The 68,650-nt window shown below is 47.1% G+C and overlaps 5 protein-coding genes, 1 non-coding gene and 1 pseudogene across 10 annotated transcripts in view; 3 read left to right on the top strand and 4 right to left on the bottom strand.

The window, feature by feature from the left end:
• Positions 1-7,828: 7,828 nt before the first annotated feature.
• On the bottom strand, positions 7,829-14,878 carry Pnp (purine nucleoside phosphorylase). Its single transcript, XM_051143004.1, has 6 exons — positions 14,665-14,878; positions 12,855-13,024; positions 9,492-9,595; positions 9,129-9,304; positions 8,827-9,017; positions 7,829-8,436 (listed from the first exon to the last, which is right to left on the bottom strand). The coding sequence occupies exons 1-6, from the start codon at positions 14,826-14,828 to the stop codon at positions 8,219-8,221; spliced, it is 1,023 nt and encodes a 340-aa protein (XP_050998961.1). The 5' UTR covers positions 14,829-14,878; the 3' UTR covers positions 7,829-8,218.
• Positions 14,879-32,508: 17,630 nt separating this feature from the next.
• Positions 32,509-35,672, top strand: Pip4p1 (phosphatidylinositol-4,5-bisphosphate 4-phosphatase 1). 4 transcript variants are annotated; one of them, XM_051143000.1, is made up of 7 exons: positions 32,513-32,717; positions 33,007-33,197; positions 33,664-33,770; positions 34,035-34,140; positions 34,301-34,353; positions 34,447-34,537; positions 35,280-35,672. In XM_051143000.1, exons 1-7 carry the CDS (start codon positions 32,555-32,557, stop codon positions 35,421-35,423), a joined length of 855 nt encoding a protein of 284 aa, XP_050998957.1. In that variant the 5' UTR covers positions 32,513-32,554; the 3' UTR covers positions 35,424-35,672. The 4 variants fall into 4 exon arrangements, with proteins under 4 accessions (XP_050998959.1, XP_050998960.1, XP_050998957.1 ...); XM_051143001.1 differs by having other exon boundaries at positions 32,514-32,696; XM_051143002.1 differs by lacking the exon at positions 34,035-34,140 and having other exon boundaries at positions 32,509-32,717.
• Positions 35,673-36,100: 428 nt separating this feature from the next.
• Positions 36,101-38,197, bottom strand: Apex1 (apurinic/apyrimidinic endodeoxyribonuclease 1). Its single transcript, XM_051142999.1, has 4 exons — positions 38,066-38,197; positions 37,667-37,851; positions 36,960-37,152; positions 36,101-36,861 (listed from the first exon to the last, which is right to left on the bottom strand). Exons 1-4 carry the CDS (start codon positions 38,118-38,120, stop codon positions 36,344-36,346), a joined length of 951 nt encoding a protein of 316 aa, XP_050998956.1. The 5' UTR covers positions 38,121-38,197; the 3' UTR covers positions 36,101-36,343.
• A 321-nt stretch (positions 38,198-38,518) lies between these two features.
• On the top strand, positions 38,519-45,067 carry Osgep (O-sialoglycoprotein endopeptidase). Its single transcript, XM_051143359.1, has 11 exons — positions 38,519-38,709; positions 40,934-41,053; positions 41,191-41,366; positions 42,789-42,884; positions 43,236-43,285; positions 43,429-43,507; positions 44,057-44,145; positions 44,222-44,313; positions 44,491-44,566; positions 44,658-44,900; positions 45,028-45,067. The coding sequence occupies exons 1-11, from the start codon at positions 38,595-38,597 to the stop codon at positions 45,065-45,067; spliced, it is 1,176 nt and encodes a 391-aa protein (XP_050999316.1). The 5' UTR covers positions 38,519-38,594.
• LOC127187343 (U6 spliceosomal RNA) lies at positions 42,179-42,281 on the bottom strand. The gene has a single exon (XR_007830486.1). It is a non-coding gene; the product is annotated as a U6 spliceosomal RNA (small nuclear RNA).
• Positions 45,068-50,639: 5,572 nt separating the features above from the next.
• On the bottom strand, positions 50,640-51,123 carry LOC127187216 (mitochondrial import receptor subunit TOM20 homolog; annotated as a pseudogene).
• Positions 51,124-65,194: 14,071 nt separating this feature from the next.
• The window catches only part of Klhl33 (kelch like family member 33), a 6,252-nt gene continuing 2,796 nt past the window's right edge, over positions 65,195-68,650 (top strand). The window contains exon 1 of one of the 2 annotated variants that reach the window (XM_051142997.1): positions 65,195-66,005. In XM_051142997.1, coding sequence (XP_050998954.1) covers positions 65,267-66,005 — 739 coding nt within the window. In that variant the 5' untranslated portion in view covers positions 65,195-65,266. The remainder of the gene's footprint in view (positions 66,006-68,650) is intronic. The other variant, XM_051142998.1, reaches the window with a different exon arrangement.

Raw genomic sequence — 68,650 nt, 5'->3', positions numbered from 1 at the left:
AAGTCATAACCGAGGACATTTCTGACCTCTGGCCAATGATGAGAATTAGAACTGCTTGATTTGGGAGTCCCTTCCCTAAAACTACCTGACCGGTTTGTACTTCCTGCTCTCACTTGGGGCTCATTTGCACAGCGCAGGCTTTCCATGCATGCTCTGTTGCACACAGTTGTACTTACAACGTGTGCGTCTCCTGTGAGTGGTACCCAGGGAAAGGGGTACAGCTCCACAGTCACCTACAGCAGCCTGGGAGGTTTTCTTTTAGGGGCCTTGAGTAACACTGGGTCCTTGGCCTCAAATGGGAGTGGGCTGGGGGGCGGGGAGGGAGGTAGAGCCAGGATGAGCCAGTATAAAAGGAGCTGTTATTAAAAATGGGGGGTGGGGGTGGCCACAGAAGGCACCCAGAGAAATAGTAAGGCGTGGTGACAGCACGGGCATGGCTTCTCAAAGGAGTCGCAGTCTACCAAAAGGTGGTTTTTTTGTTTGTTTGTTTTAAGATTTATTTATTATTATGTATACAGTGCTCTGCCTGCATGTACACCTGCATGCCAGAAGGCATCAGATCTCATTATAGATGGTTGTGAGCCACCCTGTGGTTGCTGGGAATTGAACTCAGAACCTCTGGAGGAGCAGTCAGTGTCCTTAACCTCTGAGCCATCTCTCCAGCCCCCAAAAGGTGTTTTTAACACAGATCCACGGATGTTGGAGGAAACTGGAAGTGTGGCCATGGGCTTCTCAAGGGAGAGTTGCCATTAGATGTCTTAGCAAGTGACTGTATGTGCCATTTTGGTGGCTTTCAATTTACAACTGAAAAGGCTGCTAAATTTTTGCTTTGGGTGGGTGTGCACATATGTGTAATTTTGTCTTATGGACATGTGTCATTTTGTTTTATGTGTATGGGTGTGTGGCATGTCTGTGCAACAAGTGCATGTCTGGTGCCTTCAGAAGCCAGAAAAGGGCATTGACTGAGCCCCTAGACCTGGACGGCTGTGAGCCCCTAGACCTGGACGGCTGTGAGCCCCTAGACCTGGACAGCTGTGAGCCCCCTAGACCTGGACGGCTGTGAGCCACCATGTGGGAGCTGGGCCTGAAACCCCAACTCCCTGGAAGAGGAGCCAATACTTTTTTGTTTGCTTGTTTGGTTATTTTGGTTTTTTTGTTTTTGTTTTTGTTTTTTGTGTTTTGAGACAGGGTTTCTCTGTGTAGCCCTGGCTGTCCTGGAACTCACCCTGTAGACCAGGCTGGCCTCGAACTCAGAGATTTGCCTGCGCTCAGAGTGCTGGAATTAAAGGCGTGTGCTGCCACCACCAATACTCATAATCACTGAGCCATTTCTCTTCTAGCCCTTACTTGTTTTGTTTTGTTTTTGTTTTTGTTTTTTAGTGATTGGCTCCAGAGCTATCCCTGGTGGAATAATAATATGATAAAGCAAAACCATAAACCAGTAGGGGGTGCATAAAGAATTGGGAAATGCCTTTTATGATGAATAGTGTTTGGGGTAATATTCCTAGAAAAGGTGGGTTTAAAGCTGGGAAAAGAGCAAGGCCTTAATAAATGCTTTTTGTGTAGGAATTCTTTTGTATTTATTTGTTGTTGGTGTGTGTATGTTGTCTGAAGGCAGGCGTGTGTATGCCCCATGACACACATGTGGAGATCAGAGGAAAACTTTCTCAAGTTGTTTCTCCCCTTCTACCATGGGATACAGGGATTGAACTTGGATCCTCAGGCTTGCTTGGCAAGTGGTTTTACCTCCTGAGACACTGCGCCAGCACTGTGTTTGGAAGTCTGACTTTCAGCTGACCAGAGACTTTAAGGAGACTCTGGAGTGAAGGATCCCTTCCTTTTCATGTACATACTTTTCTCCATCTTTCAATTTTTCCTCAGTCAGCATCTCATACTGAGCAAGTGCATGGGTATTTGTATTATAAAGAACCACAGGTCACTGCCACATACTTTCAAGTGCTTTGCACCCATGCCAGCAGCCAGACTTAGTAGGACTCTGCTATGGGGTTCCAGCCTTCCTTTTATTTGCCAGCCTGCTCTTTACATATGCTGGTACCACAGCCTTTGAACAGGCAGGATAAGAAGACAGAAAATTATGGGGATATGGAAAGGAAAGGTTGAGCCTCTGCCAGCCAATAGTCAGGGAGACCAGCACAATCCCCAACATTTGCCATGAAGATGGTTAATGATGTAGAGACAATATTTTTTTCTTTAAATTGTTTTTTATTTATTCTTTGGCAATTTCATACATATATGTAATATATTTTTACTGTATTCACCACTCATTCCTATTTATTTGTTTGTTTGTTTGTCTTGGTTTTTCAAGACAGGGTTTCTCTGTGTGTAGCTGTCCTGGACTCACTTTGTAGACCAGACTGGCCTCAAACTCACAGGGACACACCTGCCTTTGCCTCCTGATTGCTGGGATTAAAGGCGTGCGCCACCACACCCGGCTAACAGAATACATCTTATTGAGGTACATAGCATATCATTCACCTGTTTCACATGTACAATCCAGTGAGTTTTAGACACTTTACTCAGTGCTGTAGCTATCATCAGTCAGCTTTGGATTGTTTTAATACTAGAGATAAGACCTCCAGGCTCATTTCTAGTATCACTGTTCTTCTCTGAACCACAGGGAATCTACTTTATATTTCTGTATACACCTTTCGCAGACATTTTAAATAAATAGAATCATAAATCCATGGTAACTTGGATTATTTCTCCTAATATATTTTGAGATCTGTGTCAGTGGTTTAGGATGCCATCATACAGATAGATTAAAAAAAAAAAAAAAGTATGTGTGTGGTATGGTAGCACATACCTTTAATCCCAACACTTGGGAGACAGAGGCAGTCGGATCACTGTGAGTTCGAGGCCAGCCTGGTCTACAAAGTGAGTCCAGGACAGCCAGGGCTACACAGAGAAACTCTGTCTTGAAAAACAAAAACAAACAAGAAAAGGTATTACTAAGGCTAGAGAGATGGCTCAGCTGTTAAAGGCTAGGCCCACAACCCAAAATATAAGAAGGTATTACTAATTAAGGGGATAGAACCAGCCAGGTGTGGTGGCCCACATCTTTAATCCCAGCACTTGGGAGGCAGAGGCAGGTGGATCGCTGTGAGTTCGAGGCCAGCCTAGTCTACAAAGTGAGTCCAGGATAGCCAAGGCTACACAGAGAAACCCTGTCTCGAAAATCCAAAACAAACAAACAAAAAATGTACTCATTAGCTGATGGACATGTAGGTCGTTTGAGGGTTTTATCTATTATGACTAACTAGTGCTACAGTGGACATTTTTCTGTATGTGTGTCTTATTTACTCTTCTGTTGCTGTGATGAAACACCATGACCAAAGCAACTTACAAAATGATGCACTTAACTAGAGGCTTGCTTCAAAGGGTCAATCCATGACCACCATGGTGGGATGCACAGTAGCAGGTGGACACACCCAGGCCTGGAGCAGTAGCTGAGTGCTTTCATCTGATCTGCAAGATGGAGGCAGAGAGAAAGTAAGACTGGGGCTGGCAAGGGTTTGTAAAGCCTCAAAGCCCACCCCCAGTGACACACCTCTTCCAGCAAAGCCACACCTGGTAGCAGGCAGGCACACCTTGTAGAGAGCTTTAGAAAAAGATTATGAGGGCTGGAGACATGGCTCACTGGATAAGAGCACTTCCTACTCTTCCAGAGGTCCTGAGTTCAATTCCCAGCAACCACATGGTGGCTCCCAACCATCTGTAATGTGATCTGATGCCTTCTTCTGCAGATAAATTACTCATATGCAATTAAAAAAAAAAAAAAAGATTATGGAGGCCGGGTGTGGTGGTGCACGCCTTTAATCCCAGCACTTAGGAGGCAGAGGCAAGTGGACTGCTGTGAGTTCAAGGCTAGACTGGTCTACACAGCAAGTCCAAGACAGCCAAGGCTACACAGAGAAATTCTGTCTTGAAAAAACAAAGAAAAAGATTATGGAATCCCAGAGCATGTGTTATGGAATTTTTAAAGCATACTTAAGCACTGGCCACCATTCAAAAGGAAAGGCCAGGGTCTGAGATGAATGGTTCAGTGGTCATGAGGACTTGCTGTTGGAAGAGTTCTGTTTGCAGCACCCACATAGCAGGTCACAACCAGGTATAACTCCAGTTCCAGGGCCTCCAACTCCCTCTGTGAGCACCAGGCATGCATGTGGTGTGCATACAGGCAAAACACAGAAAGGATTTTATGGGAAAAGGGTATCTTGACAATCAGGGGTAAGGGCGGGTGTTGGGCCAAGGAATACCACAAAATCACACCACACAACAAACCTCATACAAGAGATTTCTTGGAAGAAGGGACACAAAATGGCTGCTTCTGAGTTGGGTGTAGGCTGCAGCAGGTGAAGGCATGAGGGCAGGCTTTATTGTGGTGGTGCTGGTGCAGGGGTGGGTGGGGGCATATGGAGCAAACACATAGGGAAAATACACCAAAGGTGGAAATGTTTCACCCTGGATGTTAGTGATGGAAACCCTATTGTCACTGAATCATTAAATGTGGGTGATAGATTGGAGAGGGGGGAGCTCCTGGTTCTGGAATGTGGGTGGTTCTCAGTTGACCAATACACATAGAATACAAATACATAAATATTTGCTGTTTCTTGTAACAGGCAATACAGAACTTTTGTAGTTAAGGTTATAGGTAGGGCAAAGACCAATCCTTGAGTGGTTTAATCACAAGCAGAATGAACTTAGTGTTTGTCTTTTCTTTCTTTTTTTTTTTTTTTTTTTTTTTTTTTTGGTTTGGGGTTTGGTGGCTTTTTGTTGTTGTTTTTGTTTTTTTGGGTTTTTTGTTTGTTTGTTTTGTTTCTTTTGTTGTTGTTGTTTTGAGACAGGGTTTCTCTGTGTAGCTTTGGCTGTCCTAGACTTGCTTTGTAGACCAGGCTGGCCTCAAACTGACAGAGATCCACCTGCCTCTGCCTCCATATTTGTCTTTTCTATAAGATGGCTTTTAAGCCTACGGTGGAAGCAGGCTAGCTCATCAGAGTAAAGGTACTTCCTAAGTCTGAAGGTGCATACTAGTGGTTCCATTCTGTTTATTAGGGGAATGGCATCCAAGGAAATCTTTTGTTTTGTTTTGTTTTTCAAGACAAGGTTTCTCTGTGTAGCCTTGGCTGTCCTGGACTCACTTTGTAGACCTGGCTGGCTTCAAATTCACAGTGATCCACCTGCCTCTGCCTCCCGAGTGCTGGGATTAAAGGCGTGTGCCACCACACCTGGCCTACCCAGGGAAATCTAATGGCCACTGTATTGAATGGTTCTGTGTCAACCTAACACAAGCTAGAGTCATCAGAGAGGAGGGAGTCTCAGATGAGGAAATGTCTCTGTATGATCCAGCCATAGGGCATTTTCTCAATTAGCTATCAGCTTGTGGTGGGTGGGCCACCCCCGGGCTGGCAGTCCTGGGTTTTGTAAGACAGCAGGCTGAGCAAGCCGGGAGGAGCATGTCAGCGAGCAGCAGCCCTCCATGGCCTCTGCATCAGCTCCTGCCTCCATGACCCTGCCCTGCTTGGGTTCCTGTCCTGACTTCCTTAGATGATGAACTGTGATGTGGAAGTGTAAGCCAAATAAACTCTTTCCTCCCTAACTTGCTTTTTGGTCATGGTGCTTCATCGTAGCAGTAGAAACTCTAAGACAGGCACATATCTGAAATTTCAGACACACTTTTTACTCAGCTTTTCATCTTAGGGTCTTCATAGGCTCTCTAATATTCCATTATGTTCCAAGTGAGAATATTTAAATCATCTATACTAAGAATAAAAACTAAAGCCCGGCATAATGGCATACACCTGTGACCTACGCAGCCCGGAGGAAGATGCAGAAAAGGATCAGGAATTCTAGGTCATCCTGGCCAGCCTGGGCTATGTGAAACCCTGACTCGTAAATACAAAAGCAAGAGGCAAAATGCCACCCTTCCCCTAACACACACCTAAAGAAAAGAGACAAGGAACCGAGCCTGGAAAGGAAGAAATTCGCAAGTGAAGAGGCAAGAACCCTGCAAAGTGACATTGACGCAGGAGAATGGAGGCTGAGAGGGCCAAGTCGCCTGCTGTCTAGCCTGAGTTTGATACCTGGGAGCCACATGGTGGACCGTGAAAACCAGCCTGCCCTAGCGGTCCTGATAGCCACACCTTTGCACTTGTCTATACAGAGAGAGAGAGAGAGAAAGAGAGAGAGAGAGAGAGAGAGAGAGAGAGAGAGAGAGAGAGAGAATAAATAAACAAATGCAGTTGAAAACAAACAAAATTAACAATATGCCATGCAATGAAATGATTTCCATGCTTTGTTGGAGTTGGGAGAGAGGGCAATGGCAGTCACTAAGTGATGTTTATTCCAGAGGGGAGATGAGGATTCAGTCTGAGCCTTAGGCAGCCCTTGGTGAATAAGGAACATTTGGAGGAAACAGAGCGAGCAACAGAGCGAGCGAGCAGGTCAGGCTCCAGTGCGGTGCAGCACGCCATTCATTCACCCTTTGTTTCCAGCCACAGCAGGAGCTCAGGACAGTGTTCAGAGTGAAACTGGGAAAGAGAAACTGAAGCCCAAAGCCAGTAGCTCATAAGAAAAATGGTGCCTCACCCTCCCCTACCCCCCAGCACACAACTAGAGAAAGGAGCCAGAAAACAGAAGAAATTGGCAAGAGAAATAAAACAGGCAAGAACCCAGCAAACCGACAATGGGCAGGACTGTGAAAGCCAAATGGAGGAGGGGACTTTCTCATCAATGCAGGAAAATGAAGGCAAATGAATCTGGAAACGCATTAAGTCTAATTTAGGCCAAACTTTAAAATTAGGTAGAAAGAGTATAGAAAAGAAACTTCTATTTTTGTTGAAATGCAAATTAATAGTGATAGAAAACCCAAGCAGCCAGCCAGTGTTAGTTCAAAAGATGTTCTTTTCAAACAAATGATTAAAAAAAGCATATGCAATTTACATGGAAAAAGGCCTCACAGAGCTCAGGCCTCTTTACTAGGAAAAAGGTCACACAGATCTCAGACAAATCATTAGATAGAAGGGACAGGACAGGGTCAAGAACTCTCTCTGGCTGTGCCAGCAAGAGGGTGACATTGTCTTAATGCCAGTAAAGAAATGGACCCGTTAGCAGGGCAAGAGCAAAAGCGTCCTTCTATGTCCTTCCTTACATGGGCTTCCAGCAGAAGGCATGGCCCCAACTAGATCTGGATTAAAGGTGTGTCTTCCCAACTCAAGATCTGGATTAAAGATGTGTCTTCCAACCTCAAAAGATCCAAATTAGAAGATCTTTACATTTCAAATTAAGCAAAAATTCCTTCATAGGTGTGCCCTCTGTTTGGGGGTTCTAGTTAATTCCAGATGTAGCCAAGTTGACAACCAGGAATAGCCATCACATAATATGTAAGGAAAAAGTGAATGGACCAACTTCACACAGGCTTGACTGGGGTTGGAAAGAATCTGGCCAGCAGTGCGACAAATGGCAACAGACAAGGGGTATTTGCTATTGCATTGTCAGGATGGTATGGAAAAGAAAGATGGGAGTAGGGGATAAGATGAAGGCAAGGGAAAGGCAAAAGGTGGCAGCTAAGGCAGAGAACAGGTCTGTGAGATGCAATACTCATGAAAGCAGATGGAGCAAAGAAATGAAAGACAGGGGCCAGTCTAAAAGAAGTGGTCCCCACCCCACTCACATCACCATTCTTTGCCCTTTGCTGCTCACCTACTACCTCATCTCCATTCTTAGCTACTTTTGAAAAATCACAGAGTCACACAAGACAATGTGGTCCCACAGCTTTTCAAGCCTTTCATGGCCTAGGCCCTAGCTTCACACCAAATCACACACCAAAGGGAAGTATTTGCTCTCTTTATTCTCAAAATGTTATGGTGCTAAATAACATCCAAGAGGTATTGGGTTGGTCTTTGGTCTCTAGTGCTTTAGGGGACCCAGACTGAGTCCAGAGGAACGTGTGCATCATCTCCCAGACCTAAAGGTACTGTCTGAAGGCGTAGATCGCAAGTGTGGTGGGGAGAGGGCTCCAGCTCTTTAGAGCAATGAAAGTTAGACTGTTTTTGAGAAGGCAGCTGAGCTAGAGGGCCAGGCATCAGGACGGTGGAGGAACGTGGGGAAGGTGGAGGGCGGGAATCCTCCTCTTTCCTTACAGCAAAGAAGACAGCTACTTGGAACCCAGAAGGGAAGCACCAGAGCTCCCCAGGGCCAGTCAGCTGGCCTGCTCAGGGAGCTGAATGCTCTCCATCAGTAGGGAGACGAACTGTTCCAGCTTCTGCGCAGCTGCTTTCCCGGCCTCTAGGACTTCCTTGTGATCGGCCTTCTCCCGGTTCTCGTAATCCATGACAACCTTGTTAGTAATGAGCGAGAAACCAAGGACACGAAGCCCGCAATGTCGTGCTACGATAACTTCTGGGACCGTGCTCATGCCTGGTGGAGACAGAGAAAAAGACGTTCGCGTGACCTCCTGCACCCTCCACTTGCCTAACTTCATGAACTCTCAGAAGGCATCCAAAGCAACTAAATTCGTGTTGAGCGTATGTTGTCGCACATTCCCTTAGGTGGCCTTACTAGTTTCTTACCCACGCCACCAAGACAATCTGTTTCTGCACTTTGTGGTAATTAATGGTGTAAGTCCAGCTTCCAGCCCCGGGTACGGAAGGTGGGTGCTGAGCCTCGGTATAGTGCTCAAGCTCAACCCTGTGCTCTCCACTTCCCTAGCAATCTCATTCATCCTTCCCCAGATCCGCAAACTCGACCTCCCCTTTGCTGTTTTATCTGCCCCCTCCCTCAAACCTGAGGCCAAATCCCTCTTCTCACCAACAGCATCTGCTCCCAGCTTATGCAGCAGGCAGCTCTCTGCCACAGTCTCAAAGTTGGGACCTGCCAGCATCACATAGGTGCCTTCTTGTAGTTCTCGCTGCTCCCCCATCTGCTTCCACGCCATGAAAGCCTTCTGCCTCATAGTCCGGTCATAAGCATCAGACATGGCAGGGAAACGAACGCCAAACCTAGAGCACAGGTGGGCTTGACTCAGAAAACTGATGCTAAGTGAACTCTCTTTCCCAGCCCTGGGACGAGGCCAGACCCTTGTCCGTGCAGAGTGAGGCCACGATGCATACCTTTCGTCGTTGGGGCCTCGGAGAGGGTTTTGACCACTGAAACCAGGCAGGTTGATATGGTCACGGATGAGCATGATATCTCCAACCTCAAATTTAGAGTTGAGCCCCCCTGCTGCATTGGTGACCACCAGAGTCTTCACACCCATAAGATGGAAAACCCTCACCGGGAATGTTACCTTAGATGCAAAAGATCGAAAAAGATACCTCAAAACCTCACCAACCAACGCACAAAGTAAGAACAACACAGTACGCACCAGGAGATGAGAGACCAAACACTTCCCCAGCCCAACTAGTTAAGACAGTAACGTAGGACAGTTTGCCCCATCTTCCTCCTGCTGCCACCAAGCCTGTGCCCCGGTTTACCTTTGACAGGGAGTACCCCTCATACATGTGGAACCTGCCCTGCATCATTACACAGGGTCGCTCATTCAGGAGTCCAAACACCAGGCGGCCAGCATGACCTTGCACTGCATACAGAAAAGGAAAAGCACGGTGATTCTGTTGTGCCAGGCGCAGCAGCACTCTGCTCTTTACCTCGGCGCTCAGGAGGTGGACGCAGGCAGCTCTCTGCCAGTTCAAGGCCGGCCTAGACTACATAGCGCGTTCCAGGCCACCGAGGGATACACGGTGGGACTCCTTCAAAAGGAGACGTGACCATACTTCCCTGCCGCGCACACATGAGCACCTACTAGAAACCATACACTGCGTTTGGCGTATAATGACATAACTGAACAAAAGTCTGGAGACGGACCATATAATCATACAAATGTAACTGGATGTTAGAGATGTGGGGTGAGGATATTTGATGTGAACACGTAACAAAAGGAACTTCTAAAGACTTTTCCAGAGATGGAGAGACTCATCCTGCAATGGAGAAAAGTGAGCACAAGCCAAAGCTGGAACCAGTGGACTCGGCAATTACAGGTATCTTTTAATATTTTCCAAATTATTTTTTAAAATAGTTTATTTATTTTATTTGCATTGGTGTTTTGCCTACATGTATGTCTGTGTAATCGTGTTAGGTCCCCTGGAACTGAAGTTACAGACAGCTGTGGGCTGCCATGTGGGTGACGGGAAGTGAACCCAGGACCTCTGGAAGAGCAGCCAGTGCTCTTAACTGCTGAGCCATCTCTCCAGCCACCCCCCCTCACCCATTCTTAAAATGTGTCTGATAACTAACTCTTCTAACATAACTCTCTGCCTCCTTATTCCAGCTATGGAGCTCCTGGTATATGCTGACATCCTAAAGGAAGAGCCACACTGAGACCCACACAACTCTTTCCCGTTAACAGTTCTGTGGGAAACAATATCCATACTGGAGTATGTGGGTCATGAAAGCACAAAGACTAACTATTATTACCAGCCCAATTATCTGGCAGTGTCCTCTAATGGAATAAGACTTGTGTGAGAGAGGGACCAGATTCAAGAAGAATTGAGCCAGGTGTTATGGTACATGCTTTTAATCCCAGCACTTGGGAGGCAGAGGCAGGTGGATCACTGAGTTCGAGGCCAGCCTGGTCTAAAAAGCAAATCCAGGACAGCCAGGGCTACATAAAGAAACCCTGTCTCAAAAAAATTAAAAAAAAAAAAAAAAAAAAAGCAAAAACAAAAACAAAAAAACTAGTAACAGAACAAAGTTGGCATAGCTGGAAAAGCTCAAAACAGAAGTTGATAAACTGCATATTAACTTGCTTATCTCTTGGTGCAGGGTGCTCGCTCCTGAGGAAGGAGTGGCAGACAGGGTCAAAGTCACTACTACGTTCCCTGCCCTCCTCTCTGCAGTGTTCCTTTTCTACCTGTTGCTCCCACACCTCCCTGCTCTGCTCTAGCCCCAAAGGGCACTTAAATATTTATTAAAAGTTTCAATTCCCAGGCTGGAAAGGTGGCTCAGTGGTTAAGAGCACTGTCTGTTCTTCCAGAGGTCCCGAGTTCAATTCCCAGAAACCACATGGTGGCTCACAACCATCTACAATGTGATCTGATGCTCTCTTCTGGAATGCAGGTGTACAAACAGATAGAGCACTGATACATAAAAAAAAAAATAGATATTTCTTTAAAAGTTTCAATTCTCGAGCTAGAGAGGTAGCTCAGTGGTTAAGAGCACTGCTTGCTCTTCCAGAGGTCCTGAGTTCAATTCCCAGCAACCACATGGTGGCTCACAACCATCTGTAATGAGATCTAGTGGGCAGGCACACATGCAGACAGAATACTGTATAACAAATAAATAAATAAATATTAAAAAAAAAAAAAAAAAAAAGAAAAGGTACTTTAAAAAAAAAGTTTCAATTCTCTTAGGAAAGACAGATAAAAAGGAAGATAGATAAGAAGGCATAAAAATAATATAAATAATAAGTAAAGCAAAGTAGGGTAGTTATTTAAAATAAAAAGAATTAAAAAACAAATAAACAAACAAAAAAACCTACTCTTGTTCTTTGCTTGGCCTGTCTCACCTGGCCTTTCTAAATCTGAGCTTGAGTGCTCAGTGGAGATACCAGAGCTCTACAGTACACAGGGCGTTTGGGTCCCTTTCCTAAGGCTGCTGTGAACAAGGGTGCTCCTATATTAATCCCGGTGTGGTACAGAACCACATGGTGGCCACAGTGGCCACAATGCTTGTTGTCATGTGCTTCTGGGCTGCAGACGTAGGTGGAGCTAAAGAATAGCAGGAAGACGCCGGAAACAGTTTTGTCCTGGGGCTACAGTACTGGTTCTCCCACCGAAAGTACAGACCAGAAGAAATGAGGAGTGTGTGTGTGTGTGTGTGTGTGTGTGTGTGTGAGGTGTGTATACGTGTGTGTGTGAGGTGTGTGTGTGAGGTGTGTGTGGTGTGTATACGTGTGTGTGTATGTGTAGTGTGTGTATATGTGGTGTGTACATGTGTGTGTATGTGTGGTGTGTGTGTGTGTGTGTGCGTGTGCATGCACAGATGTCTGTGTGTGTTGTAGTGTAAAGATAACTACTGGGAGTCAGTTCCTTCCTTTCAGTTCATGGATCTTGGATAGTGAGCGTAAGACATCATGTTTGGGGACAGGCACCTTTCCCTGCTGAGCCTTCATCATCTCACCAACCCTCCCCACCCCAAGATACACTGAAGATTTTTTTGGCCGGGCATGGTGGTGCACTCGGGAGGCAGAGGCAGGTGGATTTCTGTGAGTTTGAGGCCAGCCTGGTCTACAAAGCAAGTCCAGGACAACCAAGGCTAACACAGAGAATCTGTCTCAAAAAACAAACAAACAAACAAAAAAAGATTTCTTTCTAAAATCATTCTGATTCAGAATGTCTCTCTTCCTCTCTTACATTTGGCTTTGGTCAAATGTGAGGACCAGTGTAGAAACATCTCCTTGATTAGATCCCACATAAGCCCACTGTGGTGGTTAGAATAGGGCTCGTCCCACAGGCACGTACATTTGAATATTTAGTCACCAGGAAGTGGCACTATTTGAAAGTATTAGAAGAATCAGGACTTTTGTCCTTCTTGGAGACTGGGGGTGTGCTTTGAGGTTCCTAAAGCGCATGCCAAGCCTGTGTCTCTGTCTTGACCCCCAGATCAGGATGCAGTTCAGCTACTGCTCTGGTGTCATGAATGTTGCTATGCTCCCCACCATGATGACAATGGACGAAGCCCTGAAACTAAAGGAAAAGCACCTAACTAAATGCTCTCTCTCATAAGCATTGCCTTGGTCATGTTGTCTGGTCACTAAGCAACATCCAAAGTCCAGCCAGTACCTGTGCTTTGGGGAAAGTTGGGTATGTCACTGTAGTCAAAGATCTGAGCCTTAGTTAGTTTAGCAGTCAGACCTCCTAACCCAGAACCACAGATCACTGCCACTTCAGGTTTATGTGTCGTTTGGGACAGAAGCCACTCAGCAGTCCTCTGGTAATCTTCGTACGTGAACCTAGAGATAAAAGGAACCAAGTGACTTCACCTTCTACTCCAAGTACATAGGAAAACAGCTGATGGCGCAGAAAACCTCGCAGGTGTTTATTCTAAGGCATCAGAGCACAGAGGTGAGAGCCTAGAGGGAGCCTGCCCTGTTCAATCAGCCTCTCACAAATCAGGCCCACTGAAAGTCTGACAGGAAACACCCTTCATTCCAGAGCATAAGAATTCCCATGAAGGCTGGCCACCCTCAAGCGCTCTACAGCTAAGTCGCACCCCAGAATGAGGAGGCTCCTACTTCTGTCTGTGACAAAAATAGAACCAGAGGTTCCTTGCACTCAGGAGGCAGAGGCAGAGGCAGGCAGATCTCTATGAGTTCGAAGCCAGCCTGGTCTACCTAACCCTGAGTCCAGGACAGCCAAGGCTACACAGGAAAAACCCTGTCTCAAAAAAGAGATTAAAAAAAAGAATTGACTGGGAGCCAGGAGTGGTGATGCAGACCTTTAATTCTAGCACTACTTGTTGGGGGGGGGGAGGGGGCAGACTGCCAGAGCTGTTACACAGAGAAACCCTGTGTAAATCTTCTCATAGTCCCAAGTCCAATTCCACCACATCCAACAAAGATCAAAGATTTCTCTCAGGAGTGGGAAGAACTAAGGTGTTCATGAATGGAGCACAACTAAAAAAGCCTCCACAAAGACATGGTTTTTTCCTTCCATCAGGAGAGCCTCAAGCCCCAGCTCCATGGCAGACCCAGACATTAGAATAACTTGAGCCCAGCCTGCAAACACAGTAAGACTTTTGCACACACACAGTCACAGGAGTGTATCACAGGAAACAAAACAGGGCTACAGCACAACAGGTTTCCCTCAGTAAAACAGATAGCAAGGGCAGGAACGGGTGGAGCCCCGGGGTGACAAAGAGAAGCAATTAAGTAGGCAAGAATCGAATGAAACAGCATCCCAAAGGGCCGGAAGAAGTGTGAAGCTTAGCCATGTCCATCCAGCCACAGCTGACAGTCACCGGGACCTGAGGTCATCCCAAAGCTGCTGTGATCCCTTCAGCTCTGCTGGTGAGTTCATCTGGGAATTCCCTACACAAAAGGAATAGAGACTTCTTCTTCTTCTTCTTTTTCTTTTTTTTAAGTGGACAGGGAGGAGTGAGTGTCTTCTGAGCAGATAAAATATTTCCCAGCCTTAAAGAGGCTCCATTCCCAATTTGTTAATGCGATCTTCAGTTTGGAGGAAATTGACGGGCCATCCTGGAAAGTGAGCTATTTTCCTTCCTTAGGAAAGACTGCGGGATAGCACAACGTTGGTTACGTGGACCCGGAGAATGGAAACTTGTGTTATGAAGTAGTCAGTGCTCTTACCTCCGTTTCCACACACATCCCAACACACCAAAGAGGCACAACAGAGGCACACTGCGCTAACCTGTTCCTTCCTGCTCCTGGGCGCCCCTACCGCTGGGTTCCCGCGCCTGCCCTGCGGCCCCTCCATTCCGGAACCGAGTCTGCCACCGGGCTCCGTGCCAGGCCTCTCGGCATCCCCAGCAGACTCGTTCCATCCCTGGGCCCAGACTGCTAAGTTCCCAGGTCTAGGCGACAGCCCGTCCCCCTCGGCTGCGCGTCCCAGTCCCCCATGGCCTGTCACTCACTCGTTCTCCATGGTGTCACCGACGGCCGCGCCGAAATCCAGCCCTTTCCGCTCCGCGGGCGACACCGTCAGAGTCTGGTCAACACTGTTAGTGCACTGGTCTCTGGGCCCTGCTTTATAGCCCCAGCTGGAGGCGCCAGCCAATAGCAACGACCTCATCTCCATGGTGACACACCCTCATCCCGAGGTGTGGCAGGAAACCTCGCCTGAGCTCTTTTCATTGCGACCTTAATCGAGTCTACCGGCAGCCAGCTTTTTCGTTTCCCAACAGACTCATGAGTCTCCCAGCCAGGAAGAGGACTAAAAGCAGGGTGGGGAGCCCTGGAGCCCCATTTTCCACTGTGTTATTTCGCAAGAGTTAGAAAAGCGAAAGCATTCAAACCATAGATTGTGCAATCATGGAATAAAATGAAACGAAACAGTGGCTGAGGGGCTCTCTGGGATAGGCAAGTGGGGTCAGGCCGGTAACGGTGCTGACTTGGAGCCTGCGGGATTTGGGAAACCCAGATCGAAGTGAGTTCTAGCTAGCCTGGATCCTAGGCACAGACAGGATGGCGACAGGTTGGATGGACGCACAGTACGCAGTCCAAGCAATTCTGCTAACTCTGAGAACTGTCAGCGTCGTGGAGAACATTTGGTATTCCTTCTCCTTAATCAAGGCATGCTTGGTTCTTGAGATCCTTAAACTGCCCCTCTCCCGGGGGCTTTTCGCTCCCGCTTTCTGCTTTACCACCACAACTCAAGCCACTGTTTTCCAGCCCTATTTTTCTCATTCACTTAAAAAAAAATTCACTGTGCACCAGTTTTAGTGGAGTAAGCATGAGAGCAAAAATAATGGCTGGAAAGCCGACGCTGGTAGTACACACCCCAGCACTCAGGACAGACGCAAGAGGCCTCTGTGAGTTCAAGGCCAGCCTAGGTCGCTCTTAGTGAGACCCTGTCACAGTACTAGCAGTAGTGGCGGAATGTGGTTAATTTCTGTAATCCCAGGACTAGGAAGGTCTGATACAGTAAGATTGAATATGAATAGATTGAGGCCAGCCTGGGCCAGTCTGTGCTGTCGATAGATAGATAGATAGATAGATAGATAGATAGATAGATAGAATGAATGAGAGAAAATAATAAATCAGTGCAAGGAAATACCTATATTTGATGACTCTTTTTAACTTTTTGGTTTTATTTTTATTTTTGTTTGTTTTTGTTTTTGAAGCAGGGCTTTTCTCTTTGATGCTCTGCTTGGTCCCTAATGCTGGGATTCAGCTTTAAGTTGAGTTTGGGGTTTTTTTTTGTTTGGTTGTTTTTTTGTTTTTTTTTCTGTAGAGCAGGCTTACCTTCAACTGAGAGACCCTCCTGCCTCTGCCTCTCAAGTGCTGGAATTAAAGGCATGTGTCACCAATGCCCAGACTAAATTCTTATTTTTTTATTTTTATTTTTTTTGAGACAGGGTTTCTCTGTGTAACCTTAGCTGTCCTAGACTCACTTTGTAGACTAGGCTGGCCTCGAACTCACAGGGATCCGCCCGCCTCTGCCTCCCAAGTGCTGGGATTAAAGGCGTGCGGCACCACGCCCAGCTCCTAGAAGCAATTACCTTTGATCAGCAGGATCTCCTAAAAATCACCTTGTAAAGGTATGTTGTCTTCAGAAAGAATCAATATGATCTGATGTTCAAATTATGAATGTTCTCAAGCTAATAGTTTATATAGCATAAAGAGCTGTCAATATTGCTGGGCTTTTCTTTGATATTCAAAAGTATTCTGAATCTGCAGGTATAGCTCAAAGATGAGAGTGCTTTCCTAGCATTCTCGAGGCCCTGGATTTCATCAACACTGCTATATGTGAGTGAGTGTGTGTGTGTGTGTGTGTGTGTCTGTGTGTGTGTACACAGAATGCTGGCACTGCCCTGAACTCCAGCTACTGGGAAGCTGAGGCAAAAGAATTGTGTGAACCCAGAAATTTGAGGCCAGCTTGGGCAATACAGTGAGATTCTAACTCAAACAAACAAACAAACAATATAAACTAAAATTACATAAATCAAATATGTAAGTATTTAAAATTACCTACTTTAAATGGTAGTTGATGGGACCTATGGTCCCAGTCACTTGGATGTAATCTCACTCCACGCAATGAGCAGTTTCTGTAATCAAGTTACCAGTGTATGAGCTCTTTCGCTACCCTTTGCCTACCAACTATGTCATCTTCCTACAATAAAATTCCTGAGCCTAAATCTTCTCATCTGAAAAATAATTACAGCCTTTTGGTTTTTGTTGCTGTTTTTTTTTTTTTGTTGTTGTTGTTGTTGTTTTTGGTCTTGTTTTTCCAGATACGGTTTCTCTGTGTCAGAGCACATCTGTCAGCCCAGAACTTGGAACGTAAAGGCAGCAGGTTCAGAAATCCAGGATCATTCTTACCTACAAACAGGTTGGAGGCTTAGCTTGACCATATGACACTCTATCTCAAAAGAACTCTTTGTGGGAGAAGCCTGTTTAATACTTGCGCTCTCAACTGTTATCTCTCATTCTCTATAGACCACAAAATAGTTTTTTTTTCCATTTAAGACATTTACTCTTGGCTGGGCATGGTAGCACACACCTTTAATCCAGCACTCAGGAGGCAGAGGCAGGTGGATCACTGTGAGTTCAAGGCCAGCCTGGTCTGCAAAGTGAGTCTAGGACAGCCAAGACTACAAATAGAAACCCTATCTCAAAAAACCAAAAAGAAAAAAGAGAGAGACATTTACTCTCATTACCACCAATATTCTCCAATTATTGAAATTAAAATATTATTTCAGTTTATTTTGTTGTTAAAAGTATCACTTTTGTTCTTTTATTCCATTTTCATTTCTCCATTTGTGCCTCACCTAGTGCTGGATAGACATTAAGAAATAATCTAACTAATCCCAGCATTTGGAGGCAGAGGCAGAATGATTGCTGTGAGTTCAAGGCTAGCCTGATCTACAAAATCCAGGATAGCCAAGGCTACACAGAGAAACCCTGTCTCAAAAAGCAAACAAAACAAAAAGAAAGAAAGAACCTAACGTATTTGACCCCAAAGAATGGCTCCAGAGAGGTAGGCTGGCTACATCTTAAAGAAAAAAGGAAGGACAAGGCTTCATGAAGGACATAAAACAGAAAGCAGTGAGAGCTCAGAGGAATCCCCACCCTATGCCACCCTACCCAGCCCCCATCTCAACTAATTCACCATGCATATTATACAGATCATATTTTAAATATTTATTTCATGCTGGGCATGGTGGCATGCTCCCTTAATCCAAATACTCCAGTGGCAGAGGCAGGCAGGTCTCTGTGAGGCCAGCCTTATCTCCATAGAGTTGCAGGACAGCCAGGGCTACATAGAGAGACCCTGTCTCCAAAACATACATCTTTTAACTTTAATTGTGTATAATTATATATGTATATATAATTGTGTATACGTGTTTGTGTGACTGTACACCAATGCAAGTGCTTACGGAGACCAGAGGTACCAGATCCCCTGGAGCTAGAGCTACAGTTGTTAGCTACCTGATGTAGTGCAGAGAACCAAACCAAGACCCTCCACAAGAGCAGGACATACCCTCTCTTAACCACTGAGCCATATTCCCACCCCTCAGAAGCATTCTTTAGTCTGGAAATGAAGTCAATAAACCATCAACTCACAGTAGAAGAACAAGACTGGAGCACATGGCAGGGGAGATAGTTTATCCCTGAAGAGCACTTGTTGTTCTGGCAGAGGACCCAGCTTTAGTTCTGAGCCTCCACATCATTTGTTTGTTTGTGTGTGGTCCCTGCTGTCCTGGACTCACTCTGTAGACCAGGCTGGCATCGAATTCACAGAGATCCTCCTGCCTCTGCCTCCCAGTGCTGGGACTACACGCGTGCCCAGCTCTTAGCCTCCATATCGTAGCATATCACCACCCACCACTCCAGATCCAGGGGATCTCGTGCCCTCCTGGCACCAGGAATTTACACGATGCACAGACATACATGATAGCAAAACACTCATTAACCTAAAATAAATCTAAAAATTACAGTCTGATGAGACCACTCAGAGGTTAAGAACACTAGCTGTCCTTCCAGAGGTCCTAAGTTCAATTCCTGGTAACCACATGGTGGCTCACAAACACCTATAAAGGGATCTAATGCCCTCTTCTGGCATGCAGGTGTACATGCAGACAGAGCTCTACGACATTTAAAAATAAAGAAATAGGGACTGGAGAGATGGCTCAGAAGTTGAGCACTGGTTGCTCTTCCAGAGATCCTGAGTTCAATTTCTCGCAACCACATGATGCCTCCAACCAGCTACAATGAGATCTGGTGCCCTCTTCTGGCCTGCAGGCACAACACTGTATACATAATAAATAGATAAAATTTAAAAATAAATAAATAATCTAAAAATGTAAAAATATTAATAAAATTGGAACACTTAGAGACAGATGTCACAGAAAGGCTGTGCACGTTAAGCCGTGTACTAGTTACTATTTGGTTGGTAACGTGAAGAAGATGTTTTGTACGTATTTGTAGTTTCTTTCCTTATACCTTCCTGCTAAAATTATTCTTTTTTTCTTTATCTTTCCTTTTATGAGCAAATTTATATACTGAAGCCACCTTTAATCCTGTATTTGAGGGTGGCCCCTCCCCTGCCCCCACTGCTACCCTAACCTCCTCACTTTCTCACCCTCAAACTTCTTTATTTTTTTTTCTATATATAGAGAAGATTTTTTTAAAAACGTATACAGTATTGTACCTGCATGTACAGTTGCACACCAGAAGAGGGCATCAGATCACATTGTAGATGGTTGTGAGCCACCATGTGGTTGCTGGGAATTGAACTCAGGACCTCTGGAAGAACAGTCAGTGCTCTTAACCTCTGAGCCATCTCTCCAGTCCTCAAACACTTTCTTGAAGTTGGACCCTAAGGTCTCACATGTGCTGGGCGAGTCCTCTACTACTGAACTATATCCCAAGCTCTTCTCTTTTTTTGTTTTGAGGCTGTTTCACTAAGCTACCCATGCTGGCTTCAGACTTACTCATTATGAAGCCCATCTGAGTCCTACAGTTGCCACCCTCCCGCCTTAGCCTCCTAAGTACAGGTCTGCACCATCAGGATAATCCTTTGAAAGAACTAAGTGCCATCACAAGGCGGGAGCGGCGGCTGGGTCACCAAGGCTGCCCCATCAGAGAATCGGCCACACTTCCTGTGGTGGTCTGAATAAGAACGGCCCCATAGGCTCCTATGTTCGAATGCTGAGTCACCAAGGAGTGGACTGTTTGCACGTCTTTAATCCTAGCCCTCGGGAGGCAGAGGCAGGCAGATGGCTGTGAGTTCGAGGCCAGCCTGGTCTACAAGCTAGTCCAAGACAGCCAGGGCTACACAGAGAGACCCTGTCTGGAGGGGGAAAAAAAAGAATAAGGAGGGGCTGGAGGAAGTGTGTCACTTGATGTGAGCTTTGAGTTTCCAAAACCCATGTCAGGCCCAAGATCGATCTTCTCTCTCTCTTCTCTCTTCCCTCTCTAGCCCCTCCCCCTGCCTGAGGGTCAAGATGTAGCTCTCTAGCACCAAGCCTGGATGCTGCCAGGCTCTCTGCCTTGATTATAATGGACTAAGCCTCTGAAACTGTAAGCAAGTCCCCAGTTTAAAAAAAAAAAAAAAACGAACAACCCAACTTTATAGGCGATGCCTGGTCATGGTGTATCATCACAGCATGTAACAGTGACTAGGACAGAAGTGGTGCATTCTGGGACAGGTCTAACCATGCTCCTGGTTGGTGGAATGTGGACCCTGAAGACTAAGAGAAGCATGGAAGACAGGGGTGCTAAGTGTAGTGTAAATTATGGTGCCCTGGCTTAATGAGTTTCCAAGAGGAAGAATATTAGGTAAGTGACCTAAAGACCGTTCTTGTGTTATTTTGGGAAGGATTGTGGCTGCCTTTTGCCCTTCCCTTAAAAATCTGTCTGCAGCTAAATCGAAGCATTTTGAATTAATGGTGTTGGCAGAGAGGATTTCAAGACAGCCTAGTATTAACTCTGTCATGAGGTTATTAGTAATCACTCCTATGCAGACCTATAATGAAAAGTAGCACGCTGGATAAAGAGAAATACAAAATGTACATTTTGAGGAGAAAGGGAGCCAAGTCCAGTACTCAAGGAGATGAATACTTTAAATAGCCTGGCACTGGTGGCACAGCCAGGCAGTGGTAGTCCAACACTCGGGAGGCAGAGGCAGGTGGATCTCTGAGTCCATGGCAGTGGTGGCACAGCCAGGCAGTGGTAGTCCAACCCTCGGGAGGCAGAGGCAGGTGGATCTCTGAGTCCATGGCAGTGGTGGCACAGCCAGGCAGTGGTAGTCCCAACACTCAGGAGGCAGAGGCAGGTGGGTCTCTGAGTCCATGGCAGTGGTGGCACAGCCAGGCAGTGGTAGTCCAACACTCGGGAGGCAGAGGCAGGTGGATCTCTGAGTCCATGGCAGTGGTGGCATAGCCAGGCAGTGGTAGTCCAACACTCGGGAGGCAGAGGCAGGTGGATCTCTGAGTCCATGGTAGTGGTGGCACAGCCAGGCAGTGGTAGTCCCAACACTCGGGAGGCAGAGGCAGGTGGATCTCTGAGTCCATGGCAGTGGTGGCACAGCCAGGCAGTGGTAGTCCAACACCCGGGAGGCAGAGGCAGGTGGATCTCTGAGTCCATGGCAGTGGTGGCACAGCCAGGCAGTGGTAGTCCAACACTCGGGAGGCAGAGGCAGGTGGATCTCTGAGTTCATGGCAGTGGTGGCACAGCCAGGCAGTAGTAGTCCCAACACTCGGGAGGCAGAGGCAGGTGGATCTCTGAGTCCATGGCAGTGGTGGCACAGCCAGGCAGTAGTAGTCCCAACACTCGGGAGGCAGAGGCAGGTGGATCTCTGAGTCCATGGCAGTGGTGGCACAGCCAGGCAGTGGTAGTCCCAACACTCGGGAGGCAGAGGCAGGTGGATCTCTGAGTCCATGGCAGTGGTGGCACAGCCAGGCAGTGGTAGTCCAACACCCAGGAGGCAGAGGCAGGTGGATCTCTGAGTCCATGGCAGTGGTGGCACAGCCAGGCAGTGGTAGTCCAACACTCGGGAGGCAGAGGCAGATGGATCTCTGAGTCCATGGCAGTGGTGGCACAGCCAGGCAGTAGTAGTCCCAACACTCGGGAGGCAGAGGCAGGTGGATCTCTGAGTCCATGGCAGTGGTGGCACAGCCAGGCAGTAGTAGTCCAACACTTGGGAGGCAGAGGCAGGTGGATCTCTGAGTCCAAGGCCAGCCTGGTCTACAGACTGAGCTCCAGGCAACCAGGGCTCCACAGAGAAACCCTGTCTTGAACCACTCCCCAGAAAAAAAAGTTTAAAGAAACGCCTATGCTAAATGGAAAAAAAGAGAGTTGTGACCTCAAGGAAGACCCCACCCAGGTAAGCTTTCAATTTGTGAAAAGGAATTAAAGAGTTTAAGAAGTAAAGGAAGCCATCCATAATAGAAAGCTGGAGCAGATGTATTTGAACAAGGACGGCAAGTTCCAGCCCCATCAACAGAAGAACTTGGCAGCGTTGGCCACATGGCTCTGGCTTTACAGTCAAAGAGACAAGAAAGGGATAGTGTAATCTCCCTCTGAGGTCCCTGCACGGACGCCAAGAGAGCCACTGTGTACATCTGTGAATGTGAAGACTGGATTATGTTGGAGACCCCAAGATGTTCAGACCCCAGAGTCATGCCCCACGGGTAGCTGCAGACTGGGTGTGGAAACCAGACCAAAAGAGAGAAGCACGCTGCAGTCAACAAAGCTGGAAGAAGTTGGAGATCTAAAGAGCGCTTTGACATGAGATGTGGAGATGCAGAATTTGGAATTTTCCCTGCTTGCTTTCCTTCTTGCTTGGTCCAATACAGCCTCAGTGTGCAGCCTTTCCTCCCTTTCGGAATGCTAATGTATATTCTGTGCCATTGTATGTTGGAACCATGTGATCTTTCATGCTTTTAGTTTTGATTTCATAGAGGCTTACAGTTCAGAGATCACACGAGTGTCAGAAGAAACTTTATACGTTTAAACAGTGTTAACACTGTGACAGACTAGGGGACTTCTGAAGTTATACTGAATGCACTGGATATAGCTACAAGCTTATGGGTCAGGGAGTGGAACGTGGTCATTTGAATAAGAATAGCTCCCAAAGGTTCTATGTTCAGTCTAATACAGTGGTTCTCAACTTGTGGGTTGTGACCCTATTGTGGGGGTTGAATGAACTTTTCACAGGGGTCACCTAAGATCATTGGAAACACAGACATTTACATTATGAATCATAACAGTAGTAAAATTACAGTTGTGAAGTAGCAACAAAAATAATTTTATGGCCAGGTGTGGTGGTGCATTCCTTTAATCCCAGCACTCAGGAGGCAGAGACAGGCAGATTTCTGTGAGTTCAAGGCCAACCTGGTCTACAAAGTGAGTCCAGGATAGCCAGGGATACACAGAGAAACCATGTCTCGAAAAACAAACAAACAAATTGTGGTTGGGGGTCACCCTAACAAGAGGAAGTGTATTAGGGTCACAGCATTAGGAAGGTTGAGAAGCACTGGGCTAGTACCTTCCCAAATCTGCTAAACTCAGAAACCCTTCTCTATACCCAGACAACTCTTTCCTCTAAAATCTGTAAATATTCAAAATTTCCTTTGTTACTCAGCTTGCTATTGTATCTCCTATGCCAATGCTGTGGTTGCCTGGCAGTATTAAAGGATTATGTTTTCTGAAATCAGGGTTAGTGAATCTGTCTCCTGAACCAAGAAAGAATATCTACCTATCATCTGTCTGTCTATGGTTTTTTTTGGGGGGGGGGTTGTTTTGTTTTGTTGTTTTTGTTTTTGGAGACAGGGTTTCTCTGTGTAGCCTTGGCTGTCCTGAACTCGCTGTGTATACCAGGCTGGCCTCGAACTCACAGCTTGCCTCTGCCTCCCGAGTGCTAGCATTAAAGGTATGCGCCACCATTCGGCATCTATGTTTTTTTTGAGACAGGGTTTCTCTATGCAGCCCTGGCTGTTCTGGAATGAGTCTTCCTTATTGAAAACAGAGTAATCATGAAATAAGAGCCATAAGAAGAGGAAGAGAAACTAAGACAGATGGTACATGCTGACTTCAAGCCAAGGAGGAACCTCATTAACTATGAGCAACTTACAAATATCATTAGGTTTTTTATTTCTCTGCCTACTGACCCAGTGAAGATAACTCAATTTAAGTTACTCATACATGAAAATATAAATTTATCTTAAAAGAAGGCAAATCTGGGGGGCTGGAGAGATGGCTCAGAGGTTAAGAGCATGTGATGCTCTTCCAGAGGTCCTGAGTTTGGTTCCCTGCATCCATGTTGGTTGGTTTCACAGGCTTCTCTAACTCCAGCTCCAGAGCATTCCACACCTTCCTCTGGCCTCTGAGGGAACCGGCACAGATGTGGGTTAGACTCACACCGACATCGACAGACTCACATCGACAGACACCCAAATAAGATAAATCTAGGAGAAAGAAGGAAATGAACTAATCCTCTAACCCCTTGACTTTGGATTTTCAGCCTTCACAATTGCATGGAAAGTGAGTCTAATGAAGGTCTGGGGTGTTTTGTTGTTTGGGGATTTGCTTGTTTTGAGACAGTGTTTCTTGGGTTAGCCTTGAATTTGCTTTATATAGCAGAAGACAGCCTTGAACTCCTGATCTGCCTGCCACAGTCTCCCAAACGCTGGGATTACAGGCATGGTTCACCAAACCCAGTTTATCTATGACATTTTAAGGCAACTATAGGAAAGTAACCCAACTCCATCAATTCCCTCCGCACCCCTGTGTCCCCCCTCCCATCTTCCCTTTGAGACAGCCTCTCATTGTGTTGTGGAGGCTCCAGGACCACAATGTCCCTCTGACTAGTGGCATGTGCCACAATGTCTACCCTCCACTACTTCACTCCAACTGCCATGTTACATGGGTATAAGACACTAACCCTGAACTGTAATTCCTACTTCAGCCTCGCTTCTAATGGCTGTACTTTGTAAAGTTTGGATTTCCACAGTGGTAAAATCTAGTCTGGGTGTCCCCGTGCATTTTACGAGAGTTCTGTGATATGGAAACATGAAAGCACTTGGGTTGTGGGAACAGCTCAGTCAGTAAAGCTTGCTGCTTAAGCATAAAGATGTACGTTTGACCCCCAGAACTCACATAAAAAAGCCAAGCATGCCTAATTGTAATCCAGTATCAATTTAGCAAGCCCCAAGCCAGAGAAAGAGCCTGTCTTAAAAGCAAGGTTAGGTCTGGGGAGATGGCTTATGCTTAAAAGCTGAGCCAGGTGTGGTGTCGTCTGTCTTTAATCCCAGCACTCAGAAGGCAGAGGCAGATGGATCTCTGTCAGTTCGAGGAAAACCTAGCCTACATATGGAGCTCCAGGACAGCCAGGACTGTATAAAGAAACCCTTTTTCATAAAACAAGTAAACAAAACAAACAAACCAACAAAGCAAACAAAAACACTGGTTGGTCTTCTAGGACCTGAGTTTGATTCCCAATACCCACTTGATAGCTAACAGCTGTCTGTAACTCCAGTTCCAAGACATTTGATGCCCTCTTCTGGCCTCCTCTGGTACTGCATGAACATGGTGCAAGGACACCGACGCAGGCAGGATGCAGAGCAGTGGTAGGCACAGGCCTTTAATCTCAGCATTTGTGAAGCAGAGGCAGCAGATCTCTTTGAGGCCCAGGCCAGTTTAGTCTACAAAAAAGAAAAGAGAAAAAAGTATACTGTTCTTATAGAGGATCCAAATTTGGTTCCCAGCACACACCTAGGGTGGCTTATAACTGCTTATTACTCCAACTCCAGGGGACCTAACTCCTTCTTCTGGTTTCCATGGGCACATGTACATACACACAGAACATTAAAAAAAAAAAAAAAAAAGGATAATTGTTAAAGAAAGGAAAGACATAAAGACTAAAAGATGAACAGGAAAAGGGAACTTTATTTTTATTTTTAATTATTTAATTTTTTGTGGTTTTGTTGAGACAGGGTCTCTCTGTGTTAGCCTTTGCTGTCCTGGACTCACTTTGTATACCAGGCTGACCTTGAACTCACAAACTCACAGCAATGTGCCTGCCTCTCAAGTGCTGGGACTAAAGGCACGCGCCACTTACCCAGCGAAAAGGAAACTTTAACTGTGAGAAAAGCTATAAATATTTTTTTGCATTTCTCTGCCCATTGACCTATTGAAGACAAGTCAATTTTATTTATTTATCTATTTATTTTTTGTTTTTGGAGACAGGGTTTCTCTGTATAGCCTTGGCTGTCCTGGACTCACTTTGGTTTTTTGTTTGTTTGTTTTGGGTTTTTGGAGGGGGGCGGTTGAGACACGGCTTCTCTGTGTAGCCTTGGCTATCCTGAACTTGCTGTGTAGACCAGGCTGGCCTTAAACTCACAGCGATCCACCTGCCTCTGCCTCCCGAGTGCTGGGATTAAAGGCGTGCGCCACCACACCCGGCAACAAGTCAATTTTAATTACTCACACTTGATAATATAATTTATTTATCTGTTTTAATTTATTTATTCATTGAGACAGTGCCTCAAATGTACATCAGGCTGGTCTGGAACTCAGAGACCTGCTTCTGCTTTCCAAATATAAGATTAAAGGTGTGTGCCACCACCATGTCTCACCCAATTAGTTTTCTATTTTTAAAGAATTCTGGGCCTGGGGAGACCATTCAGCAGTCAAAAGCAATTATTGTTCTTGCAAAGGATCTAGGTTCTCTTCGCAACACCCATATGGTAGCTCACCACCACCCATAACCCCAATTCCAAAGGATCCAGTGCCCTATTCTGTCTTCCTCAGGTGGCTGCACATACACGTGATCGAAACATTTATACATATAAAAAATAAAATAAATATATCTAAAAATAAAATTTAAAACTGTAAAAAATATTTCCTTGACTGTCCTGATGCGAACTCGTTTTTTTGTTTGTTTGTTTGTTTGTTTTGTTTGTTTTGTTTTGTTTTGGTTTGGTTTGGGGTTTTTTTGTTTGTTTGTTTGTTTTGGTTTTGGTTTTTCGAGACAGGGTCTCTCTGTGTAGCCTTGGCCATCCTGGACTCACTTTGTAGACCAGGCTGGCCTCGAACTCACAGCGATTCGCCTGCCTCTGCCTCCCGAGTGCTGGGATTAAAGGCGTGCGCCACCACGCCTGGCTGCACGAACTCGTTTTTGTTGTCATTTTTTAAGGCAGACTTCCACATATCCAGGCTTTCTATGTGGCTGAAAATGAACTTGAAGTTCTGACCCTCCTCATGGTATAGCCTGAGTTCTGGGCCCGCAGTCACGAGCCACCACACCAGATTCATGTAGTGCTGGGACCTGAAGCCACAGCTCTGTGACTGTTACCCAGTGAACTGACCCCAGCTCGCTTTCTTTAGGACGCGTATATGCTGTGTCATGACTTTCTAGCATTGATTTTTTTTTTCACACAATAAAAGATAACTAGTATTGACTTCTGGGGGTGGGTTGAGACAGGGTCTCTCTGTGTAGCCTTGGCTGTCCTGGACTCACTTTGTAGACGAGGCTGGCCTCAAACTCACAGGGAACCGCCTGCTTTTGCCTCCCGAGTGCTGGGATTATAGTATTGACTTTTTATCTATCAAATGTTCACATCATTTTGCTCCCCTATCCTGAGTGTATGTTTCTCAAGGGATGTCCCTCACAAACAGTAGATGTAATTAAGTTTCTGCAGAGATGTTGATTGTTGAACATAGTGGGAAACATAGCCGGGAGGGTTAAGATGGTGGTGAGTGTACAGCACTATGGAGCAGTTGTCTATTCACGTTGCCATCAAGTGGGCCAGGGGACAATGAGAAGAGGGGAGGAGAGGGGCAAGCAGGGCAGAAAAGGAGAGGGAAAGGAGGAATAGTAAGAGGTGCAGAAAAGTGGGTAAAAGAAAAAAATTACAGTAGCTCTCATCAACAAGTCTATCTAGATGTGGCGATGCACAGCTGTGATCCCAGCACTAGAGAAGCCGAGAAAGAGGGAGATCACCAAGAGTTTAAGACCAGTCTGGCCTATATAGTAAGACCTTGCCTGAAACACACACAGAAGACAGACAGACAGACACACAGACACACACACACACTCACAGAGGCAGAGACAGAGACAGAGAGACAGAAACAGAAAAGGGATGGGCAGTCTGCTTAATCACACTGACTATTGTCAGGCACCATGGTTTGCTATTAACACTAGGATATAGTAAAGATGGAATGGCGGTAGTGCTGTAGCCAGGCCTAATCATGGTTGATAATTTCTCCTTTATCCATAACTCTTCCCCTACCATCTGCAGCAGCACCATGCTCCAAAGATGCCAGGCCAGCCTGATTTTCAAAATAATCACCTATGTGAGTGAAGCCAGCTCTTGGCCAATGAGCTGTGTTTACGAAGAAGCCCAAGTGAGATGGTAAAAGAACCACTCAGGGAACATCACAGAGCAGGGAGAATATGTCACTGTCTGGGGGCTGTCTGTTACCCACCAGGTGACTAACGACCAAAAGAACAGAGATGGCTCAGCAGTTAGAATGCTAGATACTCTCCCAGAGGGAGCTGGGTTCAATTCCCAGAACCCAGTGATGCCCTTTTCTGGCCTCTGCAGGTTATAGGCAGACAGATAGACAATAATTGTGTGTGTGTCTGTGTGCGTGTATCTGAAGACCAGAAGAGTTATTCCTCTATGTTGGTATGTTTTCTACACTCCAATGGCCTTTCTCACAAATTACCTTGTTTTCTGGGTGTGTAATTTCTGACTAATACCAAGCCATATTGTCACTTGAAAATCAGACTTTATTGATCTGAATCCTCTTAAGAGTGAGTGCTCTGCCCAGATCTGCAGGCAAAGCTAGATCACAGACACCTCTCTGGAGGGGATCAGGCACACCTTATGTCTTCCTAACACCTTTCCTAAACTGCTAATCTGCTGTCGTAGCAGCCCTAAATGTATGGTGGGACAACAGGATTAACTTTCTAATTTGTGGCCTTCTATCCAGGCTAGTCTCTTCACCAATCTGCTGAATTCAGAACTCTTCTCCTATCATCTCAGAGACCCCTCCCTTCTAATGCCTATCATGGCAAGGGGTTTCATTTGTTCCATGAGTTGCTATTAAATAACCAGTTCCAGCTTCTTCCGCTGTGAGTGGTGGCAATAACAAAAGAGCTGACTATGAGAACCCCTCCCAATGCATTTATTATTTAAAACAGCCAGTGAGTGATCACTCCATCTTCAGACTGAGTAGTGGGTCCTTCCAAGAAAGTTTTGGGCTGGCGCTCTCCCCCCCCCCCCACACACACTAAATACATAGGGAGATGGTGTGATGGCTCAGAGGATAAAGGTGCTTGCTGTCAAACTTGACAGTGTGGGTTCAATCAATAGGGCCCACATGTAGAAGAAATCAACTCTCAAAAGTTGTCCTCTGACTTCCACATGAGTGGGAGTGAGCACGCACACACCCACACACCATTTATATATATATATTTTTCACTGTTTTGTATAGCTAGACCCAGATTTAAATGATCATAAAATACAACTTCAGTGAGGACGAAAGTATCACAGAAGTATAGATTTGGGGTTTTATGTATAACCAGGGCCCACATAACGAAACGTGCCCTCCTCTCAGAATTAGTAGTTGGGCATTATGCAGCAAAAGTCAGCAAGAGCAGCAAACTGGCCTGTTCCCTACAGCGTTATAAGCCCTTCCTAACTTTGTGTCTGAAGACACCTTACATCTTCATGTGTGTGCTGGAGAATGATGAGCTTCTTGTTTGACGACCTGATGGTAGAAACTGACCTGGAAAAACTGTCTCTAAAAATATCAGACCCCAGAGTCAGGCATGGTGTCTCAGGCCTCTGGAGAGAAGTGGGGCTTGCTATGAATTGAAGACCAGCCAACTTGAAGGATGAGCCTGCTTTTAAAAACCAAAACTAAAAAAATAACCCCATTTACAGTTTTTTGGCTGAAGAGAAAACTTAAGCAAAGTCTAAAGACTCCAATCTACCACATATGACTAAAATATCTTTGGATTTGATCAAAGCTGAATCAACAAGCACTTATGTATGTTCCTGAGGGTCAGTGTATATCAGCTGAGTAAAATAAGGAACTCACCTCCATCAGCGGACACACTCATAAAAGACCATTTTCATTTCAGTGGTGGAGACAAGGCTTTTTGTTTTTTTCGAGACAGGGTTTCTCTGTGTAGCCTTGGCTGTCCTGGACTCGCTTTGTAGACTAGGCTGGCCTTAAACTCACAGCAATCTGCCTGCCTCTGCCTCCCAAGTGCTGGGATTACAGGCGTGCGCCACCATGCCCACTGTGTGTGTGTGTGTATTGGATAACCTATCCGAGGGCCCATCATGGGAAAGGCTGACTGTCCTCTCTTAGCTGCTGTTGATTTCCTATCTGATTCCCCATTCACGCTGGGCTGTCAATCGGCATTGGCATTGTGCAGTTCTGATTTAGGCAATCACTATTAAGACTTCATGGGCATAGATCCCTATCACATTCACAAGACACTGCTGTCCACCAGACATCCTGGTCCTCTCACTCTTACAATCTTTCCACCCCCTCTTTCAAAACGTTCCGAGCCTTAGGTGTAAGGGTTGTGCTGTAGATGGATCAACTGGATCAGCCATATAGTCACCTGAGGATCAATGAAGTGATCGCCATCTGCTGCAATGAGAAGACTTGTTCATGGGGCGGAGGGGAAGCTAGTCGCAAGGAGTTGACAAGTAACAAGTGGCTGTTGGTTATCCTTGAGATAAAGTGCCACCATTGCACCCAGTTTTGCTATGCTGGTCATTGTGGTTTGTAGGTTTTTGTTTTGTTTTGTTTTTTGAGACAGGGTTTCTCTGTGTAGCCTTGGCTGTCCTGGACTTGCTTTGTAGACCAGGCTGGCCTCAAACTCACAGCGATCTGCCTGGCTCTGTCTCCCAAGGGCTGGGATTAAAGGCCTGCGCCACCATGCCCTGCGTTTTGTAGGGTTTTTAATTGCTTTTCTTCCTTAGCAGTTTGCAAAGCACATTCAAATGCTATGAAAGCTAATCCTGTGGGAGGAGGCTTTTAGGTTGGTTCCAACTTGAATCCTGGTAGAGACATTTATAGTAATAGTAAAATAATAATTATTGTAATATAATAACTATATTATTATTATTATTATTATTATTATTATTATTATTATTATTATTATTATTATTACTTTACAGCCATACATAGTGGTAAATGCCTATAATCTCAAGTACCCAGGAAGCTTTGGCAGAATCACCAAATTCCAAGTCAGAACTTTATCTTAAAATATAGCATTTTTATAGCATATTTGTGCTCTGGGTCCAATATCCACTTTTATTTTATTTTATTTTTTTATTATTCTTTTGGTTTTTCGAGACAGGGTTTCTCTGTGTAGCCTTGGTTGTCCTGGACTCGCAGGGTACACCAGGCTGGCCTCGAACTCACAGCAATCCTCCTGCCTCTAGAGTGCTCCACTTTAAAAATATCAGTTACTATTATTACTTTTTTTAGTTGCTGAAAGGAAACCCAGGGCTTCCTGCATGATCACCACTATGCTCACCAGACACCATCACCAGCCTGCAGGAACAAGGACATCGTCCCTCATTTCCCTGTCTGGGTGTCAGGTTGGTCTCAAACCCATGATCCTCTGTCTTTGGCCAGGCTCCAGCTCCAGAGTGCTGAGGCTGAGCTAGCCAGCATAGGCACCATACTAAGTTCTGAGACGGTCTCCCTGTAGCTCAGGCTGGTCCCAAACTCCTAGACAAACCTCCTGTCTCCATCTTCCAAAGTCTAGGACTGCAGCCCTGAACTGTGACCTGCTGTTTTGTTTTGTTAATTTTGGGTGGCTTTATTTTTATGTATGTGTATGTGCGCGCGCGCACACACACACACACACACACACACACACACACACACACACACACGCCACATGTATGCGGGTGTTCACATCCATAAACTGGCACGGGATTCCCTGGAGCTTGAGTTGCAGGTTAACAACGGCCCTAGGAGGGTCTGGGGAACCGAACTAGGCTCCTTGGAAAGGGCAAAACGTGCTCTTGACCACAGAGACATCTTTGCAGTGCCCCGCCCTCTTGTGCTCCGGTTAACCTTATTTAGTTCCGGGTATCTCGCTGCTTCCGAGGCTGTGCAGGCATGCCCCGTCCCCCTAACTCATCCTCCCAAGGGTTGCATTTGCAGGCTGGCGCTGCCATGTCACTACTATTCGGCGGAGCTGAGGGCTGAACTCGGGGGGCCTTGCGCCACTCCAGGCAAGCGTGCTAAGCCCTCAGCTCCCCGCCGCTTTCCAAGGCTTGCCCCAAGTCTCAGGGCGGCTCCCTCTGCCCACTGCAGACAGGATAGATACCAGCCCGGCTGCCCGGGCGGCTTCTGGCGCTAAATTTGGGCCAATAGAGTTGCGCCCCACGGGAGACTTGGGACCAATGAGGAGCGCCTCACGCGGCAGGCTGGGCACGTGACGCGCGCGGGGTGGCCGCGCCTCCCTGGGCCGGAGGTAGCGCGATGGCCGCGCTTCCAATGGCTCGCACAACTTGTAGTCACGTGCGATGTTTACCGACTCAGCAGCTCCGGGAAGGTCATGTGACGGTGACGTCACTCGCGGCTCTCCAATGGAGAAGGGGCCCTCCCTCGCAGACCGGGAACTAGTTTGCCTCCACGAATCACAGCGCGGAGGGGGCTGGTCCAACCGGTCACGTGAGCGGGGCGGGGCGGGGCCGCACTGGCTGCGGGCGAACGGGGTGCGCAGGCGCCGTGGGGACCCGGTAGCGACGGTGGCGGCGGCGGCGGCGGCGGCGGCGGCGGGAGCTGGTCCCTGACCGAGCGGGAGTCGCCATGGCGGCGGACGGAGAACGCTCCCCGCTGCTGTCGGAGCCCGGCGATGGCGGCGCTGGTGGCAACGGCTTAGCAGGTCCCGGCGGGAACGCGACTGGGCCCGGGGGAGGCCTGACGCCCTCCGCACCTCCGTACGGAGCCGGTAAACATGCCCCGCCCCAGGGTAAGCCGGTGGTCTGAGGTGCACCCTGGCTGAGGGGCGGGCCGGGCCAGGGGGTGGGGGGCGGAGCCTGTTCCCGCGCCAGGTGCGGTGCCATGGCACCTGTCACCGGGCGAGGCGTGCTTCCTCCGCAGTCACGGCCGGAGCCTGGCACGGAGGAGAGGTTTGAGGAAGCGGATCTGAGCGCTGTGAGAAGCCCGGCGAGCTTAGTCAGTAGGGTCCCCCACGTCCGTGGAGCATCCTCCGTGGGAGTGTCCGAATGATGGTCTGGTTTTATCTGCTTCCTCCTCAGCATTTCCCCCGTTCCCTGAGGGGCATCCAGCCGTGTTGCCTGGAGAGGACCCACCCCCCTACTCACCCCTGACTAGCCCGGATAGTGGGAGCGCCCCCATGATTACCTGTCGAGTCTGTCAGTCTCCGATCAACGTGGAAGGCAAGATGCATCAGCATGTAGTCAAATGTGGTGTCTGCAACGAAGCCACTGTGAGTTGTAACTATCTGCAAGACGGGCCTTGGTTTCCTGGATGCTCATTCCGGTTTTAGACCCTGTTCTAGAACTCATCGTGAAACCCAGTTTCAGTTCCTGGATCTTCAACAGCCATCTCTTCGGAAGCCAAAAATAGCGTTCAGCGGCTCTCACTTTTTCCCCTGTGCTGGATCTTGAAGTGTAGTTCTCACTGGCAATTGTGTTGCAGTTGCTTCTGGCTTTTGTACTTGGGGGTTCTCGTGTTTACTTTTTTGAGAGAGCAGCAATGACTCGGGCTCAGTCTGCAGTCTTCCTGCCTCAGCCTCCTGAGTGCTGGGGTCACAGACATAGCCTATTCTGCTGGCAACATTTGTATATCTCAAACGTCCGGTTTTCCCTTTCTCGGTACCGTTCGTGCAGGGTGTTGGGATAACGGGCTCCCTTACTGATGTACCCGTTGTTCCTTTATTCCTTGTTCTCCAGCCCATCAAGAATGCTCCTCCAGGAAAGAAGTATGTGCGATGCCCCTGTAATTGTCTCCTGATCTGCAAGGTGACTTCCCAGCGCATTGCCTGCCCTCGGCCCTACTGGTAAGAGACATAAGGTGGGAAGGCCCTTACATAGGCAACATTGTAAAGCTTTAAAAAAAAAAAAAAAAAAGTTGGTGCTGGGCAAGGTGGTGCATGCCTCTGTTCAATCCCAGGGAGCGCCTGGGAGGTGGGAGCAGGAAGGTCTGTGTAGCATCTTGAGTTCCTTGTCATCCTGCCTCTACCTCCCAAGTGCTGGGGTTCAGTGTGTCATCAGATCCAGTTAGAATTAAGAGCTTTTAAAAACATACTTTTTCCCCTGTGTAGCAAAAGAATCATCAACCTAGGGCCTGTGCATCCAGGACCTCTGAGTCCAGAACCACAGCCAATGGGTGTCAGGGTCATCTGTGGACATTGCAAGAATACGTTTCTGGTGAGGAGGGATATTGGGAAACCCTGGAGGAGGCAAGTACTAGGAGGAGGAGTAAGTCCTGAAAAAGACTGTCCTGTTTCTCATTTTTCATCCTCTCCCTTGCCTTGGGGTCTGCATTGAGGAGAACCTTCTTTCTATGGTTGTTTCTCTTTTTCTATAGTGGACAGAATTCACAGACCGAACCTTGGCCCGATGCCCTCACTGCAGAAAAGTGTAAGTGGTTAGAGATCACACTGCTAACTGGATAATGTGTTGTGTAAAATAACAGGGCTCTTCCAAATACCAGTTTCTGTTGGCTCCCCACAGGTCATCTATTGGGCGCAGATACCCTAGGAAGAGATGTGTCTGCTGTTTCTTGCTTGGTTTACTTTTGGCAGTCACTGCCACTGGCCTTGCTGTGAGTAGCCTCAATGTAAACCTTGTCATCACAGGCTAAGATTTAAGAAGAAGTTGGTACCTTAAAGTATGTTGCAAGCTGAGTATTGGGTATGTCCCTGTAATAAGGTAGCCCAGGCTACATAGCAAGCCCCATCCACAATACAAAAAAGGGAGTATGTAGTTGTCAGCTCCAGATGTGGCTCGGGTGGTAAAAATCTTAGCCTGGTATGCATGAGACCCTGGGGTCTGACCCCCCCACCACATAAACTGAGCATGGCAATACACGCCTGTGGTCCCCGTGCCCAGTAACTGGAGGCAGGTTTGGATTTCAAGACCATCCTCAACTAAAGGATTTGAGCCTGTTTCAGGCTGCTACGCAGGAGACCCTTGCCTTAAAAAACAAGTGACCAAACTAAAGTGAAAGTCTGGTGACAGGGTGAGGGTGGGGGTTTTCAGGTAGAGGTGAACTAAAGTTAAAGGTGACTAATAGACTAAGAAGTAAAACAAGGTATTCTCACTCTGGAGAGAGAAATGAGTTGTTATTAGGAATCATGGTTCACTTGTCAGGCGTGAGAGTTCTGGCCAGTGCCTGGGTTGGTAGTACTTTCCAGCTTAAGGGAAGAAAGCTAAACCACTTACTTCATTTTGGAAAGGTCTCTGAAGGTGTCACAAGTGACAGGGTACAGAGACAGTGTTTCTAACACTTTGGAGCCATAGGCGCCAAAACTAACTTCATCTTTCTCTTCCTCCTCATCTGTCAGTTTGGCACGTGGAAGCCTGCACAACAATACGGAGGCATCTATGCAGCCTGGGCATTTGCCATTTTGTTGGCTGTTCTGTGTTTGGGCCGAGCTCTCTATTGGGGCTGTATGAAAGTCAGCCATCCTGTCCAGAACTTCTCCTGAGGCCTTGGCCCAGTCTGTGCCTGGCGGCTGCCTGGCACCAACAATAACACTACAAAGGCTCTCTGGACTTCTACAAGGAAGCCAAGCAGCTGTCTCCCTTTTCCCTGGGGAGAGGTAGGAAGGAAACAGTCCCTTGCTTAGGTTTGGAAGGGTAGGTAAGACATTGCTGGTAGTCTTTCTTCCAAGGTTTGCTGTTTAGGGTAAATAGGCAAAACATTGCCCCTAAGCCTGGATCTTCAAGGTGGTACTAGCCATGTCCTTCCTGTAAGTGCTCCCTGAGAACCATTCCTGTCCCTTAACACATTCCAGGGCAGGGTGGGGGTGGGAAGTGAGGAGGGTATCCCCCCTCTGTGCACCATTAGGACCTTGCTGCTGCTATTGCACTTCATCAGGGGCTGGCTCTCCCCCCAATACCCAGAGTCTCTTGCCCCCACGTTTCTTGTCCTATGGGGTGGGGTCAGCCACTGCTCTGTACAGAACTGCAGGAACTGATGTGTGTGTATATAACTATTTAATATGGGATATGTCCCTAACCCTGCTGTGTCCCTCAATCCCTACTTGCAGCTGCAGCACTGAACTGGGCTGAGGTCGGGTCACGCTGTCTCTGGAGAGGTTAGGGCTCCATTTGTGCTTGTAAATAAATAATGTCATGACTCTAACCTTTCCCATTTAACAACTTTTGTGTATGAAAAAATGAAAAGGAATTTGTAGATTCACAAAGGGAAAACAAAGACAGCAAAATAGTACATAGGGCCTTTTATTTTTACTTGGATTGTTAAGTTTGGTTTTAATGTTTAAAACAGGGGACACACAAAAACAAAGCCCTGGGGCCTAAGGACAGCTAAAGAAGAGAAGATCACACTGGACTTCTCTGGGGAGAGGAGGCTGCTCCCCTGGCATAAAGCCACTTCAGGAGAGTGTCACAGTGCTAGGTAAAGGGTGATGGGACAGTGATCACTGCCAAGAGCCTTGGAACGGATCTTGCTGTCACACAGTGCAGGTAAAAGAGAGTGGGACAATAAAAAGTAATCAAGGCGCCAGCCAACATTCTTGGACCGAGCATTCATCATATAAGTCCAGAAAGTATAAGCATAAGCCGTGCTGGGGTAGAGATGCCGGAAGCTGTCGGCCAGGGGCACATCCTGTAGCAATTCTCCAAAGCCTTCGCGCTCCTGGGGAGTAAAGCCAGCATTTTTTTTGTTTCCTTTGGGGTTACGAAGGTCAATTTCTTCATGAGCCACATTGAGATCCCCACACAGCACAAGTGGCTTTCGCGAAGCCAAGTCTTTCAGAAACTTTCGAAAGGCTTCATCCCACCGCTGTCGGTACTCCAGTCTCACCAGACCCCTGCCTGCATTAGGAACATAGGCGGTTACCAGGACAAAGGAGTCAAACTCAGCCACAATCACCCGGCCTTCTTGATCGTGCTCTTCCTCACCTACAGAAATGAAAATCAAATTAAAAATAAAAATAAAGAGAACCTGAGAAACAGAGTTAACTGAAGAACATTCAGATATGAGGTGATGAGGGCCTCACCAATGCCGTAAGAGACCTTGAGTGGGCACTGGCGGGAAAGCAGGCCCACACCACTGTATCCTTCCTTGTCTGATGGCGCTGACCAGTACTGGTGGGTGAGCCCAGGCAGCTCCTGAAGTTCAGCCGGGAGTTTGTTCTCTGAGCATTTGGTCTCTTGGAGGCACAAGATATCTGGTGCTTCTTCCTTTACCCACTGAATGAAAATGTGGAAAGTTAAAAATCTTACATGCCCAGCCGGTGTGATGGTGCACGCCTGTAGTCCAGAGCAGCCAAGGCTACAGAGAAAGTCTTACCTGTGCCAAATGCTATACTCAGGGACCGAGTCCCTGTACATAGGGAATTCAAGCAGCAAGATACAAATAAATCGTGGAACTGGCAAGAGACTTTAAGGTACTGGTTGAATGCAGGAAACCTAACTCGCAACCTCTGAAAGCACAAAGTGCTATTTAACTGCCTAGCAGCCGCTCCAGCCCCTCCCCCACCTGGCTATTAAGTAGTTACTGGGGTTGGGGATATGCTAAAAACTAGCTTAAAAAGACAGGAAACAAAGGGATTGGGATGGAAGGACTAGACATTTGTGGACCAACACCCCCTGCGCGGGGTAGGGCACACAGCCAAGAGAAAAACATGCTATGGACTCGAGGAAGCAAGATGCCTGTTTCTTAGGATGAGTAAAGTCTACTTCTCCAAGCCTGCATTGTACTCACATCCAAGCCTTTCTTCTTAATCCAGGCTCGAAGCCCATCCACGTTCCAAGAGCATATTTTGAGTGTGGCAGATTTGCCACTGGGTGAGGTTTTCTTATCTGGAGGGTCCTCATACAAGCCAGGGCCCTCTCCTGCGGCCTCCTCGTTTTTCTTTGCTGCCCCCTTACTCTTCTTGGTCTCTGGCTCTATAAAATGGGTAAAGTAGTTAAGAGCTGTAAGTTTCCAACCTCAGGCCAGAGTTTAACTAGAGTCCCATGAGGCACTCTAGATACCCAACTTCTCCGACTCCCGTAACGTGACCTGGTCCATAGTTACCGCAGTTTATGGGGGTCTAGGAAAAGTCCTCAACTTGCTGTGGGGTGGAGGTGGGGCATAGACGGGCCCATTTCACCATCTTACCGGACTTGGGTTCCTCCCCGTCTTCTGCCGCCGCCTTCTTCCCGCGCTTCGGCATCCCTGCGACGAAAGCCCTTAGGCGCCTGGAGCACCGAAGCAGTGTTGATTGCGTTGTCTACAGATAAGAAACTGAGATGAAACACAAGCGCGTCTCCTCCCGCAGGCGTTCGCACATGGGGGACCGCAGTGTGCCCAGCCCGCCCCGCCATGTGCCCCGCAGCCCCCCGCCCGCGTTAGGCCCTCCCGCCAGCAAGGTCGCCCAACCCACCACAACCAGCTACCTAACCTCCCGACGAAGCTGGGGAGCCCCTCACAGCACAAAGAATGGAGGCTGCCACTTCCCACGTGGGAGGCTGGCGTGCTCACGTGACCCGAGACCGCCCCGCCCCTCACGTGGTTCCGGAGCACGGTGATTGGTCGGCCTGGCACTTCGTGACGTAACTTCTGGCGCCTGAAGGTCCGTTCGCTTGATTCTGGGCTATTCGTGGTAGTGCCGGTTCCGTCTGTCCGTCTGTCCCTGATCCCGAGCACCATGCCCACGGTGCTGGGGTTCGAAGGCAGCGCCAACAAAATCGGCGTGGGCGTGGTGCGCGACGGCACGGTGCTGGCGAACCCGCGGCGCACTTACGTCACGGCCCCGGGCACCGGTGAGTGGCTGCGGCCGCGGTTGCGGGCTCCTGGTTCCGTCTTGTTCTGTTGGGGGTTCTTTCCCGACGTTCTGCCCTGTTTCCTGCGTCCGCTTCCCGAGTGTTGGTGTCCAGGATTGCGCCCCGACTCCCAGACTCCCTTTTACAAACAAACAAACAAACAAACAAAAACTTGATTCGCGTTTGGTTACTACCTTTTTGACTAGAAGAGCAACAGACACATGGACTTGGGTCATGTGGGTTCGTTCAGGTTTGTTTTTGTTGTGAGACAGGGACTAACTCTGTAACTCTGGCTGACCTGGAACTTGTTGTGTAGACCAGGCTGGCTTCGAATTCATAGAGCCCCGGCACGCACATATAAGCTGCATGTAGCTGCAAAGGCTCTCTAAACAGGGATGGTGTTTCAGGTTACACAGTAGAAATAGGTGTGTTTAGGACTCACTTTTTTAGGCAATTCGGCACTGGGACTGAGATGCTTGTGGTTGAAGGGGAAGCTCCAACACCTTGCAGTGCTGTAGTTATGTGTTAAGTCCAACAATGTGACCTTGTGTAGGGTTTTGTGGGATTACAGGAAGGTCACTGGAGTAAGACCTAGAAGTGATCCTGAAGGTTGTGTGTGACCATGAGCATCTCTGAAACCTCAGTAGCCTGTGCAGAGGTTAGAAAGAAAGCTGAGTGTGTAGGGCAGAGTAATCCCAGCACTGGGCGCCTGAGACAAGAGAATCTGGAGTTAAGGCCATCCTGGATTATGTGTGACCTCGGCTCAAAGTTAGAGGCTTGAAAGGGGATATCTTAAAGCCTAGGCAAGTTAAGGGATTTCCCCCACACCGTTAAAACAGCTCTTTGTTGGTTTTTACTTCTAATAGGCAAGTGCAAAGGTAATTGCAGTTTTTGCATTGTTGAAATTTTGTTGTTTCATACTGGAATGGATTCATAGACGTTTCATTCTCAGTTCCTGCCTCCCTCTCTCCCGGCTTGCCTTCCTTTGCCTCCCAAATGCCGGGAGCACAGGCATGTGGTATTATAGTTAGTAGAATTCATTCTGTAGTGTCCTTTATATCTTATTTTAATGTGCATTTCTTCCACGTTATTTTGGTTTGGGTGAGGTTTTTTTGTTTTGTTTTGTTTGCTAATGACATTTCTTGCTGTTTATTTATATTTATTTTTATCTTATACTATGGAAATGATGTTAGACAAACTAAAGCCAGGTGTTGAAGCTCAAACCTGTAATCCAAGTATTCCAGGAGGCAGAAGCAGGCAGATTGCTGAGTTTGGGGCCAGCCTGGTCTATGTAGCAAGCCCCAGGCCAGCCAGTGCTACATTATAAGACCTTGTCTCAAAATAAGTAATAAAAAATGGAATGAAATGATTACTTTGAGTTCAGAATGGGAAGTAAAGCAGTGAAGACAGCTTGAAACACCAATACATAATGTTTCGCCCCTGGAACTGCTAACAGACAGCGCCCTGGTTGTTCAAGAGTTTGCACAGGAGCAGAGTGAGGCGTTGCCTGTGACCAGTTTATTGAGAGCAGTTGCGGAAGCTGACTTTACAGCTGAAGGAAAATGCCAAAGAACTCAATGTGGCCCACTTGGTGATCACTGGATGGATATCTGAAGCCAGCTGGAAAGTTAAAAAAATAAAAAGAGGTGATGCCTCATAAGCAGGCTGGGAGCTGAAGCGCTGCACCAACTGCAGCAAGACGGTAAACAGAAAGAGAAAGCCCGACGCCGAGCAGCGCCTGGCTGCACGTGGGGCCGGCAGGGCTTCGCACGCCGAGCACTCTCAGCATCTGGACAACATTTTGCAGGCAAACTGTTTCAACAGCCAGCAGTATGCAGAAAGTGTTTTCCAAGAGTTGGTTGAAATATGGCTTTGCTGCAGGAATAAATAAACTAGGTTTTTGTTTGTTTGCTTGTTTTGAGACAAGGTCTTTTTACAAAGCCCTGGCTGTCCTAGACCTCACTCTGTAGACTAGATTGACCTCAGAGTCACAGAGATCTGTCTGCCTGCCTCTGCCTCCTGAGTGCTGGGATTGAAGGCGTTGGCCACCACACCCAACTAACTGGTTTGTTAGCAATTGATTGCAGTGGTGCCTATCTTGGATAATAAAAGCATGTTTGAACCTAGCTATAGATATTTAAATTTCATAGCCCCTATCACAGCTCCCTTTGCACCAACCCTGCCTCTCTTATGGTGCTTGATCTGTCTGCGTTGTTTTTCTTAGGATTCCTTCCAGGTGACACGGCCAGGCACCATCGAGCTGTTATCCTGGACCTACTGCAGGAGGCACTGGCAGAGGCAGGACTGACCTCCCAGGACATTGATTGCGTTGCTTACACCAAAGGTCAGTCAGGGAAGGTGGTCAGCAAGGGAGGGATGTGAGTGGAGCCGTAACCACTTCCTGCACACGTCCTCAAGTCTCCTTTCTGCACCTGTTCTTCCTAATGTCTAGGATTCTGACTTCCGTTTATACTCTGTTAGGTCCTGGCATGGGAGCCCCACTGGCCTCTGTAGCTGTCGTCGCCCGTACTGTGGCGCAGTTGTGGAACAAGCCTTTGCTAGGCGTGAACCACTGCATCGGCCACATTGAAATGGGCCGCCTCATCACGGGAGCCATTAGCCCAACTGTTTTATATGTCAGCGGAGGAAATACTCAGGTATTTAAGAGTAATCTTTATGTTCCATCCTAATTCCTAGGTATTCTGCCTGAGCTTTAGGAGACTCAAGGACAAAACCAGGCTCTTTTGTACCTAAGGTACTATAGATAACGCGGCAAAGGGATAAAGTTGCAAGTTTTGGAGGAAAATTAGAATGTTAGAACTTTATATAATGCAACTAGAACGTGCCCTTTAAAAAGGAAAGAATGTGAATTTAACCTTTTAAGATAATGTCTTTCTTTTTTAAATTTTAACTATTTTTATTTTACTTGTGTGGGTCTTCTGCCTGCATGTATGTAGGAGCCCAAGGAAGATAGAGGCACCAGATCCTGGGGAACTGGAGTTATAGACTGTTGTGAGGAGCTACTGTGTAGGTGCTAGGAATCGAACCCAGGTCCTTTGGAAGAACAGCCAAAGCTTTTAATTGCTGGGCCATCTCTCTGTCCCCACAAATACGATTTTCTTCATTTGTCCACCCCATTCACCTCCTTTTCTGTCTCCAGGTAACCCAGCCCCAGACTGGTTCTTCTTCCTCAGCCTTAGCAGCTGGGCTCACAGCCTGCCATTAGAAACCTAATGCTGCCTGTGACGGCCTCAGGTGCTACACAGGGTTCCCCGTGCTATTTTTATCTTCCTAACTCCTCCCAAGAGCTGGGAGCACGGGCCTGCACCAGCATGCCTGGCCCAGTTTTTTTTCTATTTCTTACAGAATGTCTGTGTGGGTCACCACAGCAAGGTCTGTTTTGGCTTCTTGTTTTTTGTTTTTTTGTTTTGTTTTGTTTTGTACTGTGTGTGTTTTCTTCCTTAGGCTACATAATACAGGATGCTTCATGAATTAATAGGTGGCCCTTGCACGGGGGCTGTGCTAATCTCTATATCATTACAGTTTTAGTATATGTGCTGCAAAGTAAACATTGGTTTGGTTTGGTCTTTGAAAAAAAATTTAATTATTTGGTAATATAACATGTATGTAATATATCTTGATCATATCTGGGTTTATTTACTTTGTGTGTGTATGCTATGTGGGTGTGCACATGCTATTGTGTATGTACGTGTACATATCAAGGGACAACCTTCAGGAGTCCACTTTATGTGGGTTCCGAGGGTCAGACTCAGGCCTCCAGGCTCACATGCAAATGTTTTTGCTCGCTGAGCCATTTTACCAGCTCCTGGTTTGGTTTTCTCAAGACAGAGTCTTGCTATGTGTCTAGGATAGCCTTGAGCTTCTCTGTGCAGCCCAGCTTGGCCGCCTGTCTCCTCCTCACCAGTGCTGGAGTTACAGGTGTGAGCGACTATAGATAACGTCCCTTTCCCTCCGACTGGAATGTCTAGTGGCCGTGCTGGCACTGTGCTGCGGTCGGCACACGCTCAGGCACAGCTCTTCACAGACTTGCAGCTTCATGGCTTTCCCCTTGTTCCCAGGTGATTTCCTACTCAGAGCATCGCTACCGCATCTTTGGGGAAACTATCGACATTGCTGTGGGAAACTGTCTGGATCGCTTTGCTCGGGTGCTGAAGGTGGGTAGGCCGCTGAGACCTTAGAGCATGTAAGATGGGGAGTCTGGGAAGCAGGAAGAAATGAAAGCGGGCGAGTAGTAAATGGACCTTGGGCTTCTTGCATATCTAACTTCATTCTCTGCCATTTTATTTAACCTAGTGGGAAATTAAGCGTTTCTGTCCATATGTATCTACTAGTTGTTACAAACATGTTTATTCCTGTATATGTGTATAATTTATAGAAATAGAGATGATTGTTTCTTGTCACACTGATTTGCGGAGGAGCCGCAGAGCGCCTAGTAGAAGTGCAAAGAAGAATGCAGTTACGTTGTGCGCTCATTGGTCTCTGTTTGTCTCTCTTGCTGCTGCTAGATTTCCAATGACCCAAGTCCAGGCTACAACATTGAGCAGATGGCACAGCGGTAAGAGGACATTGCGTTGAAGAGCACTGCTGCAGGGGGCTATAGACATTTCTCTTTATGCATATTAATGAGTTATGGGAGGAGTTTCGGAGGGTGAGCAGCCAATAACGCTGGGTTTAGTGCCTTTATTCATTTCTACATAGAGGCAAGAAGCTAGTTGAGCTGCCTTACACTGTAAAGGGGATGGATGTCTCATTCTCAGGGATTCTGTCTTTCATTGAGGTGAGTGTGACAGGGGTAAAGAGACAGTCATCGCAGCTTTTAAAGTGATGTCTCTGCTTTGCTCACCATTTATTTCCTGCATAAGTATTCACTCATTGTAGGTGCTGAATAGGTTCGGTTAGGGGATACTGTATTGCTTCTGTGTGCCAGGCACTATTTTAATAATAGGGATACAGGGGGCTGGAGAGATGGCTCAGTGCTTAAGAGCACTGCCTGCTCTTCCAAAGGACCCGGTTTCAATTCCCAGCACCCCACATGGCAGCTCACAACTGTCTGTAACTCCAAGATCTGACACTTTCAGACCAGTGCACATAGATTAAAACTAAATAAAATATTAAAAAAAAAAAAAAATAGGAACACAGTATAGGGCAAATCAGTTCCTCCCTAAGTGGGAAAAAGATTTAAAAAAAAAGAAGTAGATTTGGGAGTACAACATTCCTGTAATCTCAGTTGTAACGAAGTTAGCAATCCTCCCAATTACAGGGACTTTTGTTTTCCTGAGAGCCTTGTACCGATGTAATCTTTTGGGTTGTTGCCCTTTAATTGTAGGATGCAGCGCAGCGAATGCTGGCCACAGGGGAGTGTACTCCTGAGGACCTGTGTTTCTCTCTACAGGTAAAAGAGGGAAAAGCTGGGATGTGAAGCCTGTTCTAGAACAGAGCCGGACAGAGATGGAATGCTCCTCTAATGTTCTGCCTTATCTGTCCTCCACAGGGAAACTGTGTTTGCGATGCTAGTGGAGATCACGGAGCGAGCCATGGCTCACTGTGGCTCCAAGGAAGCCCTCATCGTCGGAGGAGTTGGATGTATGTGTCAGTGGGCAGTGAGCTTCCTCCTCTTCCTGGAACTCTAAATTACCAGAGTTTGGAGGAGTATTTGTTTCCTCTCTTTTCCAGTCTCCTGGTGAACTGTCCTGGGAGCACAGCTGGTTTGATAGAGAGACGACTAAATCTAACTTCACCGTGTTTCCTGTCTCTTCATAGGTAACAGGAGGCTGCAGGAGATGATGGCGACAATGTGCCAGGAGCGGGGAGCCCAGCTCTTTGCAACAGATGAGAGGTGAAGTCCTTCTCTTTGCCTGAGTTCTTCTCCTCACATCATGATGGTTTTCCTGCGTCCAGACCACACGTTTCTATCTCCTCCTTCCCAGGTTCTGCATTGACAATGGAGCCATGATAGCCCAGGCTGGTTGGGAGATGTTTCAGGCTGGACACAGGACCCCTCTCCAAGATTCTGGAATCACTCAGAGGCAAGTGAGCACTCCTGTGAGAGCGCAGCTAGTGGGTACAAGAGACCGGCAAAATCTGCAGCTAGGGAAGCTGAACAAAGGTGGAGAAGAACCAACGTCGCCTTGGGCAGCGGGTGTGGTGATGGGCACCTGCGGCCCCAGCACGTGGGAGGACAAGGCGGGAAGATTCTGACTTTGAGCTGAGCCTGAGCTACAGATGCTATGTCAAAAAACAAAGAAAACAACGTGCTAAGGGGTAGTCAGTCCCTCACAGTCTCCCCTGTTTCCACAGGTACAGGACAGATGAAGTAGAAGTGACGTGGAGGGACTAGCAACATGGACAGGGACTGAGTGGCTTTCCAAGAGGAGTGCTGATGTGGGAGTGAATCTTGGGGATGCTATGGACTCTGCTCTTCTCTGGCAAGTGTATGGACCCCATAAAGGCCTAGGGGTCCCTGTGGAACCCCGAGATGACTCCACAATAAAGAATTGTTTTTGTATGTTGATAATTGGATTGTGTTTTTTCAGGACCAATACAGAGTTAGCACTGGGTCAGTGGGTAAGCTGGTGAGGGTCAGAGTAGCACCGTGGTTGATGGTGAAGATGGCTGTGATGGCTGTGACTTGGAGAAGGCCGTGGCATTAGCAGTAATGTCCTAACCAGTCGTATTTTAGAACCGTGCCCTGTGCTGACCTCTGTGCAGTAACACATTGTGCTTACATTCATTGAAGCTAACATCCAGGATGTCCTTTTAAAAGGCCTAAAAACATCTAATTCATAACTCAGGTAAAACTGCTGCCCTTCATAATTTTTGTTTTGTTTTGTTTTTCGAGACAGGGTTTCTCTGTGTAGCCTTGGCCATCCTGGACTCACTTTGTAGACCAGACTGGCCTTGAACTCACAGCGATCCGCCTGCCTCTGCCTCCCGAGTGCTGGGATTAAAGGCGTGCGCCACCATGCCCGACCCACTTCATAAATTTTATTGACGTACTACTACAAACACTTGACTTGCCAGTTTGAGGGGCAGCATGGATTTACAGCGCCACGTCCCCACTGCAGGCAGCAGAGCTACAGATAGCATGCATGCCATTTGCCTTGTTTTTATTGCCATGGGATCCTGAGCTGCCAAGTGCCTCTTTTGTCCCCTGGTAGCTGTGTGTCTTTCCAGCTTTCTTTTTTTTTCCTTTGGTCTTGTCCCACTTTCAAACTCCCGAGACTCATCAGCGATCCAGTTGTAAAACTCGTACACCCTCACACTCTTCTCCCAATGTCTCCTTCTCTTGCTGCCCCAAGACTCTGCTTGTGGTGAACCTTCCACATTCATTGTGCCCTGGGCCTGGAGTTGGTGTGCGTGTTCTCTTTCCCTCATCTATTGGCTTTTCTTCCTTCTCCTCCCCTATCTCTTTTTGAGACAGAGTCTCTCCATGTAGCCCTGGCTGGCCTGGAGTCTACTATATAGACTCTGCTGCCTCGAACTCAGCGAGCCACCTGCGTCTGCTTGTGCCTGCTGAGTGCTGGGACTTGAAGGGTTCACCACCATGCCCACCTCTTCTGCTCTCTTGTTCATCACTAATGTCCCTTGCAGCCCGTTGTCTCATATCTCAGCCTCATCCGTTCTTGAGCCGTAACCGTGCTACTCAGATCATGCCCTTCTGTACGCTGACCTCATCCCTTCGCCAGGACCCGCAGCCCTTTCATCTTACTTCCTTTCTATATTGTTTCCCTTTCTCAGTTAAATTCCAATGAACGCTTTGTTGTACATACTTCATCTTTTGCCATTAAATTTAATGTAATACATTTAAAAACAAAACAAACAACAGGGTCTCGTCAAGCGAGGCTGGCCTTGTACACTAACAGAGGACCTGATCTGCCTCTACTTCCCAAGCACAGCAATTTAAATTAAATTGTGTTAGGGACTGAACCCAAAGGTCCACCAGCTTGGCTGCATTGCTAGCCCCCATTTCACTTGTGTTACACACATCGGCTGCTTTATACCTAGGCCTGTACAGCTGAAAGGGCTAGCAGAAGTAGCCAAGCCCTTCCTTCCACTCAGCAACATCATCTTCCTAACCCCTTCACCACTGTCTTTAATAGTGTGCATACTTTTGATCCTCAAATCCCCAACATCTCTCCCAATGACTCATTCTTACCTGTGTGCCTGTTAATTTTCAAATATGTGGTATGTATTTCAACAGTCTTTATGTATTTTAATAAGTTAAATAAGTTCCTCTATTGCTGTGAAAAGACAATAACCATGACTAATAACTTGTAAAAGGAAGCATTTAATTTGGTATTCTCTGTTCCTGAGGGTAGGAAAGTCATGAGCCCCATGGCAAGGAGCGGTAGCTGAGAGCTAACATGCAGATCTGCAAGTTAGAGGCAGAGTGAGAGCTACCAGGGATGGGTGTGCCCACCCCACAGGGACTCACCTCGCAATCCTTCCCAGACAGCTCCACCAACTGGGGAACAAGCATTCAAATACATGAGCCCTTAGAGGCCGGTCTCATTTACATCATACCTTGGTTCTTTAAAATAGAAGCAAGGAGAACACACTCATCATTTATTCTCACATGCTCTGATTTCTGTCCTGTTACCACAAACCAGAGGTCTCAGCCAAGTCTGATTTTGTCCTGGGAAGACAAAAAGAAGACGCTACTAAAGAGGAAGGCAAGGAGGGGCTGGGAAGACGGCTCGGCAGTTAAGAGCACTGGCAAAGGAGTAAGTTCAATTCCCAGGGCCCAGGTGGCAGCTTACAGTTGTCCGCACCTTCAGTTCTAGGGGATCTGATGCTGTCTGGCCTCAGGCACCAGGCACACACACGAGGCAAAACATTCGTACACATGAAATGAGGATAAATTTTCACAAAGAGAAGCCAAGGATGCTTGAAAATGCCCTACAGTGTATAGTAAAGCCCCACAGAGTTCTATACAGAAATGTCATTGGTATCAAGGTTCCAAACACATCCCATATTCCTGCCCACAGACATGAAGTAGGTCTTGGTCTCTGGCAGAAAGATGTGGTTTGGTTTTAATAAGCTCTATGGAGTATCCATTTGACTTGGGGCGTACTGAGCTATGCCATAATTGCTAAGCAGCCATCCAGCCAGTGTCACTGAGTGTGTTGGCAGGATGGCCATAACTCTTAATTTTGTGGCTGAGGATGGAACTTAGATGGTAGGATGCTTGCTTGCTTGCATAATACAAAGCCATACAGTGGCAATATGCACCCAGAATCCCAGTACTTGGCAGGTAGAGGCAGGATGGTGAGAATTTAAAGGTCATTTTTAGGTATATGCCAAGTTTAGGGCAAGCCTGAGCTACAGGAGCCCCTGTCTCAAATCAAAAATAAAACCGTCCCAGCAGATTTGTTCTTACCAGGGTCATTAATTACTCGGTCACAAATCTACTGGGTTCTTTCTATAAGTCTATCTGGAGCATTTGGCACTTGGTCTTTGAAACGTTTTTAGAACATACTGTCTGCTCTCCAGCTCACCATTCTTTGCTTCCTTTGCTGTTTCTCGTTTCAGTCTTAGCTTGGAATGAGTTGTCTTCTGCCTCCAGTCTCTCAAGTGCTGGCCTGCGCCGTCATGCTGTCTATTGCTATAATGCTAACTTGCTAGAGTTTAGTCCCCAGACTGGTGACACAGGCATGAGAGGTGATTTTGTTCAGTCTTAAACCTTGATGAAATTTATTAAGACACAGGAGACTTCCAGTTTCATAGCTCCAGCCTGGACTCCCCTCCCAAGTACCAAGCAGTTTCCCTGGGCATCTCTGCTTGCGTGCTCATTAGGTTCTGCATGCTCACTAGGCTCTGCATGCTCCCTAGGCTCTTCGTCTTAGGGTTGCTATTGCTGTGATGAAGCACCATGACCAAAATCAGCCTGGGGAAGAAAGAGTTAATTTCTTCTTACAGTTTGTGGCCCACCATCTAAGGAGGTCAGGGCAGGAACCTGCAGGTGGTACTGGAGCAGAGGCCATGGCAGAGTGCTGCTTACTGGCTTGCTCAGCCTGTTTTCTTCCTTCAGCCAGGGATGGCACCGCCCACAGTGAGCTGGACCCCTCCCGTATCAGTCATCAATGAAGAAAATGTACGTAGCCTTGCTCACGGGCCAGTCTGGCCCGGGCGTTGTCTCAACTGAGACTCCCCTTTCTACACTCAAGCTTGTGTGAAGTTAGTATTAAATGGGTCAGCACACACTTCACATGTAAGGTATCCAAAACTGAACTTATATCTTCCTCAACTTAGTCCTTCAGTTATTTCTAGCTAAGTGATAGCTACCCTCTGGTTCATGTCAAAACACAGACCTTGGTGTTCTTTTTGATAGGTCTTTCACTTTTAAGTAATCAAATCCACTTGGATTTGCTTTCAACATATAACCAATATCCTATTTCTCCTTCTAAGCTGAACCAAGTTTTGAAATGTCCTAAGTCTCTTCTCCCAATGGCACCTGTTGCATTTCCGGCCTCTGGCCATAACCTTTGGGTTTTTATGTCCAGCTCACTCTTTGTAGCTCCTCCAGCTGCTCAGGGCAGGGCTGCTCTCAAGTCGTAGAGGTCACTGAGTCCACCTTTCCCTGCGTGTCAGTAGGTAGGGCATTAGCATAGTTCTGTGATGATGAAGGGAGAGGTGACAAGCAGTCTTCCGGGCCACCTTTTTGGAGGGGCTGAGAAAGTATTGCTGGGAGGTTTCTCAAGTGGGAGCAGCGCAAAGAATGCTTTGTGGATGTGAAGTGTCAGCCCACCCCAGCCAGCAAGGCTAAGTCTACAGACTGGAGGAAAGGCTGAGGATCTGCCCAGGGCGGTCTGCAGGCGCAAGGCGTTTGAGCAAGAGCAGTGCAAACAGGGCACTTCTCATTTTTATAAGAACTGCATGAAGTGATGCTGACAGTGTGAGGGAGTATGCCTGGCATTACACTTTATGAATATTATCTTTGGTCATGCGAAAGAGTCAAGAATACTCCTCCCAGGCCTTTCGTCTTTACCACAGAGATAATGTGGACATGCCAGGGCATTCCTTCGGTGTCCTTGCTTTCAGATGCACACACTTATCACAGTTTATACAATTCTTTCTAGAAGGACACCTTGTGGAAAGAACATTCTGCAGTCTGTCCCGTCCATAGGCCACAGTAAGTTACACACACACAAAGTGCCTCTGTGTGTCTTATGTTTGTTGGTGTTCTCTGTGCACGCTATTGGGATTAAGCCCAGGGTCTTGCTTTGTACTATGCAATATGCAAGCCCTGTACTTCTGAGCGCTCTCCCTGCACTTGAGCCTCTCAAATGCTAGGCCTGTGAGCATGCCCCACCTTGTCCCACACCAATGGTGCCATTGCCACCACCACTGCTGCGTCCTTTAAAAGCATCAGCTTCTTTTTTTGCCTTTTTTTTTTTTGAGTAAACCGTAATAAAAGGTCTCTGCAAGATTTTAATGCTCAAGCCAGGCGGTGGTGGCGTACGCCTTTAATCCCAGCACTCGGGAGGCAGAGGCAGGCGGATCGCTGTGAGTTGGAGGCCAGCCTGGTCTACAAAGTGAGTCCAGGAAACTCACTGTATTTATAAAGTGAAAAGCTCTATCAAAATACTTTTCACTGGAAAAAAGTAAATAGGACAGACAATGGATCTACTCAAAGTGCACATTCACTTTGGTGGACGCCAGTGTAGGACAGTTCTTAACACGTGTATTTGCCCAAAGTGGACGCCAGTGTAGGACAGTGCTTAACACACGTATTTGCCCAAAGTGGGCGCCAGTGTAGGACAATTCTTAACACACGTATTTGCCCAAAGTGGATGCCAGTGTAGGACAGTTCTTAACACGTGTATTTGCCCAAAGTGGACGCCAGTGTAGGACAGTTCTTAACTAACACGCATATTTGCCCTTATTCCCCCAGAACCGATCAGCTTCCCAGCTGTTAAATCGTTTTTACTGAAATTTTATGATGTTGATATCTGGCTCACTTCACATCATCTTCAGCCAAGCTCTGAGCACTTACAATTCTCTGACTAATGGTGGGAAGCTTGGTCAGAAGCATCTGGAACACTGGAGGTGGAAGAGTCTGCTGTGACACTTGGAGCAGCTGCTGAGGCTGCCCCCACACAGCAATTGGTCCTGTCAGGTGGTCCACACCCTTCTCATGGTCTCCTTGAGCTAGTTACTCTCCACCAAGCTCTATCTCCTCAAGGAAGAATTTCTGAATAGCTTCAGCATCTTTTAGTCAGGTAACTTGGAAAACCCAGCTCTCTCCTTAGCAAGCTTCTGTTTCTTTCTTCGTTCTCAAAGCCTGTTCTTGAAGTTGGGCTCACTCTGCTTTTTGTGATCGAAGTAGATGAAGTACCCAATGAAGAGGGCACTGCACACTCCCGTGGTGATGGCACTGTTCGGGCCCACCATCTTCACTTGGCTGGGGCGTGTGCAGCGGTTAGTTCTGACTGACCTGACCAGAGCATGCCAGCCGCCCGCAGCCGCCGGCCTCCCATCCAGCCTTTTTTTTTTTTTGCTTCTTTGCCTCTGTAACTTGGAAAGGAATTGGGGTTCTTACATCTTCTAGGCTTTCTACCTCCAGCGTCGCTGAGCCAGTGCATGTCCGCTGACTGCAGGCCCTGCTCTGACTGAGTGTCACTTGAGGCTGCTAGTGTTAAGTGTACTGTCCCAAGCAGGAAAACGACGCAGACTGGCTGTGGTGGTGCATACCTGTAAGCTCAGCACTTGGGAGGGAAAGCCTAAATCATCGAGTTCCAATCCAATTTTGGATGCTGTCTTAGGGTTTCTGTTGCTGCAGTAAAACATCATGACCAAAAGCAAGTTGGGGAGGAAGGGGTTTATTTGGCTTACACTTCCACAACTTAGTCTATCACTGAAGGAAGTCAGAACAGGAGCTTAAACAGGGTAGGAATCTGGAGGTAGCAGCTGATACAGAGGCCATGAAGGGTGCTGCTAACTGGCTTGCTTTCTCATGGCTTACTCACCCTGCTTTCTTCTAGAACACAGGATTACCAGCCCAGGGGAGGCCCCACCCACAGTGGCCAGGCCTTCCCCACATCAATCACAAATTAAGAAAATGCTGTACAGGCTTACATAAAGCCTGATGTTTTGGAGGCATTTTCTCAATTGAGGCTCCCTCTTCTAGCTTGTGTCAAGTTAACACAAAAACTAGCCAACACAAAGCCCATCTTGGTGGCACACAGCTTTAATACCAGCACTCAAGAGGCAGAGGCAGAGGCAGAGGCAGAGGCAGGTGGATCTCTGTAAATTCAAGGCCAGCCTGGTTTACAGAGTGAGTCCAGGACAGCCAGGGATGTTACACAGAGAAACCCTGTCTCAAAAAAACTAAAACAAAACAAAAACAAACAAAAAACCTAGCCAGCACAGATACACAGTGTGACACAGTCTCAAACCAAACAGAAAAAGAGACAAATTCCCGTCCTATCTGAGAAATTACTGCAACTCAATGTCCATCCTCTAATAGAATTCGTACTATCCCAGAGAAATACTGTGTGGCTTCTCTCCCTATTGAGTGATCAGTCACATTTATTTTGTTGCATACCTGTTGGTTTTTCTTTTCTTTTTCCTTCCACTTTCCAACTCTTTTTAGAAATGTTCTGTCTCAGGCCAGGTGTACTTGCATATTTCTTTAATCCCAGTGCTCAGGAGGCAAGGGCAGGTGGATCTCTGTGAGTTCAAGGCCAGCCTGGTCTACACAAATTCCAGGACAGCCAGGGGTACATAGAGAGAGCTCATCTGAGAAAACAAAAAAGAAATGGTCTCTCTCAAGAGCTAGGTGTGGTATCTCATTCCTGTGACACCAGCACTTAGGAAGCCGAGGCAAGAGGATTGCCATTAGCTAGGTGATCTCATTCCTGTGACACCAGCACTTAGGAAGCCGAGGCAAGAGGATTGCCATTAGCTAGGTGATCTCATTCCTGTGACACCAGCACTTAGGAAGCCGAGGCAAGAGGATTGCCATTAGCTTAAGGCTGGACTGGGCTGTATAATGAGTTTCAGTATGAGACTTTTTCTCAAAATACAAACAACCGTTTCCTTCTTGCTAAATAGTCCATTGATATCCAGACCCCCTGGGTGTACTAAGGGCAAGCAGGCATAAGGGCAGACAGTTTATAATGTAAACAGATGTTCTTTTTTATACTGCTTCTGGAATCCCACCCATTTAGTGAGTGTAGAGAAATGTTAATTCAGAACATGGCTGTTGTGGCAAGAGGTCACATCCAAAGACCTTCTAGGTCTGTGTGATCCAGCTGGAATACAAACATGTCTTTAATCCAGGAGACTGAGGCAAACAGATCTGAGTTCAAGGCCAGCCTGGTATAGAGCAAGTTTCAGGTAAAGAAAAGCTTAGGTCCAGGTGTGGTGATACATGCCTTTAATCCCAAACAAAGGTAGGTAGTTTGTAGAAGGAAACACCAGTGTTTGAAAGTGATGTCTAATTGAGAGGCAGAAAAAGTGACAAATCAGAGAAGATTTGACAGAAAAAGGATGTGTCCATCTCTCACGAGAAGAGAGTGAAAAGGGAAGCTACTTAAGAGACAATTTTTTCAGAGAGAGGAGGCAGTTTTACCAGGACAGTAATAGATGGGTTGCAGAGAGAGAACTCAAATGAAGATGGAATGAGCCAGAAAATGAGAAGAAGCCAGAAAATTAGAGCAGATTGCTGAATTACTTTGAGGCCAAGGAGAGCAATTTGAGCCAAGAGAGAAGCCAGATTGAATGTCAGCTAGAAGAGGAGATTGAGCCAGAACAGCCGAATTGAACCACCCAGTCCAGAGCTCAGAAAGAACAAGTCAGGGTCAGCTTATTCAGCAGTAAGTCTCAGAGGCTAGAAGCTTCCAGGCCTAGGCCTAGGCCAGCAGAAGGAGTCAGTAAGCCTCCCAGACAACAACTGAGTCAGGAGAATAAAAGACAATTTTACAAGTGAGGACACTACAGATGTAGACTAATAATGTATGTGATAATGTTAAAATAGATAACGGCTCTCCAAATCTGTCTATGATGTTCTCTCCCACACCCGTGTTTGCTCAGGCAGTGTTGTGTGTCCTCAGATGCTGGTTTTTCAGGCCATGCCTCCCTATTAGGTACTTTCCTTTCCCCTTTGCCCTCTAGTGGACCAGTGTTCTAGGTGGATGGGTTACTCCAGAGAGTTACAGAGATGTCCACTGTTGGGCCTGAAGGTTCGCATCACTCCTGCCTGTCCAGACCATCCTGGGTAACCCACCAGCATCCATCCCTGCCAAGCTCTGTCCTGCATGCTGCACCTTGTGAGATTCTTGCTGCCAGTGCTGTGAAATCTCTTTCTGGGAGACACATTTCTCATGGCCTTTTTCTTCTTCCAGCATTAGATTCCAGGGGAGAGATTCCAATTCCCTGGGGTGCCTAGTTTGCCCGTCCTATAGCCAAGTGGGAGGGGCACAGTGTCCCCAGTGCATCCTCATCCCTGCCAGACGGGATACACAATGGGGAACAAGGACTTTCCTCTCCACAGTGCAGAAGTGAGGATGACCTCATAGTTCCCACATTAGAGACCTGCCACATATAATCACCAGGGCAATCTCAGGAGTTTGATTTTCTGTAATAAATGCATTTAAGCGGAGTCAAGTCTCACTTAGAGCCCAGGCAAGTGGCTGCTGTCTGCAATGAGATTTCCCAGGATGTGCTGAGCATGGGGAATGGCACAGCAACTCTCCTGCTCCAAGTCTTACTGATGTGGCTCTTACTGACGTCCATCCACAGTTGCCAAGACCATGGTGACAAACAGTGCTTCCCACTTAAAATACATTAAAAAAAAAAAAAAAAAAAAAAAAAGGGCATTCTTCACTGTAGTGAGAAACTGTAAAACTGTAAAATACAAGATGCTTGTCCGCTTGTCCAGCCTTGCTTGCCTCTCCCAGTTCTCGTTAATGCTAACTTCAAAAGTTCCACCCGAGGTCCCAGAATAGTTACATGTAAGTTTCCATATATCAGATGTCCCCAACGGCTTTCAGTAACTGCTCTAGAAACCCACACCCAAGACCCCACAAAGAGCTTCCCAATGCCAGATGTCCTAATGTCCATATGGTCTAACCTGATAAGCAACACCACCTGCTTTGTGGTTTTAGCCTTTAAAACTAGCCTGTAACAGCTACTCGGGGTCCTTCACCTCCCGAGTGCTGAGGGACCCTGACACATCAACAATTGGAACTTCTGATGTGTCAGTAATAAATTTTACCTATACCTCCAGCCTGTGTGACTTGAGTGGTCTCTCGCGACGACCCCCTTCCTGAATTGGACTCCAGGGTCCAACAGTAGCAACTCTGTTCACACAGAAGGAAAACCACGGTGACTTATGATATTTTACTTCTTGTCTTTAGTTTTACATGAAACCAACCCATTTTCTTGGGGAAATTCAAATTCAACAGTTCTTCACAGCCAGTGTGCACTCCCACCTGCACAGCCCTGCCTGAAAGCTGTGGCTTTTGTAGGGAGGAAGGAGGTGCCATTGAGACTCAAGGTTTTCAAATGCCAAACTAAGCACAGGCTACTTCCTGTGCCCCAGTCTACCCAGACACCAGAAGGCGGGTGTGGGTTACTGGGCAGTGGGGGATTTGAGTTTAAACAATTATTAAAAAGGACACGGATTCACTGAATTTTGATCTCAAAAAAACCTTCACTTGAAGGCTGGAGAGATGGCTCAGACGTTAAGAGCACTGGCTGTTCTTCCAAAAATCCTGAGTTCAATTCCCAGCAACCACAGTGTGGCTTCTAGCCCATACCTTCTTCTGGCATGCACACACATGTGGCCGAATACTGTATAAATAATAAATAAAAATTTAAACAGACCTTAATGTGATACATTAATCTACTTCCGTATTTTCGTGCTATAAAATCCCTGTGTGTGCAGACTTAATCACAACCATGTCGTTGGCTCCCAGGACAAAGACAAGGCTGCACCAAGCAAAACTGCCACTAGAAAAACAAAACAAATCAAAACAAAAAAAACCTTTCATGTCCAGCTGGAGAGATGGTTCAGTGGTAAAGAGCACTGGATGCTCTTTCAGAGGACCCAGGTTCAATTCCCAGCACCTACATTGCAGCTCACAACTGTCTGTAACTCCTGTTCCAGGGGATCTGACACCCTCTCACATACACACATGCAGGCAAAACACCAATGTACATAAAAAAAAAATTAGTTTTAAAAAGTTATCTCAACGGAGACCTTACCGCATTCATGCAGATTCTTGGTTTTCAGGTATTTCCTAGGCCAAATACCTACCTCTGGCCTTTGACAGTTGCCAAGATGTCATGCATGAGATCACACTAACAAGTACTTCCAGCTTAGCTGCTGTAAACAGAACCTGTCAGTATAACATACATAAACATCTGATTAACTAATACAGTAACTAGCGCGGTATATTTGAGGAAGTAGCCTCTGCTCTTCCTCATCTAGGGTGTGTGCTTACACCCCTACTGATCTGAACCCCAAATTTGTTTGCTTCCGAAACCAGCACATCTTTGTTTCATAGGAAAGAGCGCCCCTCCAGTGAAACAGCCTTCTTCACATTCCGTCAACACACAATTCCATCTATGGCTCTTTTGTTGAGTTCTAGTAAATAGTTCTTCAGGCTTCTAGGGAACCATGTGCTGTTCTGACACGTGTGTATGTTGTATAATGATCACGTCTGTGGGAATCCGTGCTAAATGCTGCCAGGTCAGAAATCCCGTGCTTAGGCTGCATGCCGTGACCTTCCAGCTGCTGAGCTCTGCCGGAGGAGGTCTTTGTGTTCCCGGCCATCCTTGGACTATTTACCTTTGGAAGAAGTAGGGAAGTCCCTACTGAGAAACACCTGGAGGGTTAAGGAAATCCTTTCAGAAAGCTGCTGAATAATAAATAGGAAGTTCTTACAGGGAGCTATTCAGGCTATTGAGTTCTTCTTGCCTTGGGAGCTAGGGAGAGAGGGATCAGAATAGATCCTATTGACCTCACCTATATAAAGTCTTACTCGTCTGCATTAAAGGTAATCTTGATCAGAAACTTCCTGACTTGATTCCTTATTTCTCGCGTCTCTGTATCCTACTTTCAATCCCCACTCCCTCTTTCAGGCGAACCCTGATTCGATCTTTCCAGTGGGCCGGGACCCGACACACATCAATGTCATTAACACAGCCTTCACCTCAAACATTCATCATTTCTTTCTGGTGGGACATTCAGAATCTTCTAGAATTTTGAGATATACATGACTGTTAACTATAGTTATCCTAGGGCACAATACAGTAACAAAACTTATCCCTATTTGTTTGTGATTTTGTACTTGTTGACCAGCTGTGATTGTTCGAATAAGAAGAGCCCCATCTCCATTTCTCTTGCCAGAGTGCAGACCACAAAGTGCTGTGACTGTACTTGAGAGGCTGAGGCCTGGGGCCCTAGAGGCTTTTAGATATAGCTAAAGAGCTTAACAACAAGCAAACAACCACAAGAGAAAAACCCGTGTGTGTGTGTGTGTGTGTGTGTGTGTGTGTGTGTGTGTGTGTGTGTGGTGTTATTGTTGTTCGTGGAGAGGCACTGTGCAAGTGTATATGTATATGCGTGTGGAGGCCAGAGGCGACTTCAGCTCCAAGGTGGAGTATGAGGAAAGCATCAGTTGGTACAGAGGAGGCAGCTCTGAGTGCTGGGGTGTGTGTGGGAGAGAGAGTTCAAAGCTTTCCTCAGGGGACAGCCTGCTGACACCATCATCGTTGAGCGTCACTGGTCCAACTGGACCCACAGCCTCACTTCTGTTCCCTCCTATGGTTTAGAGGCATATCTAAAAATCTGATGTAAACTTCCTCTTTCTGAAGACACTTGGGGCAAATCCTAACTGGTGAGTTCACTCTTAGAGCACGGCCCAGTGCGTAGGGAAGGACAGGAGCCATTAGAATTCCATTTCCTGGCCATGCTGGTGGTACATGCCTGTAATGCCTTCACTCAGGAGGCTGACACAGGAGGTATGGGACTCCAGGGCAGGGCAGGGTACATAGAAGTCATTATCCATTAAAACCAGACTTTGCTTAGTGCTCCTGAGGGACTCCTAACAGTGAGCAGGGCGGGAGCCTTACCTACTTTTGGGCCCTTTTCCTCCTACTGCGTTGCCTCCAGCCTTGCTGTGAGGAGATGTGCCTAATCTTATTGTAATTTGGTGTTCCGTGTTTGGTTGATACTGTGGGAGGCCTGCCCTTTTCTGATGGGAAACAGAGGAGGAGAGAGGGGAGGTGGAGGTGAGGGACTGGGAGGAGAGGAGGGAGGGGAAACTGCAGTTGGAATATAATGTATGAAATAATAGTAATGATGAGGATGATGATAATAAACAGATTTCAAAAATATACAACCTTGATTAGCACCTTCAGTTCTTCCCTGATGTTCCATGTTAGGATGCTGTGGAGGTTTTTGCTTAGCCCTCCAGGGGTTAAGGAGGTACAGCAATATATCACCAAGGAGGGCAAAATCAGGCACAGTTATTAAAAAGGAAGGTGAGGGCTGGAGAGATGGCTCAGATGTTAAGGGCACAGACTGCTCCTCCAGAGGTCCTGAGTCCAATTCCCAGCAACCACATGGTGGTTCCCAACCATCTATAATGTGATCTGATGCCCTCGTCTGGCCTGCATGTGTACAAGCAGGCAGGGTACTGTATTCATAATAAATAAATAAATCTTTAAAAAAAAAAAAAGGTGAGCCAAATGTTAAGCCAGGTCCCAGGTCCAACTGTTTTCCAACTTTGGTTACTGCAGTTTTAGCCAACTGTTAAAAGTATCCTTAGTGGATGGAGTGTATTTTCTTGTTCTTTTCTCTTGGAATGCTTGGGGTCCACTGTTATTGATTCTTTGAATTGCAGAGAGGTGTCCCACTAGGTGGTTCAGCAGGGGCGGACCCTGGGCTCCAGCATCCTACATCAGCCAGCTGGCAGGTCCGCCCCCAGCCTCTAAACCCCACCCCTCGAGGCCTAGCTCCTGGTCTCTAAACTCCTGCCTGCGCCCTGGATCATTCGGAAGCCTAGTTAATTTTTCCCTGTCTTAAGACGCACATACTTTTTACAGAGGGGACCAGAAGAGAACTCAGGAGGGATTGACACCTGTGTCACAGGTGGCCTTGTCAGCCAGCTCTGGGTGACTAGGACTAGGAGGTTATCAACTTTGAAGACTATTTCCTGTCCCTGGGGATTTGGGCATGTGTTTTGAGTTGCGAGGCCTTAGTAAAAAGAATTAAGTTTGGTAAAATATTTAGACTTTTTTTTGAAATCGTAACTGAGAGCCATAACCCTTATTTTAAGATAATTAAAAAGTGATTGCTTCCGGGCAGTGGTGGCGCACGCCTTTAATCTCAGCACTCAGGAGGCAGAGGCAGGTGGATCGCTGTGAGTTCGAGGCCAGCCTGCTCTACAAAGCAAGTCCAGGACAGCCAAGGCTACACAGAGAAACTCTGTCTTGAAAAAACAAAAAAGAAACAAACAAACAAACAAACAAAAAGTGATTGCTTAGCTGCAGGGTCTAGTCTCCTAACTTTTGTTTCAACAATGTAGTTTCTGTGATAATAAAACAGGTAATTTTGTTTTTAGCAGCAAAGTTGGAGTGTTTATTCTTTTACAACAAATAAGTAAGTTGCTATTTCCAGTTGTTTACTAAGGAGGCTTGTACATGAAGTCAGGGCCTTGCTCTGGGTCACAGAATTGAAACCTCAGACACTCAACTGGGCGTGGTGGCACACACCTTTAATTCCAGCACTTGGAAGGCAGAGGCAGGGGGATCACTGTGAGTTTGAGGCCTAGCCTGGTGTACAAAAGCGAGTCCAGGACAGCCAGGACTGTTATACAGAGAAACCCTGTCTCAGAAAATCTAAAAAAAAAAAAAGAAACCTCAGACACTCCGGACCTATATACCCATGCATGTAACTGCAGACTATGTACAACATCTAGATTTGGGAGTTATCACATATACAATAAACTCATGTTTTATACATGTTCATAAATTATTTCTTTTTTTTTTTTTTTTTTGGTTTTTCGAGACAGGGTTTCCTCTGTGTAGCCTTGGCCATCCTGGACTCACTTTGTAGACCAGTCTGGCCTCGAACTCACAGCGATCCGCCTGCCTCTGCCTCCCGAGTGCTGGGATTAAAGGCGTGCGCCACCACGCCCGGCTAATAAATTATTTCTATAAAATGCTTTATATTCTATACATAAAGTATAGAATTGTATAATATGGTTTGGACAGAGAGAAAGCAGACTTCATTTTATATAGTGTTTAGCAATAATTGTTAGCTATTATTCATCAAATTATTATTCTAGTAAAAGATTTTATTAGGAGGTTGGAGAGATGGCTCAGTGGCTAAGAGCACTTGCTGCTGCTCTTGCAGAAGACCCAGTTTGGTCTCCAGACATCACATTTGGCAGTTCACAACCACCACCTGCAACTTCATTTCCAGGGAATCTGAAGCCCTCTTCTGGCCTTCACAGGTTTGGCCTGCACGTGGGTACCATATACACAAGAAGGCACACACACTCATGACCTTTTTTATTTTTAAAGGACTTTTATGAGAATGCCTTCTTTTTGTTGTCAGTTTTTTCTTACATGGCGTTTACTCTCTACTAGGAGAAAGTATTCCAGGTCTCAGACCACATCTAACTCACCAGTTTATCACCAGCTCAGGGCCTAGGGAAAAGGTTTGCTTAACAAAGCAAGTGATGATGGTTCACTTGGCTTTGCTGTGCACTCACAGTCTTAATGAGGAATGACTCAGTACTTGGAGTCTCGGTGAAACCAAAGGTGCAGTTTCTGAAATCGGAAGGTTGACGATCCGCTGGTACACACTGCAAGCAGATGCTTCTGACCTGGAAGGCCCAGTGCCTGGAAGGAGGAGCAGGCTGCTGTCCAAGGCCGCCATCTTCTTTTAGCCTCCTTTCCTGCCTCACTTTTCCTTGAAGACATGGGCCCAAGCCGCAAGCCTGGGCTACGCAGAGACCTCACATACTGTGAGCCACCAGCCAGACTGGATTCTCCCCTTGTCCCAGGTCTGGTGACTTGGTCCAGTCTTCCTGTCACTCGGGCAGAGTTGCAGTCCAGAAACTGCTCCTGGTAACTGCTCTCCTAAACCTCTGTGCGTCCTGATGCACCCCCTAAACAGGCCTGCCTCCTCGACAGCGCCCTCCTGCGGCCCAGTGCCTGAAGTGTGACTGCTGAGATAGTGGCCTCCTTATGCTGTCAGTTGACACCTCAGTGACCTGGCTCAGTGGGAAAGCGCAGTGGTGGCCAAGCCCTTTGATCCCGGGGACCCATGAGGTGGAAGGAGAGAGCAGATTCCTGCAAGTTGTTCTCTCTGACCTACGTGTGTAAGCCATGGTGTGTGCATGCCCCTCCCCCATGCAATAAATGTGATTAAAAAAACAAAAAACAAAAAACAAACAAGCCGGAAACCTCATTTTAAAAAGTTATATAGTGTGTCGTGTGAGATTGCTCAGTGGGTAAGAGCACTTACTGCTCTTCCAGAAGCACTGGGTTGGGTACCCACACGGTGCCTCACAACCATTCTAACCCCACTTCCAGGGGATCTGATGTCTTCTTCAGGCACCAGACACGCACATAGTGGATGTGCACACATGAAAGCAAAAACACTCATACACATAAATAAATCTAAACATTTCAACTGGATAGGCTAGAATAGAATTCCTGTCTGACATCTTGACTAATGGGTTTATTTCATGTGTATGTGCATGTGGCAGCATGTGTATACATGTACCCCCACATGTGGAGGCCCTGGATCTGGAGCCACATGAGGTCATAAGCAGTCAGACATAGATGCTGCAAGCTGAACTTGGGTCCTCTGCAAGCACTCTTAACTGCTGAGTCACATCTAGTCACCAATTTGGTGACTAAGGTCTCATCTGCAGCTCAGGCTAGCCTGAAATTGTGACACTCTTCCTACCTCGGCCTCCTGAGAGCTGGGATTCTGAGCCAGAGTAGAGCAGTGCCTCCTGGCCACGCCCCTCCTGCTAATGTGCTTTGTGACTTTATTTTCCACACACTTCCATTACTTAGAATCTGTGGGGGAAACATGTTGAGATTTGAATTGGAAATCTGGGCTGGAGAGATGGCTCAGAGGTTAAGAGCACTGGCTGCTCTTCCAAAGGTCCTGAGTTTAATTCCCAGCCACCACGTGGTGGCTTACAACCATCTATAATGAGATCTGGTGCCCTTTTCTGGCCTTCAGGCCCACATGTGGGCAGAATACTGTATTGATAAATAAATAAACAAACCTTGAATTGGAAATCTGTCTCTTGAGGGAGGGAGGGTTTGCGTTTGCTTCTTGTAGATAGATGCTCGATGCTCCTTTGCCTTAGCAGTCAGTAGTAGTTAGTTGTCTGTCAGGAGGTTCTTAGGCTATGCATGCATTCGGGCAGCACAGTACCGTAAAGGCTGGCTGTAAGTGTGGTTTCTTACCTGGGACTTTCTTGCCCTTTCTTCTAGCCTCATTGAGGATGTGCCTGGTTTTGGTTCTTCCACCCAGGATTCTTACCAGTGGCTGCTGCTAGATCCTCTACCCTTGCTGGGCACTGGCCTTCATCCCTGATGCACACACACATGGTTCTCCAGGCTACCAGGAGCCAGCATTCGTCCTTGGGGTAAAGAGTACACCTGCAGCTTAGATCTCACTTCCCCTTTGCTTGCGGCCTCTAAAATCACTTACGGGGGCTGGAGAGATGGCTCAGTGGTTAAGAGCACCACCTGCTCTTCCAAAGGTCCTGAGTTCAATTCCCAGCACCCACATGGTGGCTTACAACGATCTCTAATGTGATCTGATGCCTTCTTCTGGCCGGCAGGTGTACATGCAGGCAGAACACTGTATACATAATATATAAATAAATCTTAAAAAAAAAATAAATAAAATCACTTACACTCTTGCCAGCTCAGCGATACTTTGAAAAATATGTGTTATATTTTAATCTAGTATGTGTTGGTGCTCTATGGCAGGCATTCAGGCCATCCTGGCCCCTGGCCTGTTTGGAACAAGAGATTTAGCTTGTTACATACTTTTTCTAATATCTATCAAAATGTTTCATCCGGCTGTGCATGGTGGTACATGGCTTTAACCTCAATGCTCAGGAGGCAGAGGCAGGCTGAACATTAAAATAAAAATAGATTTTTTTCTTTTTCTTTTTCTTTTTCTTTTCTTTCTTTCTTTCTTTCTTTTTTTTTTGGTTTTTCTAGACAGGGTTTCTCTGTGTTAGCCTTGGTTGTCCTGGACTTGCTTTGTAGACTAGGCTGGCCTCAAACTCACAGCGATCCACCTGCCTCTGCCTCCTGTGTGCTGGGATTAAAGGCATGTACCACCATGCCTGGCCTAGATCTTTTTTTTTTTTTTAAGTGTGAGAAAACATACAAAAGTTATCATCATTTCTATTTCAAGTGTGTAGCTCAGTAGTGTGAAGTAGTTTCCTGTCAAGCAGCCCTCCTCCAGAGCGTCCGTACCTTGTCAAACTGCAACTTTATAGTCATTAAACCTTGTCTCTCATCCCTGAGCCTCCCTAGGTCCACTTCTGGCTGCTGCTGCTCTATTCCCTTTGAGCTACACTTTCCATAATTGCCTTGTTTCATTTAGCATAGTGACCTCGCTGTTAGCCATGTTGTGATACGGCTTCAAACTTGAGCCATATGCCTTTAATCCCAGCACTTGGGAGATGGAGGCAGGCAAATCTCTATGGGTTCCAGGCCAGCCAAGGCTACACAGTGGGACCTGTCTCAATGACCCTCATGCCTCCCAAAGCTTGAAACTTCTATTTTTAAAAGATTGGTTTAAAAAAAAAAATAAAAGATTGGTTTTTATTGCTTTTAACTGTGTGTATATGAGTGTGCCTGCATGTGGGTGTGGTCACATGAGTGCAGGTCCCCACAGAGGCTGGAGGTAACACATCCATTGGAGCAGAAGTGAAATTATGAAACTTCAGACACAGGGCTGGGAACTGAACTCAGGACCTCTGGAAGAGCAGAAAGTGCTCTTAAACACTAAGCCATCTCTTCAGCCCCAATCTTGTATTATTGTAAAGACTTATTTTAAGTCCCCTGTTTTTTTGTTTTGTTTTGCTTTTTTGAGACAGTGTTTCTCAGTGTAGCCCTGACTGTCCTGGACTCACTTTGTAGAGCAGGTTGGCCTCAAACTCACAGAGATCTGCCTGCCTCTGCCTCCAGAGTGCTGGGATTAAAGGTGTGTGCTACCATGTCCAGTTTAAGCCCTTTTACATAAATGAAAAGAAAAATAAAAGCACACTGGTAGCGGGCATGGTGGCTTTCCTCAGGGGACAGCCTGCTGACACCATCATCCTTGGTGGCTTTCCTCAGGGGACAGCCTGCTGACACCATCATCCTTGAGCTGGTCCAACTGGACCCACAGCCTTACTTCTGTTCCCCCCTATGGTTTAGAGGCATATCTAAAAATCTGAAATAAACTCGCTCTTTCTGAAGACACTTGGAGCAAATCCTAACTGGTGAGTTCACTCTTAGAGCATGGCCCAGTGGGTAGGGAAGGACAGGAGCCATTAGAATTCTGGCTGTGCCCGTGGTACATGTCTATAAGCTCTTTGCTCACAAGGTTGCCACAGGACGTTCAGGACTCTAGGGCAGGGCAGGTTACATAGATGTTATCCATTAAAACCAATTTTCAAAACTATACAACTTTGATTTGTACCTTCAGTTTGGTTTTCACTGATGTGTAAAGTATTAGGCTGCTATGGAGGTTTTTGCTCAGCTCTCCGGGATTATGGAGGTATTGCTCAGCTCTCCGGGATTACGGAGGTACAGCAATTATATCCTCGAACACAGACAAAGTCAGGCAGAGGATAAGGAAATCTCCCCCTTTCCACTCCCCAAAGCCCACAGCTATTAAGGAGGAAGGTGAGCCAAATCTCCAGTGTGGTATAGTCTAGACTTTTCAGACTCCTTCCCCAGCTTCCTGTCTCCTCCAGCCACCTGCTGTTAGAACAGTCCTTCCGCCCTGCTCACTCCAACCGGGTGTCTGCATTCCCTGTGCCCTGCAATTCCCCTCACTCAGCACACCCCTGTGACCTACAGGTGGAAGGGGGAAGTCATCCCAGGACTTGGCCTTGTGGGTTGGTGTCAGCTTCCAGCCCTGGGAGAAAAGGGTTTAGCCCTCAGGCTGGCTATAATTAGCCAAATTGGGGCACTGCTGGGATCTAAACAGACTGAGAACTCAAGTGAGGGCAAACAGAAGCCTGTGTCTCCCGCGTGGGACCGAAAGAGGGCAAGTGGAAAGGAGGGGCTGACCCTGACCTAGATGGCTACAGGTGTTTGCGGGTTTGCTGCACTTGGTGAACACTGTGTTGGCTCTGTAAAGCCCACTATTCCAAAGTCAGTGCGTCACTTGGGGTGGAGTGAGGGGCTGACAGCTGAATTGAAGACAGCTCTGCTTTTCTGAGTGCAGATCGCGCGGGGCGGCGGGGGGGGGGGGGCATCTTTCTCTCATGCCTGGTCACCTGCAGCGATCTCACTGTGAGCTGTGAGCTTCTTGAAGATGGCAAGTCTTTCCTCAGACCGGGAGCACAGCTCCCTTCCTATCCAGAACAGTCTTGAACTCCCTTTGCCGGCCCGAAGAGCCTCCTCCTCCTGGTCGTCTTCTTCCTCCGATGAGGATCCTGAGTTACTTTCCTTTCCTCTGGCAGAGCCTAACCCCGACCCCTTAGTTTCAGGAAACCTTCCCTTTGCAGCTTCATCCCTGGAGAAAGGGAGGAAACAGGATGAAGACGACGACGACTCAGCAGAGCCTGAGATGCTGTGCAGCGTGGAGCATCCCTTGCACTTCTTCGCTGAAGCGCAGAGGCTGCGGGAGGAGAAGCTGCTGCTGGATGATGAGGTGTCAGTAGGGGGAAAGGTATACGGGGTGCACCGGGTGATCTTGGCTGCAGTTAGCAGCCTCTTCCGAGGCCGACTGATGACGGGCGGTGGTCAGCAGCCTGGCTTCAGCCTCAACGTGACCCCGAGGGGCTGGGAGGCTGCGCTGACCTTTGCCTATGAGGGAGTGCTGGGTCCCGCCCCGCAGGACGAAGTGTTGGCTGCTGCAGAGGCGCTGGGGGCGCCCCGGGTGAAGAGCGCGGCCCGGCTGAGGCCAGAAGGGCTTGGCAAAGCCAGGGAAGATGAAAAGAAGCTCAGCCAGGCAGAGGAGCTGAGGGAGAATCTGCACAGCGTTGAGCGTCTGTATCGAGAGGGCATCGGGTGCGACTGGGAGCTCGAGGCAGAGGGCTACCGCCTGCGGGGTGAGGGCCTGTGGGGCAGCTGCCAAGAATGCATGCCGCAGGGTCTTGTTTGTTTAGTCGCGCTAGGCATGGTACCTAAGGCCTTCCTTCCACAGTACCAGTGAGCCACACCTCAGCCCTGTGAAATAGTTTTGTATGGTTGCTTCAGCAAGAATGCTCTTTTTGGTGCTTTTCCAGCACCACCAAAAGATGTACATGCGCAGTTGAATTGTTTTTTAGACGCCCGGACAGATTTGAACTGAAGGCCCTTTTTTTTCCCCCCCCTGCCTAGTAGGTAGGATTTCCAGCCAGCTGGCTAGGGCTTAGAGTACAGTCCATGGCAGCAAAACAAGGAGAAAGTGACTGACTCAAACAGATTAGCCAGGGCCCCTTGGCATCTTCTCAGCACACAGCAAAAGGCGAAGAGGCAAGTTGGTTCAGGTCTCCCAGTGTGTCCTTTTTCCTAGCTGTGTTCTTGGCTCTGGCAGCAGACTCCAGCCTGGCCCCTCTTCCAGTGTCTCCTGTACCAAGATGCATCTGACCTGGGAAATGGAGTCTGCATGTGACCAACTAGGTTTAGAGTTAACAAGAGATTTGCTTAGAGATTTCCTAGTTCAGGGCTAATAAGGAAGAAATCAAGTGAGGTGTGGTGGCTCATGCCTGTAATTCCAGCCCTGAGGAGACTGAACGAGAGGCTAGCCTGGGCTCCAGTGGCCAATGTGGACTACGTTGTGAGTTCCTATCTCACAAACCAAAATGAAAAAGAAATCCATTAGCTCCTCATTACATGTGTATGTAACACATAGGAGGCTGAGAAAGGAGGAGTGACATGAGTTCAAGGCCAGCCTAGGCTGACTCCGAGACCGGTCCAGCCACACCAGGAAGTGCTTGCTGGAGGGCCTCCAGAAGGAACACTGTACCTAAAGACTTTCCCCTTTTCTCACTGGCACTAGCTGGAGGGTGATGCCGTAAAACTTCCTATGCAAACACGGCCTCATCCCTGTGTGGGATCCCATCACTTTAAATCTTAGGGTACAGGAAGGAGGGAAAGGGAGGGAGACATTTCACAATGAGTCTCAGATGAGAACGTTGGTTGGTGATTCGAAAGCTGAGCAGGTTTAGCTCATTTTTCCAGAATGTAGATTTTCTCAGGCAACATAAACTAGGAAGCTATAATCGATGTTTGCTGTCTGGGAAGCACCAGGCTACTACCTATTGCTAAAAAACAAAACAAAGCAAAACAGAGGGAACATCATTATATCAGTTCCCCTTTGAGAAGTACATATTCCATCACTGAAGAGCCTGGGCTCTGTCAGCGTCACGGGGAACTCTGAGGCTGACTACGACGGTTTCTAGCAGAGTGTTCCTCTTCCTATTATGAAATACTTCAAACACGAAACAAAAATTAACACTCAAACATTCATCATACCGGCTTAACGATTAATATGCTACTAGGTGCATTTTATCTCATTTCTGGTTGGCATTTTACTGACGGATATGTGCTTTTTAAAGTAAAGGAGGGGCTAGAGAGATGGCATGGTTAAAAGCTCTTCCTGGTGGTCCTCCATAAAACCCAAGTTCAAGTCCCAGCATCCACACTGCAGGTCTCAATTGTCTGGCCTTCTTGGAAACCATATTCCCATGCACATACCCACAGAAAGAGACACATGCATAAACATAATTGAAATAATAAAATATCTTGTTCAAGGATATTTGAGCTTTTGCTTTCAGTCTTACTTTTCGATTTGGGTGAAGAGTCTCACCAAGTTGCCCAGGTTGGTCTTGATTGTATCGTGCAGTCCAGCAGCCAGGCAGGCTCTGACTTCATGATCCTCCTGCTGTGGCCTCCATGTGACTGGGCTTGCACAGCTTTAAACACAAAGCCCAACCTTTTTTTTTTTCTTTAACTCTTTTGTACTTAAAAAATTGTAATTATTCACATGTGTGAGAATGTGTGTGTTTGTGTGTATATGTGAGCAGCACACCGTTCTGGTAGTCCTGTGCTTGTGCGGGGTCAAAGGGCAGCCTGCAGGAAGCAGCCCTCTCCTTCTACCATGTGGGTCCCACGGTGAGAACTCAGGTTATCAGTCTTGGCGACGATTTCCTTTACCCGCTGAGTCGTCTTGCCTGCCCCCTGCTTGCTTCTTTTATTTATTTGGGCGGGGGGGGGGGAGGAGGTTGTTTTTGTTTGGTTTTGGTTTTGGTTTTTCAAGATGGGGTTTCTCTTTGTAGCCCTGGCTGTCCTGAACTCGCTTTGTACACCAGGCTGGCCTCGAACTCGCAGAGATCCGCCTGCCTCTGCCTCCCGAGTGCTGGGATTAAGGGCATTCACCACCACAAATGGCTTCTTTCTTTTCTTAAAGATTTGTTTTATTTTAAGTGTATGTGAGCGCCTGCATGTGTGCCAGGTACCACATGTGTGCCTGGTGCCTACAGAGGCCAGAGGAGTGTGTCCGGTCCCCCGGGGCTGGACTTACAGGTGACTATGAGCTGCCAAGTGAGTGGCGGAAACCAAACCTGTGTCCTCTGCAAGAACAGCAAGTATGCCACCATGTCACCGTGGCATGGGCATAGCTAGTCATAGGATGACTGACGGCTGAGACTCTTGAAGCTACAAATGCAAAACCCTTATTTTGAACACAACATAGTGATGCCTCTAGAAGTCA

Source organism: Acomys russatus, chromosome 3 (assembly GCF_903995435.1).
Source record: "Acomys russatus chromosome 3, mAcoRus1.1, whole genome shotgun sequence".
NCBI classification, from domain to species: Eukaryota; Metazoa; Chordata; class Mammalia; order Rodentia; family Muridae; genus Acomys; species Acomys russatus.
This window is presented reverse-complemented; position numbering and strand designations above follow the sequence as displayed.

Bases quoted from the DNA above. Each gene is read 5' to 3' on its own strand.
- Osgep (XM_051143359.1), top strand. From the start codon at position 38,595: ATGCCCACGGTGCTGGGGTTCGAAGGCAGCGCCAACAAAATCGGCGTG. The intron at 41,367-42,788 runs GTATTTAAGAGT...CCTTGTTCCCAG, and splicing joins TCAGCGGAGGAAATACTCAG to GTGATTTCCTACTCAGAGCA. The intron at 44,314-44,490 runs GTATGTGTCAGT...GTCTCTTCATAG, and splicing joins CATCGTCGGAGGAGTTGGAT to GTAACAGGAGGCTGCAGGAG.
- Pnp (XM_051143004.1), bottom strand. From the start codon at position 14,828: ATGGAGATGAGGTCGTTGCTATTGGCTGGCGCCTCCAGCTGGGGCTAT. The intron at 9,596-12,854 runs GTACTGGCTGGA...TTCTGTATGCAG, and splicing joins CAACTTTCCCCAAAGCACAG to TGCAAGGTCATGCTGGCCGC. The intron at 9,305-9,491 runs GTAAACCGGGGC...TTTGCATCTAAG, and splicing joins AGGGGTACTCCCTGTCAAAG to GTAACATTCCCGGTGAGGGT.
- Pip4p1 (XM_051143000.1), top strand. From the start codon at position 32,555: ATGGCGGCGGACGGAGAACGCTCCCCGCTGCTGTCGGAGCCCGGCGAT. The intron at 32,718-33,006 runs GTAAGCCGGTGG...CTTCCTCCTCAG, and splicing joins TAAACATGCCCCGCCCCAGG to CATTTCCCCCGTTCCCTGAG. The intron at 33,198-33,663 runs GTGAGTTGTAAC...CTTGTTCTCCAG, and splicing joins GTGTCTGCAACGAAGCCACT to CCCATCAAGAATGCTCCTCC.
- Apex1 (XM_051142999.1), bottom strand. From the start codon at position 38,120: ATGCCGAAGCGCGGGAAGAAGGCGGCGGCAGAAGACGGGGAGGAACCC. The intron at 37,153-37,666 runs GTGAGTACAATG...ATTTTCATTCAG, and splicing joins TTAAGAAGAAAGGCTTGGAT to TGGGTAAAGGAAGAAGCACC. The intron at 36,862-36,959 runs GTGAGGCCCTCA...TCATTTCTGTAG, and splicing joins CAAGGTCTCTTACGGCATTG to GTGAGGAAGAGCACGATCAA.